This window comes from Natrix helvetica (genome assembly GCF_964273705.1).
Source record: "Natrix helvetica genome assembly, chromosome: 1".
In the NCBI taxonomy this organism is placed as follows: domain Eukaryota; kingdom Metazoa; phylum Chordata; class Lepidosauria; order Squamata; family Natricidae; genus Natrix; species Natrix helvetica.
This window is the reverse complement of record NC_138548.1, coordinates 140,293,107-140,365,195: the sequence shown is the minus strand read 5'-3', so window position 1 is coordinate 140,365,195 and position 72,089 is coordinate 140,293,107. Positions and strand designations below refer to the sequence as shown.

Genomic DNA, 72,089 nt, shown 5'->3' with positions numbered 1-72,089 from the left:
CCATTGGTCTTGCTGGCTAATACCACTGAGAATTGTATTTCAGACTCTCCACCCCTGAGATCAATATAGATAGTAGTCCTACTGGTAACACAGAAGAAAAAATATGTACGCCTCGGTACCGTAATACATATATAGAATAAATAGAATAAAAGGTATGTTTAGGGCAACAGTAACATGGATCAATAGCTATACTATTGATTCCTGTGTTGCAGTGGTGGGATACGATCGGTACGCCCTGGTACGTGCATACCGGTGCCTGCTGGGAGCACCAGGTACTGTTCCGGTATGGTGCTCTGGAAGGCCCACCCACCCACCTTACCTGTATTTGAGCTGTTTGGGGCTTCCGCGCACGGAGCGTGTGGCGCCTGCGCGACCCTCCGTCAAGCAGCTGGAGCATCGCGGAGGCGTCACGAGCGGTAAGTACACATGCCTGAGCTGCATGTGTTTGCGCACGGGCTGCTCACGTTCATGTGGTGGACACCTGGCCCCATTGCACCGTATCGGTTGCACCGGGATCCGGAACCCACCACTGCTGTGTTGGAACTTTACTTTTGGCCAGGGAAACATTAGAGATCTGTTTCTTGATTAGGATTCTGTGAGAGATGCCACAGTGGTACAAAATGTCATCCAGATATCTTATCCCAGTATAGGTAGTCCTTGACATTCAAGGACAATTGGGATCAGAATTTCTGTTGCTAAGCAAGACTGTTAAATGAGTCATGCCCAGTTTATGACCTTTTTTTGCCCTGGTTGCAAAGCAAACTGCAGTGGTTGTTAAGTGAATTATGTGGTCATTAAGTGAATCCATCTCCTCCCTTTGACTTTGCTTGCCGGAATCACACGACCCCAGGACACTGCAACTGTTGTAAATACATGCTGGTTTTAAATACAAGCAACCAAATTTTGATCATGTGACCATGAGGAGGCTGCGACAGTCATAAGTGTGACAGTCATAACTCACTTTTCCCATCGTGTTGTAACTTTGGTCACTAATTGAATGTTGCAAGTCAGGAACTACCTATATCTGGTTAATATTGCTGGTGGTCTACCTACTCAGGAAGACTTTGCATTCCTTCACTTAAGCCTCTCTGCCTTCTTCCGTTTCTGACAGGGAATTTTTTCAAATGGCCAAGAGAACAGCAATTTCTTCCTCCTGATGCTGGATAAGTGGAAAGCATCATTCAATATGTGCTCTTTTGCCATAGCTTTGATGAGGTTAGAGGGAAAACAAAGATAAAGCTAAGGAGTTAAATACAAAATGGTGCAATTGTCTGTTAGCAAATTTGCTTCTACTTCTTAGCACTCAGGTTAATATTTTTTCTGTGGTCTCTTGACAATTGGAAATACATTTTTATGCTCTCAATTATAGCACTGGTTTCTTGTTATGCATGTTGTGTTTCTTTTTATTACTACCCGTGTTTCCTCGAAAATACAGCAGGGTCTTATTTTCTTTTGACCCCCGAAATAATCGCTTGGCCTTATTTTCGGGGAGGTCTTATTATTTTTGAGGTGTAGGAAGTGGTGAGTGTGGTCACCTCATGGCAGCTGCTGTGTTGCAATATTTGGGGGGGGGGGTATTTTCAGGGGAGGGCTTATTTTAGCACGTGTGCACAAAAGCCCGATTGGGCTTATTATCTGGGAAGGTCTTATTTTCAGGGAAACAGGGTATCATTTTTTTTTATTTTGCGCTGCCTTGTTATAATCTGCAGTTGCAACAGTAAACTTAGTTCTTACTTAACAGCTACTGTACCTTCAAAAACCAACCAACCAAGATTTATGACCTTTAGTTACCTGAAACAGTCTCTTCTGATTGCTTCCCTTGATACATGGCAATTTTATATAATTATCTTCATATAATTCCCACACTTGAATAATCAATTTACTTATTCAGACCAATCTGTCACATTGCAAGCAACAAGAATTAAATCTGTTTCCTTGCTTGGTTGTTCGGAAGTTAAAGCATTATACTTTAATAACACTTTAATAAGTAAGTGGATATAATTATGAGCTTTGACATGACATTAATATAGCAAATGAAAAAAAAAATAGCCACTGATGCCAAGCATATTTTATGCATTTATTTTCAAATTTTCTAGCTCCTATTTTTAGGGAAATGTGTATAAAACATTCACACTTAAGAATATATATATTTTTAATGATATTTTTATGATACCACACATTCTATAAAAGCATAATAGTAAATTTTACTCCTGGTGATTATATTCCTCTTTAAGGTTTGTTGTTATTATTTTTAAATGTCCCAGTCTAGGGACAACTTTTGGATTTTTTGGTGGCCTCCCACCCAAGTTCTAAAAAAAATTGATCTTGTTAACAGGGGTGGTATTCGCTTACCTTCCCTACCGGTTCGCAAATGTGAGCACTCACCCCATCAGTGCATGCGCTCCGCCTTTCACGCATGTGCTATGCTTTAAAAAATGACCTAAATGGGATGCCGTAGGGCTTGGGCAGAGCCTGGGCACTGATGCCTGAGATTTCTGCTATCGGTTCGGGCGAACCGGTCAGAACCGGCAGAATACCACCTCTGATCTTGTATATCTTTTTATGTGTGTACATCTATTGTTTTTATCAGCTATAGTTGGTTTGAGAGCCAGATTGGTATGGTGATTTAAGGCCCGAGACTAGAAGCCAGAAGAACTTTGAATTCTAACTCTGCCTTGGGTACAAAGCCAGCTGGATGACCTTGGGCCAGTAAGTCTCTCTCAGCTTTAGGAAGAAGGAAGCTAGGGCAAAACCTCTTCTGAAGCCTTGGCGAGAAAACTGCAGTGACTTGTCCAGATAGTCAACATGAGTCAATACTGACTTGAAGAACCAACAAGAAACAAGGTTAGTTTAAGTAATGCTACAGGCTTAAATGAGCAGCAGAAGGAAAATTATTAAAGGTATGGAGAACAATCATACTAAATAATAAGGTGACCAACCGTCCTCCTTTAGGGAGGACAGTCCTTCTTTTGTAAGTTCTGTCCTCCCTCGAAAAGTGTCCTCCTACATGTCCTCCTTTTTGATATTTGAAGGCTAATCTGTTGCGCGTTATGTGACGTATTTTATTAAACAGTTTTTAATGGTGTTTTTTTTACTTCATCGCAAGTATATTGAACAGATATTGAATCTTGTGTTGAATTTTTATCTAAAGAAATGCTAGACATTAAAATAGATGGCAATTGTCTCTTTGAAGAAATTAGAAGACTGAATGTATATTTAAATTCTGAAAATTAATACATTGGGAAAATCAACATGTTGAAATTGATAAAAGATGGGTGGTTATTTTCAGCCATTTCAAAAATGAACATATTCCATGTGAATATTTATACTTGTTCAATTTACGTTGTGCTGCCCTGGAACTAATGCAGCAGTTGAAAGAGTTTTTTTCAATTGCCAATGATTTTCCGACAAATGAGAAATCGAGATTGAATGTTGATACTCTAGCTGCAGCACTTGCCATAAAATTCAATATGAAGGATATTTCTTGTTCAGATATTTCCAATATATTGTTAGAAAATGATACATTGACAAAAAATATTAATTCAATGGAAAAGTACTCATTTAAATAATAAACAGGCATGTAAGCATAATTACAATATAAAATGTTGCAAATGTTTTTATTATGCATATATCATATTTTAGTGTATTATTGTTGCAATGAATAAAATATTTCTTTTATTTACGATATATTTTTTCCAATTTATTTGTCCTCCTTTTCATTGTAAAAAAGTTGGTCACCTTATAAATAAATATCATATTAAGTAAAATAATTCAATTTTTTTTGTCCTGGACTTATTTAGTTCTTGAATTAGTGCCCTTGGCCACATGTAGGCCAAAAAAAGCCTGCATGTAGACCAAAAAAAGCCTGCACAATCTGTCTGAAAGAGATCTTTGCAAATGCTTCTCCTTTGCAGCCACAAGTGTTCTGAAGTGATCCACAAGCATCCAAAACACATTTTTGAGGAAGAACAGAGAAGTCCAAAAAACGTCTCCCCGTTCCATTATTAGAAGCTCTCCATTGAATTTGTATCTTCTTCAGACAGAAGAACTTGGCTCCACATTTAGTAATGGCAATCAGAATATGGCAGCCGGATTGTTAACTGGCTGGCTATCAAGAACATTGTTCTAGCTTTTGAAATTTCTCTGAGAGATTCTAGCTTGCTCCAGAATTCAGTTTCTCATCCTGGACTCAGTTTGCTATCTTCCAAGCAGCCTGAAATTAGACAATGGTAGTCAATGGAGAGATGGCCTTTTCTGTAACAGCATTCTAGTTTATGGAGCCTGTTGTCTAGATATATTTACCTATTTGTTTCTTTGCCATCCTTTAGTTTCCAGGCAAAGACTGAAAGTTGTGTTCTTTTATAGTTATATACTGAAAATCATTAACAATATTTTATTATTTTGGGATTATGGGAATCTCAAATAAGGTATACCTAGCAAATGGCTTGCTAGCCTCTGCTTAGATAGAAGACATGCTATTTGGTAAATCATTACATGTTCCATCACTGTTTTAAGCATAGCAAATATGCTGGGGAATGCATTGATGGCAAATCAATTTTACTGGAAAAGACAGAGGAGGAAAATGATTGAAAGGGGATGGAGCCATCATAGCATAGAAACAGCACAAGTAATATCACTTGTATTTAAATCAAACAGAATACAGCTGGAAGGTACCCTGGAGGTCTTCTAGTGCAGCTCCTTGCTCAAGCAGAGGAAACCCTATATCAGTGATGGAGAAACTTTTTTGGCTCGCATGCGATAAATGGGCAAGCGCAGGGGGGTCGTGCCACACCCATAATGCAATGCGCGACCCTGCAGCGTGCATGACAAGCGCTCCCCCCATTTTTTGCATGCTTTTTGCGCCCTCCCCAGGCTCCAGAGGCTTTATAGGAGCCTGGTGAGGGTGAAAACAGCCTGCCCCGCCCCCCGGAGGCTTCAGGACCTTCCCTGAAGATTCCAGAGCACAAAAAAATGGCCCTACGGGTAAACTGGAAGTTCGGGAACGGACTTCCGGTTTGCTCGTAGGGCTGGTTTAAGCCCTCAGGAGCCTTCAGGGACCTTCAGGAGGCTTCCCTGAAGGTTCCGTAGGATGAAAAATGACCCAACAAGCAAACTGGAAGTCACTTCCGGTTTGCTCATAGGGCCATTTTTAGTTCTCCAGAGCCTTCAGGGACCTTCTTCCCTGAAGGCTCCAGAGGACTAAAAACGGCCCTATGAGCAAACCGGAAGTGACTTCCGGTTTGTCCGTTGGGTTGTTTTTCGTCCTCTGGAACCTTCGGGGAAGGCTCCGGAGGGCCTCCTGGGGGGGGGGCAGGGGAGGCTGTTTTCACCCTCCCCAGACTCCTATAAAGCCTCTGGAGCCTGGGAAGGGTGAAAAATGGCTTTAAAAAAGGCTGAACTCAGCTGGCCAGCGCGCATGCCCTGACAAATGGCTCCACGTGCCACCTGTGGCACGCGTGCCATAGGTTCACCATCCTGGCCCTTTACCATTTCAGATAGGTGCCTGTCCAGTCTCTTCTTAAAAACCTCCAGTGATGAAGCACTGACAGCTTCTGAAGGCACGCAGTTCCACTGGTTAATTGTCCTCACTGTTAGGAAGTTTCTTCTTAATTCCAGGTTGTTTTTCTCCTTAATTAGTTTCCATCCATTGTTTCTTCTCCTGCCCTTTGGTGCTTTGGAATATAAATTGACCCCCTCCTCTTTGTGGCAGCCTCTGAAATACCAGAATATTGCTATCCTGTGCCCCTTAGTCTTTCTTTTCTCTAGACTAGCCAAACCCAAATCCTGCAACCGTTCTTCATATGTTTTAGTCTTCAGGCCTTTAATCATCTGAGTTGCTCTTCTTTGCACATTTTTCAAAGTCTCAACATCTTTTTTGTAATGTGGTGACCAAAACCGGAGGCAGAATTCCAGTATTTTCCATTCCTTTCATTAGTATCTACTAAAGCAGCTTTACAAAAATATCAGATTTGGTGCAAATAACTCCTCCTGTCAGGCCTGTAGTTATATTCTTTTTAGGATCTTTGGCCTGCCACACTTTCTTATAATTTTCTATGCTATTTCATTAGTGTAGTAGTTGGGAGGGGGGATTAGAAAGGAGTAGGATTGTAGAATGGATTGTTGACATTCTTTTGTAGAAGCCAAGGTCATCTTTTGTCTCCGCATCTCGACACCTGGCCGGAAGAAGATGGGTGTACATGCCAGCGTGGAAGAATATGATTGGAACATGTGATGGATTTGTGGGTGTGGGGATAAATCATGAACTTTCAACTGGGTGACCCCAGAGGATGTAAATCCAGAGTTGGAATTTTCCATAGCCGTGCTAACATGCCTGCGGAATAAATTGCACCTTTAAGGATGTTTTGCCTTGGACAATGATTTATTTCTGCATGGTATTTAGAACCCTAACACCTCCTTTCTCAACAATGGGATGGGGAGAATAAAACATGGCTACCCCTACTATCCTAATTTTGTTAATGTTACAACACAGCATAGATATCATGGTGCTTCAGAATCTTGACAAGAAGATAGTGGTTTGTAAAAGCATTTATAAGCAGAGGATGTCACTCTTTTTTATTCCTATCTGACTCTTATAACAGTGGGGCATGCCAATAGGCCAATAGCCAGCTGTGCTATTTGGACAATTGGAGTCATCCATGAGTGGTGTGGTGATATAAGGATATATTGTCAGTCACAAAATACCAGGTGCACATTGACTTATTGCTAAAAGCCTATTGCACAAAAATCTTTTCAATTAATGGTCAGCCTCTCATTACAGTTAATAAGGGTCAATGCAGGGGTGAAATTCAGCAGGTTCTGACAGGTTCTGGAGAACAGGTAGCGGGAATTTTGAGTAGTGCAGAGAACCATATAAATCCAATAAAAACAAAACAAAACAAAACAAACAAACCGGAAAATACCACCTCTGGCTGGCCCCAGAGTGGGGTGGGAATAGATATTTTGCAATATCTTTACCCCCAGGAGTGGGAAGAAAATGGGGATTTTGCAGTATCCTTCCCCTGCCATGCCCACCAAGCCACGCCCACGAACCAGTAGTAAAAACAAATTGAATTTCACCACTGGGTCAGGGTTACTTAAGGGGTTCTTAACGGTTTCGTTCACTTGTGGCTATGTAAGGATTCTAGGCTGATCCCCCTTTCACTCCACTGCCAGGTTCTATCATTTCTTCTCCTACATATACGGTGGTAATGGGCAGCACATCTGTCATGACTTCCTTGATTCACTTCAGGTATGGATAGCATCCTTCCTCCAGTGTAGGCACAGGTTGGTATTTCTGGGAAACTGGGAGTTTGCAGTTTGTCATCTTCCTGTTCTTTTTATGGTTCTGGTTCTGTATTTCTACCATTAGTATTTTCATTCTGGCACCTCATTTTGTGTTTCTGGTTGTATGCTTTTCTGTTGTATCTCCATTCACTGTCTATTGGACTGATGTATTTCTACTTCCAGTGTTATGCAAGTATAAGATTGTTAACTGCAGTTAGCTGCTGTTATGTTTCATTGGGATTTCTTGTATTTTTTAAAATCTTTGGTGTGATTGTAGCATAAAAGGCAGAGTAAAAATAATGAGGCTGCTTGCATATTTCTTTTTCATGACGTTTTAAGTATTAGAATTCCACAATTGCAGAATTCCTGTTTTGGGGCATGGTTCATCTAAGGGACATTTTTCCTTGTCAATACAGTGATGTGTAGCCTCCTCATAGGTCCAAGTTTTAAAAAGTTTTGTTCTGAAAGCACTCTTAGAAAAACCAGATGACCCTATACCAGACACACAGGACACGGGAGGGGCCGGAGCTCTGCCAGCTGGGGGAGATGGGGCGACACCGAGAAAAACCAGATCACAAAAATGAATAAGAAAACTTGCTTGACATAAGTTGACCGAATATATTAATTGAACCTATATGCTGACTATATGTAACTATTTAGTAATGAAATTTTTTGCAAATGTATACTTTGAGTATGGAGGGAGGGGACACCTACCACACATTGCAACCGTCAAAATTTGTATTTACCCATTACCTTTTTCCTTGTAAATTTTTTAAAAAACCAATAAAACGTTGTTTTTAAAAAAGTTTTGTTCTGCATAAGATAAGATTTTTTGCCAAATTCAATTCCTAGTGCTTGAATTGGGACAGATTTTCAGCAGCATTAGAGGACTGGCCACCTTCTGAAATGGCATTCAATTTCTCAGTCTAGCCTAAACCTCAGAATTTTCCAGGGCTCTCCAGTTCAATACTTAACTTGCATAACATATTGAGATGAGTCAAGGTCTGCTGGGTTACCAACTACAAATTAGTAGGATGTAATGGGCACCAGACTAGAAACTGAGAGACTATGAGTTTTAGACTTGCGTTGGGCGCAAAGCCAGCTGGTGACCTTGGGGGTTAAGCTCCCTCCTCCCCCCCAACTTTCTCAACTATACGAGGAAGACAAGGCCACCACTTCTGAAATTTCTCTAAGAAAATTGTAGAGACTTGTCCAGTCAGTCAAGAGTAGGAAACACTTACTCAAAAGCTCCCCCCATAAAAAATCCCCACCAAACAAATCCAATTTGGAAGGGAGAAAAATACACCACTGCAGCACAATGGGTCTCCAAACCAGCTCTGGAAGAACTCTCATATTCCAGAGCAAAACACATGGAAGTTTTGAGGACATAAGATGATAAAAGCATTATGTAGAAGATATCCATAACAAGTGCCACCAATGGTATATGTCAGTGATGACTAACCTTTTTGTCCTTGCATGCAAAAATTGTGCACCTGCGTGTGATAGCGCACATGTGCATGCACTCACCCATATTGCAATCCACCCCGTCCCCTGCGCATGCATGCACAACACTCCTGCACTCCCCCGGGCATGCGTATGACCTCCTGCACATGCCCAATTTTGGACCTAGCAGGTCTCTCTGAAGCCTCCTGGGACCAAAAACGGTTTCCCCCCTCCAATCCCACTCCACTACCCCCCACTCCCCGTGGGCCTATCTCACATGCATGGCAGACACCTGAAAATTAGCTGGCCGGCGGGAGGAGCACATGCATGCACAGTGGAACTAAGCTGGGCGACGACTCAGGTGCCCACAGAGAGTGCTCATGTACCACCTGTGGCATGTGTGCCATAGATTCACCATCATGGGTATATGTGATGTAATAGTCAACTGTGCCCTGATATCTGTTAGTTCTGGAATTCCAAAGCATATAACATGATGCTAGATGCCAAGGATAACTTTGTGTAAAACAACCACACACATTTCCATAATTATCCCTGTGTTGTGGGTCAGGGACTGAACAGAAACCAGCTGTGGATTTGCTTGAAATATTTAGGACAGGAATAATTTGTATAAACTGCACACTGCAGTTGTGAAAGCCGAAAAAATGGAAAATTTATAGCATGATGCAAGGGAAGATATAGGAATATTTCTAAGAAAGAGATAATACATACAGTATATACCCTATCCCACTGATGGCTAACCTTTTTTGGATCGCGTGCCAAAAGCAGGAGGAGCGCAGGGGATCATGTGCAGGCATGCTCACATCCGTAATGCTATGCGCATGACCAGAATTTTGTAATGAAAATTAATCATTTTTCTAAATTTTTGCTTCTTTGTAGCTCTCAAATTGCATTGATGCATGAGACTTTGCTTTCAGGTGGTCACTCAGAATCTATAACTTCCATTGAATCTTCAAAAATACATTACATTGCAAGATCTGGTTTACTAACTACAGGTAATCCTCGACTTACAAGCACAATTATTGAGCCCAACATTTCTGTTGCTAAGCAATACAGTTGTTAAATACGTTTTGTCCCATTTTATGATATTTCTTGCCACAGTTTTTAAGTGAATTGCTGCAGTCATTAAATTAGTAACAGGGTTGTTAAGTGAATCTGGCTTCTCCATTGACTTCGCTTGTCAGAAGGTTGCAAAAGATAATCACATGACTCCAGGACACTGCAATGCCATTAATATGAGTTAGTTGCCAAATATCCAAATTTTGCTCACGTGATCACAAGGATGTCGCAACAATTGTAAGTGTGAAAAATGGTCATGAATTACCTTTTTTCCATTCTGTTGTAACTACAAACTGTCATTAAAAGAAAGGTTGTAGGTTGAGGGCTATCTATATCTGACATACAACAATCAAATTCCTATGCCACTACTTTAAAGGCGAAATGGACATATTATGATATGCTAATAATCTCTTGCAGATTTGGAGTAAAGTATTCAACAATCTCAAGCTTCCACTTGTTAAGCAAGAGCAATATAGTATAACTCTAGGAAATCCTGTTCTAAATTATACAGCTGGAATGTTGAATGTGTGGGGTAACAGGATTATTTTCATCTCTGTGAGCTCTACTTATTTTGGTACTCAGTAAATTCCTGGCTTCTGGATGATTTCCTTCTGGCTCTGGTTGATGGACCTTGGGATGCTAGTAAAAACAAAATAGATTGTGTAAGCCTGAAATTGGCCTAAACTGGTATAAAATAACACCAGAAAATGCTTTTTCTTCTTCTTTAAAAATGTCTCCAAACCTCATATTCCATTATGGAAAGAAGGCTTTTGCATAGCAATAGTACTTAGAGTTATATATCATTTCACAGTGTTTTATAGCCCTCTCTAAGCAATTTACAGAATCAGCATATTGACCGTAACAATCTGGGTCCTCATTTTACCAACCTCTGAAGGATGGAAGGCTGAGTCAGGATCAAACTACTGGCAATCGACAGAATTAGCCTGCAATACTGCATTGTACCCACTGCGCCGCCATGGCTGAGATTTTCTGTATGTGCTTTTTTGTTTTACCTGTGTAAAAGATTCCATCATTGAGACAAATGATTTGTTTAACTATCAACAAGCAAAATTCTTTGTGCATTTACTTGGAGATGCCTTTGGGGTTTTGTATGGTTTATTCCCTTATGAAAGTGTTTGCTATGCTCTCCTTTTGTACAGGATATTTGCTGTGGCTTTCTGAGCAAATAAGCCATGCACCAAAAATGTGAGCTAGCTATCAGAGCTACAGGAAAATAGTGGGCTGAGTGGCACAGCATGTAATGTAACTCTGTAATCAGTTTTGAGGACATTTATAAAAGTTGCTCAGTTATACCGCATGCAGACATAGCTCAAAAGTTGCAGTTATTTCATAGTCTGCTTCCTTTGAAACATTTGACTCATTTTACTTTTCTTCTGGCTTGGTGTGATTCTGCTTTGTTGATTATTAGAAGCTCACAAATGTTAGGTAAACACACAGCACATTTGTGTAAATTTTTGAGTAGGATACAAGAACTAGTCAGGATACAAAGAACTGATTCACCAAAGGCCTTGCACACTTTGGACTTCCTGTTTTAGGACAGAAGATCCAAATTGCTAAATATTAGCTGTCTTTTGAATTGAAAAAAAAAAGGATTTAGATTTAACCACCTTCCACTCCACTTTGAGCTGCCAAATCCTTGATGAAAAAATTTCAAGCTCACAGACAGGCTGCAATGGGGGCTTACATTCTCTAGGTATTACAATATCTGATCTTTTTTCCTCAGAACTCCTTGAAGGAAGAGATTATGAAGATTGTTGCTGACAATTCTGTTATGGAAATGAAAGAGAAATTGTCAATATCAACTTCCTTTAGAATCAGAGTGTTTAACAGCCATTTGGAAATTTACAAATCCATTTGATTATTTATTTTAAGACAATAGCTTAAGCTACACTGTTTACATTATGGTTTTGGGCTGGGGGAAGGTTTGAAGGTTGTGGGTTAGACAGAAGGGTGAGCAGCAATGCTTCTGTTCAGAAAAGTGCAGTAATAGGAGACGATAAGCAGAAGCAGAGAACCAGCCCTACTGGCATTGCTGCTCAAATGATGATCAACAATACATCCAAAAATGCGAAGAAGGGAATATATGAGCTAAGTTACTTCATGACGCATTTGCTAATAAGCCATTCTGGTAGCTGTGGTTGGTGCAAATGTATATTCACAAGAGGATATCAATATGGGGAAGGTATTGATCCTCAATTCCCAAATGGGTGGCTGAAAGACACATGAAGAGGGAAGGTAGAAATTAGCCTTAAAAGTTCTGGTATTTTCATGCTTTTAACCTGCAAAGGGAAAGCATAACATATTAAGGTGAACAGCAGGGAATAAACAGGCAAATATATTTTAGTACAGTATATACATATTTTATATGTGCTTAGATTGAAGAGCTGTCCCACCCATTCCTGTAACAATACCCTGAGATAGGTTGGGTTGAAAAAAAACGTATCAGCCTTGTGAGGTAATCCAGACAAGAAGCACACCCAAGGTACTTTATTGTAAGGTTGTACTAACAGAATCTTACAGTTTGAAAGTGCATTTCTCCCATTACCTTTACAGTACAAACAATTATACAAAAATTCTTATGAGATGTTTGCCACTGCCTCATTCCTATTGTGGGCTCAGTTGTTTCTTATCTGACATTCCTAGCCCAAGGCTCTTCCTCCTGTCTGCTAAGGTCATACACACATTTCATTGCAATGACTGGCCCCACATTATCAAGGAGCTCTCATGGTTGCAGGTGGGTTTTTCTTTTCATTCAACATTTTAACCTCTGCATCACTTTGGCTCTCTATTGAAGGTATAAATTCTGCAATGATGTCAGTCCACCCAGTGCATACACTTTCTTGCCTACACTAACCTACACTCAAAGAGGTCACCTATGTCAAAATTGAACAGTCCTCGCTCAACAGATGGGGAGGGATACAACATCATTTATCTCCAGTCTACAACACCGTCCTTTCAACAGTTCCAAGTAGGCTCCACACCCATTTGCACCACTCAGGTGATCCTGATGACATAGATAAATCTCCAGGTGTCCTTAACGACTTGCTAAAAGAATACAAATGACCAGCTGTCTGCAAGGACAGTCATTTCCATGGCCCAGTTGCAAACCCCTCACAGCCCACAGGTTGGGGACCCCTACCCTAATCATATTTGTTGCTCTTCTCTGCACTCTGAGTTTCAACATCTTTTTTACACTGTGGTGACCAAAGCTGAAATGCAGTATTCCAAGTGTGGTCTTACCAAGGCATTATAAAGTGATATTAACACTTCACATGATCTTGATTCTAGAAGACACTAGAAGAGACTTCTGTTCCTGAGAATCCCTCTCCAGCTAATTTGTTTCATAATTGAGTACTTTCAGCTTGCTAAGATCACAGTCTTCAGAATTCCTAAACCCCTTGGCAAAGTCTTAAAGCAAGGGCTCATGTTGGATGGGAATTGTAGTCTTAACCCTGTTGCAACTATTAGATTTGGGAAAATTATGTTAGTGGATGGGAAAAAATTGTTGATACCTGCAGCCAAGTTTTCCAACTTTCTCAGGGAGCTGGATCCCCTTCAGCTGAAACAGAGCCAACAGTAGCAAAACAGGAAGAGTGGTAGCTTTCTGATAACAAAATCTAACCAGGCAAAATCCAGAGGGAAAGGAAGGGAAGGAAAAGAAAGGCAAGGCTGCTGCTTCGATCAACTGACAAAGCTTCCATGCAGAAGACAAATGGATAGTTAGATAGATAGATGAGAAATTACAATGAGGACAATACAAGATTTAGCAGGATTAAATGCTCAAGAGAATAAATAGGTTTTCAAGTGATAGATAAGTTTACAAGGCTAGGGAATAGCCAAAATGGATCAGCGGAAAATTGCCAAAATTGCAGCATCTGTGTCAGATTGTTATTCAGTTAATCACTAGCAGAATATACAGAGTCGAGGAGGATTGCCAAATTCTAAGCTGATGATGGCAAATCTATGACACACATGTCAAAGGTAATGTGTCAAGACATTTTGGGTGACATGCTAGTGTTCACCAACACTCAACAACTATTCTTGAAAGCCTACCCTGATCTTGCTCTATTTGCAGACATTGAGAAAAAATGGGGTGTGCTCTGACATGGCCTCTGGACTCTCTGGAAGTTGCATGAGAGGGCCGGGTTCTCGCCCGGCCTCTGGAGCCTCCAAAAATCACAGAAAGGTGGGGCATGTTTTTGTGTGGTTTTTGGAGGCTGCAGAGGCCATGGAAGAGCATTCTCTAAAGCTGCTTCAAGAACCAAGACTTTGTGCAACCCAGAGCAGCCTCAGATAAGCCATAACAGATAGAGAACACCATCTGAAAATAAATGGTGTGTAGCAGATCCTGGGGAGTGCCAGGCTGTGGCAAAATCACATTGATTTCAAAGTTTGCTGTCTTGGGTCATGGCATGAGGTGGCCTGTTTCAGTAGCAATGATGGCATTAGGGCCTCTTCTACAGGCCTTGGCACTGTAAAGTGGTAGTGTTCAGAATGGTTTAAAGGGAGGAGAGAGACAGAATTATTTTGTTTTTGTTGGGGGGGCATATATCCCCATTTAATGCCTGGAAAGAAAGATGCTATTAGCCTACATTTTGATTATACAGTAAAGGTCTTCCTGACCTGGCCGGGTTCAGTTTTGGAGTCTGCTAAAGAGCAGCATAATCTCATATATGTGTGTTGTTTCCCCTTTGCTGGCAGTCGTCTTCAGAATGCAACTATCAGAGAAAACTAGAGAACTGTGTGATTGAGGGCAGAGCCAGAATATCTACCTCACTGCCTACAATATATTTTTACTGTATTCAATACAGTAGTTGCTTAAAGATAAATGGAGGAGCGGTAGATAAGAGGGTCGTGAATATATTTAAATTGGTTTTGAAAATCAGCACCTATTAAACAAAACATAGACATTTCTAAAATATTATATTCCTCTTTGGTATAATTGATGTGAGAACCAGTTTTGTGAAGTGATTGAGGCAACAGGCTAGAACTCCCAGGCTGCAGCCCACTACCAGGCCGTGGCCTACTTGGAACTGGGAACTGCAATTGGTTGGCCTGAATGTGTGCATGCAGTTCAACTTGCATAAACAGTGGGTTGGCAGGTACTTGTGCCCAGTTCCCCTCCCCCACCCCAACAGATGGGCCACTAAGCCATAAAGGTTGGGGACTGCGGGCTAGAAACTGGGAGACTGTGAGTTCTAGTCCCAATTTAGGCACAACTCTAGATGTTTTAGGGCCAGTCACTTTCTCTCAGTCCTAGGTAGGAGGCCATGGAAAAATCCTTCTGAAAAACTTTGCCAACAAAATTGCAGAGACTTGTTCAGGCAATTGCTAGGAGTCAAAATTCATTCTAAGGCACCAAAAAGCAAAATAAAAATCTTATACGAAGCAAAAGGTACCAGATAGCATCATGAGGAAATAATTGAATGGAAGAATGGTATAATTGCTTTGGGAATCTGTAATGATTAATGCATAGCACTGCTGGGGAAGAAAAATTTGAAAGTTGTTATAGATTTTTTTTTAATTGAATACATAATCATTGATGAAAAATAATTATATTCAGGGATTTTCTTGCATAAGTGGAGGTGCCACTCTGTTTGGTTTGGTTCTAGCAGTACACACACACGCACACGCATGTACGCACACACACACACACACACACACACACACTCTGAATTAATATTTATATTAGAAACCACATAATTACCCATCAAAGGCCTATGACTTGAGATGGAGGAAGAACTATAATTTTAAATAGATTATTTGCTGTCCATTGAAACAACTGACTCCCAATATTAGAAGAACATTGCTTCCCATCATTGACCTCAACAGCACTTACACTAATGCAGTTTATGGAAAGTGTCCAATAGATATGCTTTGTTGGCACACAGTTTTTAAACATTTAGAGGTCAAAGGTGAAGAAAAAATATATCTTGTGGCTTGTGAAGAGGTATGCAAGCACATAAAAAAGCAATTTCGACCCTTCATTGGTTGTTTTTATTTGCAATATATTAGACATATCAAAAAGTTTTCTAAAATGAAAAAGAACCCCTACATATATTTTACTAGGAAGCATGCATATTAATCTATGCATGTCTAAAGACTGACTTTAGGCCTAGCCCATGTTTACCCACATTATCATTTGTAAAGGCCAGCACTTCTTGTGCAGTACAAGATTAAAAAAAAAAAAAAAACTATGCCATTTAATTCACAAATTTCTCCTCCTTAGAAACAGGCCTAAATCCCACAGTGGAATGACTCAAGCCCCAAAAGAAGATGCAAAAACGTGTGACCAAGTGTGAGAGTGGTCGTAACTGCTCAATTGAACTAAAAGTGAATTGTGAGGAGGTAATTGTGAGGAAGTGTTCACGTTAGATAGCACTAGCTCACACAGCAATGATGAATATGAGGCGAATATGGAAAGGAAGGCCATCAGACTGGCAACTAAATGTAGGTTCGCCTGGTCTATGGTGCTGCCCGAAGGTACCTATGGTTGCGAAAATCGGACCTTAAAAAAGCAAGACAGGAAGAAAATTGACTTCTTTGAGCTGTGGTGCTGGAGAAAGCTACGTATTCCTTGGATAGCAAAGGTGACCAAAAAGCAAATACCCTAGTGCATAACACCATATATGTCACTGGACGGAAATATCATGAAACTGTATCTGACTTACTGTGGCCATGGCATGTGGAGAAGAATTGGCAGTAAAAGGAAACCAGGCTGCCAAAGAATATGGTGGCTGGACACCATCAAAGCTGACGCCAGAGATTCGACCGGAAGCTCTCCAGCTGGACAGACGTGGGGTGTGTGAACTCTCAAGGGCTTCACATGAACCCTGTCTGACAAAGCTGATCCAAGATCCTTTTTGGATCAGAACCCCCCTGAAGGGGGTGGGGGCGAAGAAGGGGCAGCGTCTTATCAGACCCAGAAGGAAGCAACAGGACCCTTGCAGGTCTGAGATTTGCTCTCTAAATTGGAGTAGAGGCAGCAGCATGGCTGCATAGAAGCTGGCTTCCAGCTTCCAGAACAGGAGCGTACAGGAGACGAAAGACCAGTAAGAAGATTCATTTAACCCACAGTCTTAAATCAAAACTTGGAAAAGGCAAAGAATCTTGAGAGTACAAATAATATTAATAGGCAGATCAGGATTTTGGCAAAAGAAAAGAAAGAAAGGGAAAATGGAGGGTTGAACCACCAGCCCCACCCCCCCAAAAGCTATTTGTTTGAAATAAATTTGGACAGAAAGGGAGAAAGCAGAGAAGTGACAAACCCACTCAAATATAAACCTACATTTGGTTTTGGATTTGAAATAGAAGCAAAACATTCCGAGGGATTACGTCTGAATTTCTTCCAACTAATATATCTTAAGCAATTCCAATTAGGGAGAAAAATCAAGAAAAAGTACTACTTTCTCACTGGTAACTGATAACCTAATGTTGACTGTGCAGGAAGTTTTAATTAACCAACTGCCATAAATCAGAATTTGGAAAAGCAGAGGCAAAGAGATCAAGATGGCTTCAGCTTCTCTTCCATTTTTGAATTAGCTAAATTTAAGGTGGACCAGAACCTCAAAATAAGATCTGCATAACTAACTGCAATTTTGGAATTGGACATTTAAGGAAGAACAAAAGACCAAGATGGCTCCCGTCACTCTTCCCCATAGCAGCTGAAGTAGATCAATTTAAGGTAGACCAGAACTCTGAAAGAAAAACTGTATAACTAACTGTAACTTTGGAACTGGTCATCATGGAAAGCTGGGAATTTGAAGAACTACATGAAATCATAAAAAATATGCATAAACCATTAAAATCATTAAAATTAAGCCTAAATAGAATTCTGAACCCAGAGGAGCAGGGATTTAAAGAAGAGGGGAAAGAAGAATGGGAGAAAGATAATGAAGGGGTAGAAACTCTGAGAAATAAAAAGCAGACAAAAAACTCCATTGGGCTTGGCAGTGGCATAAGGGAAATTGAAATAGGAGATTATGCCCCAACAAAGAGAAATATAAAAGACGGTGGAGTGGAGAACATTGAAATGGATATATGTATCAAAACAAAGAAAAGGGAGAAGGCAGGAACAGAGAAGTGGGCATAAGACTTACTAGGAAAAAATCAGACAACTAGAAATTGTTACATGGGAAAATATAAAATTAAGATAAGGGGTTTATTCCTAAATATGACAATAAAATGGAATTACTAAGGGATTGAATATGATAATGGAAAGATAATTAAATAAAGGTCAAAAGACATGGAATATGGATAAATATGAAACTGATATGGGAAGATTGTAAAGCAGAGGTCACTTTTTTACATGATAATTAAACTGAGTTGCTAATTGATTGAATATGACAATAGAAGGACAATTAAGCATGGGTTAAAATATATGAAACATGGATATATATAGAACCTTTAAGATGATGAATAAAGTGAGATGTGTACAATTTTTATTCTATATGATAGACTAAGGGAATTGTAATGAACATTGAACAGCAAGGGTTGCTATTTATAGACAATTAAGGGTAATTTAATCCAAGATATGGAAAAATGGAGAGGGAACATGAAATATACTTACAATGGGAAACTATTGAGATTTAAAGACAGAATCACAAATTGGGATGTGTAAGGATGTATAATTATATAAATATAATGATGAGAATAGCTCAGAATTGTAACCAGGTCTATATCTCGGCCAAAAATAGCCAGGGCGGGGGGGGGGGGGGGTAAAGCACAGTGACTATTATGTATACTTTTTTGTTCTCTTTTATTTTAAAAAGGAGGAAGATATATGTCATATTAAGTATGTGTACTGAAAAGGAATTATAAATACCATCAACATAAAATGGAGAAGCTGAAAAGTAAATGAGATGAAGCGCATGCAGTAGAGGAGAGAGGTAAGAGAAGAAGAGAGTGATAGGAGAGAAGGTGGGGGGGGAAGAGGAGGAGAGAAAGGAGGAATCGAAAGGGGAGAGAGGAGAAGAAGAGAAGAAGGGGAAGTAGAGAAGAGAAGGATGACAGAGGGAAGAAAGGAGGTAGGGAGGGGGAGGGGAGAGGGAGAAGAAAGTGATGGATAAGGTACAAATATGGTGTATGGAGAGCAGAAGAGCCAATAATTGTTTTGGGGAGTTGATGGTAAGGTGAGTTGATGTAAACATTTAATAATATAATATGATGTATATCATAACAGTATATACCGTGTTTCCCTGATGGCTATGTAACAGTATATACCGTGTTTCCCTGAAAATAAGACAGGGTCTTATTTTCTTTTTACATGCAAAATATGGCTTGGGCTTATGAGGGCAGGGTTTATTGTTTTGGGGTTTCTGGGCGGCTGCTCTCTTGCGAGCGGGCTCCCAAAGAGCAGGGCACAGCATCATGGGTGAATGGCTGTGTTGCGCTGTTGCAGCAGCGCAACACAACAGCCATGAAGCGACCACGCTCATAAGCAGTCAACCGGCAAACCCCCTTTACAGCTGGGCACAGCGCCATTCACTGACCTAGGGGTATTGCCAAGCCGAGTGAGCACCTGTTCGCCAACGCCTGGCTCCTGCAGATTGGCGCCTTCAAAATGCCAGTGAATGGTGCTCTGCACAGCTGGAGAGTGGGCTTGCGCGAGCGGCTGTTCCGCTCTTGCTCACACGCCTCCCAGCCTCACAATGCCCTGGCCTAGCTCTCCCTACAAACCCAGGGCACCTCCACTGCCACCATCGCCACCCCAGCATGGCTTTTTCGGTGGCTTCCAAATCTAGTCTTCTGGCAATGGCCGCTCTGGGCGTACACTCTATGGTTGTACACTCTGCCGACTGCCAGTCCACAACCATAGAGCATACGCCCAGAGCTGCCACTGCCGGAAGACTCAGTTCGGAAGCTGCCGAAAAAGCCATGCTGGGATGGCGGCAGCGGAGGTGCCCTGGCTCTGCAGGGAGAGCTGGGCCAGGGCATTGTGAGGCTGGGAGGCGTGCGAGCGGGAGAGGAACAGCCACTCACGCAACCCCCTTCTCCAGCCATGCAGAGCAGAATTCACTGGGATTTTGAAGGTGCCAAGCCTCAGGAGCCGGCCCGCGGCGAATAGGTGCTCACGTGGTTTAGCAATACCCTTAGGTCAGTGAATGGTGCTGTGCCCGCTGGAAAGGGGGTTTGCCGGGTGGCTGCTGTGCCCTGCTCTTTGGGAGCCCGCTCGCAAGAGAGCAGCCGGCTGGCACCTCGCCTCTTCAGCTGGACACAGTGGCGCTCACCAACCTAGCGGTATCACAAAGGCACCAAGCAACATGATCACCTTTGCAACACCCCACCCCCCCCGGTTCCACAGCTTGGCACCTTTGGGATAGCGCTAGGTTGGTGAGCGATGCTCTGCCTGGTCGGAGGTAGGGGGTTGTCCAGGGGACCTATTTGTGGGGGAGGGCTTATATTTTTGCCCACCAGAAAAATGTGGCATGGCCTTATTATCAGGACATGTCGTATTTTCAGGGAAACACAGTATGTGATTATGTTATGAAAATGGAAAAATAAAAAACTTAATATGCAAAAAAAAAACAAAAACCTGACACTACCAGAGAACAAAAAAACTCAAAAGTAGTGGTGTAAGATCGGAAGATAGGGAGAGACCTGGTCCATATAATCTCCAAGAGTTGGAAACAACTGAATGGAGAACATCATTGTGTTCAAGCAAGCAAGAAGGCGCCTGTGCCACAAAGGTGATGTTAGTATCATATGCTGAATCACAAACTAGATAACCACATTTTGACCTAAAGAGTTGTGAGCAACTAACTAGGGTGGTTAGTTTGTGGTTCTGATGGAATCTGGACCAGGAAAATTGAGGTATTGAGTAAATCATTGGTCAGTGAACCTTAGACATACATTTATGGAAGCACAAGTTGGTTTTGTGGTCCTTGTCACTTGTCTTGGATGATCCTTTTAATCTCAAATACATACTCAAGATTAATTTATAAATAGGTTTATAAAATGAATGCTCCTTGGTTTTGAAATATGTTAGATATTTAAACTATCTACCATGGTTTCCACCAAGGTTCTCTGTTCCGTAGGGAACAGTGGTTCAATCCTATTGGTTGAGAGGTCTGACAGCTCCCTATAAAAGGCTGCTGTCATACCAAGCAGTTGCTAGATTGTACATAGTTGTTCTGTTACAATAAACAGCTGTTGTTCCCTGTGTCTGCCTTCTCAATACCCAATCTAACAAAACACATCTTAGAGGAATTACATTTAGTATCTACTTTCTCCGCCTCTAGAAGAGCAGTCATGACACATTTCTTTTGTCATGCTTTTAATGCTGAATCAACTATTCTGATAATTTATTTTTTTATATTTATTATTTTTTATATTTTCATTGATTTCATCTTCTTTAGTTGGCAAACTTCAGTACAGGATTCTGGCTAGTAGAAAGATGGGGTATAAATCAAGTAGATAAATAGCTTGTTTAAGAAAGAGTCAAGGCTGCAAGAATTATAGAGTCAGGCCTAGTTAATCTTTGGATGGGAGGAAATATGTTTAACTTGGAATGTAAGAAAAAAAAAACCCACAAGCTTTAAAAATTTTCTAAGAAACGATGAGACACACCATTAATTTTATACATATTTGGTTGAACAACACCTCCATCTTGCCCATCCTTTCACTTGTATCCTGGGCCTTTAGGGTGAGATGATTTTAAAGATACGGATAGAAATGCGGGGCCAAGTCGAAAAGGCATCGACAAAGGACTTCCTTTCGCTCTGAAAAGAGGCGTGCAAATTCTGCCTAGTATGCAAGCATTAAGGCTACTGCAGTCCTGCAAAACGACTGCCTTTTAAAAGCCGGGATTCTGAAGGGAGCCAGTTAGGAAGATGGTTAAAGAAAGAGGATTTCATCACGTGCTTTAAAAATGCCGTAAAAATTAAACCCCGGCTTCCTAAGATATCATTTGTGTCAATGGGTAAAACGAGGAGGGCGACTCAAGGCAGAGAGGAACTCTGATCCTCCAGCTCCAACAAAGTGAAAGAAGAAGGAACGCGAGAGCAAGCGCCCGCCCGCCTCTCTTTTCTGCCCGCCGAACAGTGCTCGCTTCTCCTAAAGGCCTTTTGTTTGACGCGCCCGCCCGTTCGCTCTTGCCTCTTTCCGCGGCGCCCCTCCCATGGCCGCGTTCAGGGAGGGAGGGAGCGACGGAAGAGGCGGCCATCTTGGGCTCCCTTGCCGGGGCTGTGCGTGCGGGGGGGGAGGGAGGGAGGCAAGCCAAGGCTGGGGTAAGGGAGTGACTCGCTCCTTTGCGGAAGTGGTGCCTTCACTCCCCCAGAGTGGAAGGAGGAGAGAGAGAGGCCCGCGGGGTCGTCGGCACCTTTCCTCAGCGGCGTCTAAAACCCGTGGAGGATGGCAGGGCGGCTCCCGGCCTGCGTGGTGGACTGTGGCACCGGGTGAGCCCTGAGAGAGAGAGAGAGAAAGAGAGAGAGATGAATGGGCGACTGGGCGCGCGGCAGCGGCGGAGGCTGACAGTTGGCTTCCAGCGCCGGAGAGGGCGGGGAAGGGAAGCGGCCGGGCTGCCGCTGCCTTTCATTGGGGCGCGTGGAGCGAGACTGAGCTCCTTTTCCCCTCTCTTCTCACCCCCTCACCGGGCATGGCAGGGCTTCCTGCCCCTCAGCCACCCACCCAGCCCCCTTTATCGATGCCATTTGGGGGTGGCAGGTGGGGAGGGAGAGGAAGAAGGGTATTCCTGACTGCCGGGCCGACTGGCTTTTTCCTGGCAGCTCGTTTTTCTGCCTTTCGGCGGTCGGCCGTCAAAAGACGAGGTTTTTATGGGCAGAAGGGGGCGAGTCACGCCCTAAACTGGCCGGGTTCAAACCGTTCCCTCGTTTTCCAATCCTGTGGGAGGCTTCGGCCTTTGCCAGAAGGGAAGGCTGCATTGTCTCCTCCTGATAAAAAGTTAACCGAGGTGGCCAGCGGTCTTAATTCATTGTGTGCTTTGCAGGGGATGACAGAGCACCTTCCGCGGCTGGGAAGGAGACCCTTTTGGCCCGCTGAGTCCCCCCCCCTTCTTGGAGGAGGTTGCAAGAGATTGGATTTGTATTTTTTTTGCTGTTGCATCGGTCCAGGCGTTTTTCCTGCATTGCTGTTACGATGCAATTTTGGAGAAGAACATCTGCAGCCTTAATTTCGTTTAGGAAATAGCCATTTGGGGGGGGGGGGGGTTGTGTGGAAAAAAAAAAATCAGCGCCAGCCTTTCTCGGGTCAAACTGGCCTGTGTATAATTTTCAACTAAGTTCAATATACGGGGTCGAGGGGAGCCTTCAGATTGGTGGTTTCCTTTTGCAGTGCCATGATTTGTCCATATGTGCCATTTATTCAGCATTACTTCTCTCTGTGTGGGTGGAAAAAAAGAAGTCTACCCTCTCTAATGAGCAAGCGCAGAGGAACTTCCTTAGTTTTGTCAAAGGCGCTTCCTCCTTTCAAGCTTTTATACCTTATAAGGCAGTTTTCAGTGACAAACCTGAACCAAATCCTTTTGAGAAACCACTTTTCTTATTTTGTAATTACTAATTAATGTGGAGAAAAGGCGCTCAACGTTGCTATTTTCTAACATAGAAAAGACCTTCAATGACATTTCTTTCAGGGAAAAGCAGGCATGGAAGATAGCACTAGCAGTTTATCTAGGAAGCAAAGACTTCCTGGTACATAGGTAATTTATGTCCTTCATTACAGTTTCTTAAGGAACTGAGTTGAGACAACTTCATTTTGTGCTTTCACATTGTTTCATGCTAATAAAGATGGGTTTTATAGAAAATATTGCATGCAAGTTGGCCGTTGCAGCAGTAGCTCAATATAATTGCAAGTAAAATGCTTCTAACTAATCATTTATCCATCAGCTATAGTTTTCTGTTTAAAAATTGTTAATTACATTTAATTTTTTTTGAGAAATGTGTCATCAAACAACATTCTTTGGAAATTGTGACCTTACCTTTCCATTTGAAAAACAAACCAAAACCTAAACATATCTTCATAAGGAATATGATCGCAATAGTTCACTTAAAAGGAGCACAGAACATATAGTTGGATGTAAAACTGCAGTAAATTACAACTTGTACTGGTTGCTGTTCTGCTGCCTATAGTAACTTACAAGATATGAGTGGGTACATTGAAATTACAGTACAGTGTTTATTGTAGTACACTAATTAAAGAACATGTCTTTTTTCATATGAAGCTGTTTTTGCATATTGAGAAGCTAACTATACCAATAGGGAACTCTGGTGACATGTTTCATTTGTAAATTTGTGCATAAATGAAAATGATGGGAAATAATCAAAAGAGAGAAAGGGATTTAATTTTAGATTCTGCAAAGGGGGCTATCAGTGAATGCAGTCATTGGTGTGCAAAGCGCAGCATCTTTTAATTAGTAACTATGATTACACAATTACCAAAATTGAAATGTGTCAGTGGCCCTGAAAAATCTGGACTCTGAGATCACAAGCTGTAAAACATTAAAACTGAACATTAGAGAATTAGAATTCCAATATATTTTAAGGTTGTATCTTTTTTATAATCTTTTAGTATCACTGAGACACCCTATTTATTTCTTGAGGAGGTGACTATATACCCCACTTCTATATGTGCACATGTAAATGTGTGTGAGTTTCCACTGTATTCTGCTAGTCTTACATATTGGTCTCAAAATATGAGGGGAACAGATAGGAATATTAAAGGGAAAAGGCTGGATAGTCTGTTATGTTAATATAAGGTACACTATGAAAATGTTTTAGAATTGCTTTAGAAAATTTGCCACATATATTTATGCCTTAGTAACTGGGTACAGCTATAAATATTTGAATAATTACTAGTTTCCACTGTTGGTTAAAATTTTTCATTATAGTGTACACTTTTTGCAAATGTGTTACCACATTTATGATTGCTGTAGTTCACAGTTAAAAGTGCAAAGAATTTACAGGTAGTCCTCAACATACAACAATTGAGCCCAAAATTTATGTTGCTAAGTGAAAAATTTGTTAAGTGAGTTTTGCCCCATTTTACAACGTTTCTCACTATATTTGTTTTGTGATTCACTGTAGTTCTTACATTAGTAATATGGTTGTTAAGTGATTCTGGTTTCTCCATGGACTTTGCTTGTCAGAAGGTTGCAAAAGAGGATTACAGGACTCCGGGACACTGCAACCATAATCAATATGAACCAGTTGTCAAGCATCCGAATGTAAATCATGTGACCCTGGGGATGCTACAATGATCATAAGTGTGAAAAATGGTTATAAACCACTTTTTTCAGTGCCGTTGCAACTTTGGTCATCAAATGAACTGTTGTAAGTTGAGGACTACCTGTAGCAGTTTCCAGGGCACTTATATTTTGTAGCATTCACTTCCAGGGGAATTATATTTTGCAGCATTCACTTTATGTATTGGAGAACAGCAAAACTAAAATACTTCCTCAGGAATACATTGAGGTTCCTGAATTGTGCATTAGAAGTCTTAAAATGTGACACAGTGTCTCTTGAATTAAAAAGTTAGAATGTGATTGGTTTGAAATGTTGAAGTATAGCTTTATTCAGACATTTTATTAAATCAGATTTACTATATGAGTTCAAGTATGGGCTAGATGATATTAATCTGATCTGCTTTAATTTGGAATCCAGCATTGATCAGGAGATCAGTGACATAATAATCTGCCTCCAATTCTGGGATGGATGACATAAAAGTCTGCTTCAATTTCCAGGATTCCGGGGTTGCAAAACAATGAATATTTGTGAATGATTTGTATATGTACCTAAAATGTGCTTATTGAATTACATTTAGAGAAAAGTAATATATCTAAATTTACTATATTTTATAAATTTATTATGTACCCTTTTACATCTGGATATCAGGATGTTTAAGTGGGTTGTTATGGGTTGTTTAATATTTTGAATTACTTTTGAGATGAAACATCCTATGTGATTTATTATTAAATGTGGTTCAGATTGTAGTTGCATTAAATGAGAAAACATGTTACATGTGTATTTATCAATATATTTTATAAAAGTTGTGCACTTGGGTGCTTATGCATAATTTCCACTAATTTTAGTGCTTTTACATATGCGTGAGCAAGCTCAGAATTGTTATACATGATAAAAATAATAATAGCTGCAGAAAAAATGGAATTAGTAAAAACATGAATCAAAAGTCTTATAAGTTTGTATCTTTAGGCCAAGCTGCACAAGTGATTTTGCATTGTATACTAAGGACCACACTCCAGAAGTAGAAAGAGCAGGATGTGGTAAAAGGTTTTCAAGAATAAAATAGTGCATAAAGCTTCTTTGTAAATTCATCATTAAGGGGCTTACTTTTTGCACTCCCGCTTTAGGCCTTAGAATTTTTTCAAGAGGTCATATAAATATTCCACTCATAAAGCTACTCGTGTATTCCCAATAGATAATATAGAATGGTTAAAATAACATTGAAAGAAAAGTTGAGTGGGTATTATTTGGGCTTGCTAATAAAGCTAATAGAGACTTTTTCCCAAGTCTCTTATACATTATCAAAATCTGCCTTGGTTTAGGAATCTGGACTTTGGGTTATTTTAGGGATATTGTACAAAGAAAAGCAAGGAGGACAGAAGACATGAAAGTTCATTGTGTGTCTGAAAAACCATATATTATTTTACGTAGACTAGTGTGTCGATAGCTAGTTAGAAATAGGTTTTCCAGCATTGCTTACTAAGAACTGCCGTGTTTCCCTGAAAGTAAGACAGGGTCTTATTTTCTTTTGACCCCTGAAATAAGCGCTTGGCCTTATTTTGGGAGAGCTCTTATTTTTGACGTGCAGGAGGCAGCGAACATGGTCATCTCATGGCTACTGCTGTGTTACAATATTTTCGGGGAGGGCTTATTTTAGCGCATGTGCTCAAAAGCTCGATTGGGCTTATTATCCAGGGAGGTCTTATTTTTGAGAAAACAGGGTAGTATGAGTTGTTATGCCTGAACGGTTATAACTAATAATTACTGCAAAAAATGTGCTTTATTTTAGGAAGACACTTAGAACTTGATAGCATAAACTACGTAGATCTCCTGCCTAAATTGCTTTTTCTGAACATCACAGAATACATAATCTCATGTTGAAAATAGGAAGTGTACTTCACTGAGTGACTATGAGTAGTCACTCTTCACCCAGCCTACCTCAAGGTATGGTTATAGGGAAAAATGGAAGAGCATGTGCTTCTATGCTATATTGAGTATGTGAAGGGAAGTTGGGGTATAAAACTATCACAGTTATATCCTCTCTTTTATGCAGTACAATAAATTCTTTGCTTAGCAGCCTCCCTCCCTTTTAGTGGATGTAATAGATTATATTTATGTACAGGGATCCCCCCCCCCCCCATATTAGCCAAATTTATTGCTTCAGGGTCTGATTTGAAGAAGGCAGCTAAACATATATTAATTTTAAATACTAATAGAATAGAATATTACATAATTTGTGGTTAATTTTTGTGTGCGTATGTGTGTACGTGTGTACCCTAATTCTGTCAAGTTGATATGTTTTAAGAATTTGTAAACTGAATAAATATGCTTATTATAAAAGAAAAACAGCCAATTAATGGTAGTGTAGTATTTGTAGTATTTTAATGATAGCAATTCAGTGCTGTAAATACATAATAGTACAATTTTCACATATATTCTGCTTTTTAAAGATTTGCTATTTTCAGCATTTTTATCAGATAGCAGTGTTACAAAGCACAATTGACTATAATCCAGTATCTCCAGATATATTGAAAAAAGATATTCTTGGTGGAGGTTCAAAAAATTCAAGATTGTTACCCCTGCACATATCCCTGGTGTTGGAACTATTGTTACATTTATTTCTTTATATCATACCTTTTATTATTTATAAATAACTGATGATAATAAATATACTTAATACTCCTTTCTTCTATTTTTCCCACAACAACAACCCTGTTAGGTAGATTTGGCTAAGAGAGAGTGACTGGCCCAAAGTCTTACAACTGGTTTTTCAATCTAAAGCAGGACTAGAACACTTATATTTCTAGCCTGGTGCCTTAGACCACACTGAAGTCAATGGCATTAATCCATAAATATAAATAGCGAATGACTTTAATGATCCTTTAAATATTTTATTTGCTTAGTAGGTATAATGATTTTATCAATTATATCCTATTTATCAGGTCACCCTGCAGTAAAGGATAGTTTATTTTATTAACATTATTTAAAATAATCAAACAAGGGGAAATGGAACTACTTAAGAATTGTGCACCACATGGGAAATAGGTCCCTTGCTATGCATGAATCTTGTGACAGATCTATTTTTTTTTGATTCATTAAAGCAGCTATATTTTCAGGCTTGCTGGGTACAAACTAAAGTGTTTCTGTACATTCATTCATGCACTTGGAATCAATTAGGAGTACCGTTTGCAACAGCTGTAAAAGCCTTTTAAACAATTGCTTTGTCCATATTACTTGTTAACAAATAATAGTTGTCAATATTCCCCAACATTGATATGTTGTGTAGAATTCCTTAATAACTGTTTTAAAAACTGACAATTAGAATACATAGTGCGGTATATAGAACCAAGTAAAACCTATTATATGGTGAATAACCATAGTTAAAAATGTTCAGTAAATGAAGCATTCTGCAGAATTCAGTTGTGAGTTTACATGCCTTCTTCAGCAGTAAAATAATCCATGTGATTTCAGATCTGGTGCAATGTTACAGGGGCTCCACTTGGTAATACTTCAATATCTGTAATGTACTGCTTTCTGTGAAACTTTTCTTATTTGCTAACTGTGAATGTGAGAACTGTTGTCCAGCATGTTGGGAAGATGTTAAAATATGTCAGACTGGACAAAGTCATTCAGATGGAACTCCTACGTATGGAAGTGAATAGGTCTCTTATTTCCTATCACTTGAATTGTTCTTGCTTTACAATTGTCTCATTATAGTACTGACAGAGTTGGGCATGCATCGTTATATGCACATTCTTTCCTGTCTTTCTCAGATCCTAATTCCAATGTAATTTCATAGGCTAAAATATATATTTTGGTGGCTTTTTAAAAATTATAACATTCCCTCCACCTCTAATCTCTTCTCCTGTGTCCTGAGTCAACTGAAGCAATTGAGCTGACTGATTTGAAAGGCTCTATCCTAGGATTAACAGATCTGGAATCCAAAAATCGAGGAAAACAACCAAATGCTACCTCAGATGTAATGCTACCATTTGCTAATAAGGATGAATGACAGCCATTGATAAGGCATTTATTGCTTAAGTGTTGAGTGTTTATTAGCCCCCATAAGCATACATACACTGGGCCATTAGTTTAGGTGTAAATATTATTTGAAGAGATTAATATTTGTTGCAACAGTAATTATTGAACTGAGTAAGCTAGTCTGTGGTTTATCTGCATAGTGTTGCCTCTATTCCCTCTTCCTCTTTATAATTTAACAAAGGGTTACTTGTCTGCAACCTTGAAGTATCAGTTTCTTCCTCCAATTTCACAGACTTTACAAATGGAAGTTAAAGAGTTGTAGTTCCTTACTTTAAATCCACATTAGTTTAAGCAATTAACTAAGAAGAAACCTGCAGACCAATATGCACTATCACAGCCAACAATTTCTTGAAAATGTATTTTGGTGACTGTTCTAAAGCAAAGCCTACTTTTTAATAAATGAAGTAGATATTGCTTGTATTGTTTATATGAATCTTACATTTACCTAAATTAATTTTAACTGATTTGAGTTATATCACCTTGTCCTATATATAAATAACTTCAGAGCACGTAGTTGTTACTATTTAGCAAGACTTGAATAATATTTGAATTCTAAACATGTTATTTCTTCAATAACATTCTTAGCTGTAATTTGTCTATTAATTTTTTATTAACTAGCTATATTGGAGAATTTCAGTTTATAATATTAAACATTAATAGTGTGATTAAAAACTATAATAACAAAAAGTAAAAGTGAATAGCTATATATTATCACTGGTGCCAACCCAAGAATCTAATAACACTTAACTTTTGAGAGCCCAGTGGAACTTTTTGTCTTTAAAACTTTTTAAAAAGGGTGAGCACTAACTGGACCTCTGTGGAAGTGAGCCAATTTCCTGAGGTGCAATCCATCACAGAGAAGAACTTTTCCCCGGATTCTGCCATTTTCACCTCTTGAATCTGGGGCACAGCCAATATTCCTTGTTGGGATGAGCACACTGGACAGGTTCTATTTGGAGGACATGTTCCTGCAGACAAGGGCTTTTAAAGTTAATAACCACACTTTGAATTACAGCTGAAGCTAGTGCTATTCTGCAGTATCAGTGTTATGTGTTTACAGTTGTTCTCATCTGCTACCATAGATAGCTTCATCTGCACCAATTGCATTTTCCAAATAGTTGTAGTAGTCCAGCGATGGTGAACCTTTTTTGGCTCGCGTGCCATAAGTGGGGGGAGCACGGGGGGGGGTCGTGTGCGGGCGTGCCGCACCCATAATGCAACGCGCCCCCCAGTGCGCATGCGCGCACAACGCGCCCATTTTTGCATGCTTTTTTTGCCCTCCCCAGGCTCCAGAGGCTTTATAGGAGCCTGGGGAGGGCGAAAAGAGCCTCCCCCGGCCCCCGGAGGCCCTCCGAAGGCTTCAGGGAACGTCCGGAGGCTTCCCTGAAGCCTTCGGAACACTTAAAACCACCCTCCGAGCAACCCGGAAGTGACTTCCGGGTTGCTCGGATGGTTGTTTTAAGAGCTCTGAAGGCTTCAGGGAAGCCTCCGGACGGTCCCTGAACAGGCACAAGACGTGCGTCTCGATCGCCCGGGCTCGGACTGCCTCCGCCGCGCGGCGCCTCGGGCCCGGCATCCTTGTACCGCTCCGCCCAACCTCTGCGCACTTGCCAGCCGCCTCGATCCCTTGCGCCGCTCCGCCCAGCCTCTGCGCGCTCGCCCGGCCTTCACATCCAGTCCCATCCAGCCCGTTACACACACACACACAAACACACCGCTTGTTGCCGCGCTAGACCAGCGCTGCTGGGGAGAAATCTGGGAGGGGGAGCAGAAAACAATCTTCTGCTAGGGATGGTCTTCTCCCCCCTCTCCCCCTGATTTCTCCCCAGCAGCGCTCACCTTGCACGGCAACAAGTGGTATGTGTGTGTGTGTGTGTGTGACCGGTGCTCATTTCCCTTCCTGCTCATCGCGGCTTGCTCCCTCGCCACTTTCAGCTAAGCAGGGCAGGCGGGGCCTGGGCTGCAACCAGCAGGGAGGGGGTGGTAATGCTCCTTCCTGCCGGGGTAGCGGCGGCGAAAAGTAAGGGAAGCGAATGCCAGCCAGCATCTCTGCCTTCTTCCTCCAAGCGCCACTTCTTTGCCAGCCTCTCAGCGGATCGGTCACAGCCAGACCCCCATTACACACACACGCACACACACACTTTGCTGCCGCGCTAGACCAGCGCTGCTGGGGAGAAATCTGGGAGGGGGAGAAGAAAACAATCTTCTGCTAGGGATGGTCTTCTCCCCCCTCTCCCCCTGATTTCTCCCCAGCAGCTCTCACCTTGCACGGCAACAAGTGGTGTGTGTGTGTGGCCGGCGCTCATTTCCCTTCCTGCTCATCGCGGCTTGCTCCCTCGCCACTTTCAGCTAAGCAGGGCAGGCAGGGCCTGGGCTGCAACCAGCAGGGAGGGGGTGGTAATGCTCCTTCCTGCCGGGGCAGCGGCGGCGAAAAGTAAGGGAAGCGAATGTCAGCCAGCATCTCTGCCTTCTTCCTCCAAGTGCCGCTTCTTCGCCAGCCTCTCAGCGGATCGGTCACAGCCAGACCCCCATTACACACACGCACACACACACCTTGCTGCCGCACGAGGCGAGCGCTGCCAAGGCGTCCCAGTTCCAGGGCTGAAGGGGTGGCGGTGGCGAGGACGGGCGCTCTGCTCTACTAAGCTCTGCTCTACTAAGCGACGGCCGGGATCCCCTCTCCACGTCTTTTGGCACGCGTGGCCCTTGTTCTTCCTGTTGGTGTTTTTTGCGTGTGCATGTGCACACTGAAAACAAGGTCATTTTCCTGGCGTGCACATGCGCACCGGGCGGCTCCTCTTCTGTTTTCTGGCACGCCAATGCACGTAAAGACCAGCTGGATGCTGCGCCCGAACCCAGAAGAGCAACTGGTGATGGCTCCGCGTGCCAGGAGAAATGGCTCTGCGTGCCACTTCCGGCACGCGTGCCATAGGTTCGCCATCACGGTAGTAGTCTGTTGTGATGCTAGGAGTGTGAATAAGCATTACTAGATCCTCTTGCAGCTGTGTAGATTTAAAGCTAGTAAATCAGACACAGTTGTTTTATTGATTAACAATCATGTTATTGATCTTTGAAATCACATGACTTAGTGGCTAGGAAAACGAGTTTAAACATCACAATAAGAATAAAATCAGCATTAAAAAAGTGATGGTGAATTCAGACACCAGCATTCTAGATCCATGCCTCTGCTGGCTAACTAAAACTGCCTGGTGGTGATGGGAGGTCAGGGTTCTAACAATAGAATCCCTCCTTGGTTGAGGAAGTTGTTCTTCTATCTCTTGAGGAAGTACTGGTTCATCCTCTCCTCAAGAAATCATTGGACCTTACCATACTAGGCAATTTTTAGTGCTATGCAACCTCTTCCTTCTGGTGAAGGTAATTGAGAAGGTAGTTACAGAACAGCCTTGGGACCAGTGGTGGGTTGTATGAGGTACGCCCCGGTACGGGCGTTCCGGAGCCTGCCCAGAGCTCCAGATACCGTTCCGGTACGGTGCTCCAGAGGGCCCACCCACCTGAGCTCCTTACCGGTATTTTAAGTCTTCAGCGCTTACACACACACACATGGCACATACAGCACCTGTGCTCCTCTCCACTGAGCAGCTGGAGCATCTAAGGCGCATGCACGCTCTACGTGTCCATGTGGATGCTGCCGGGCCCGTTCCAACTGTACCGGTTGGAATGGGATCCGGAACCCACCACTGCTTGGGACCCAGGATAAAATGGATTAATTGGATCCCTTTCAGTCAGGATTCGGGTCTGAGTATAGGCCAGAAATAGCTTTGGTTCATTTTCAGTGACCTCTTGCGGGGACAGGATTAGGGATCTGTATCCATGCTTGACCTTTTATGGCCTTAGGTTCCATTGGGCATTATATCCCTCTAGATTGGCTCAGAGGGTTGGAGGTAAGTGGCACAGGGTGGTACTGGTTCACCTTCGTCAATTCCAGTTGTTGCTAATTAGGGAGATGTTTCACTCTTGGCCCCTAGCATGTGGAGTGCTGCAGGTTTTTTGCTCCCTGGTGCAAAATACAGTGGCATGGGCAATTATGTTTACAGCTAGAATGACACATATTACACCGGTGCTTTGTGAGTTGCATTAATTAGTTGCTAGTTTGCTTCCAAGTTCAATTAAAGATGCTGTTTTGACCCTTAATGTCCTTTATTATTGGGGTTGGATTATTTGAAGTACTGTCTTTTCCCAATTACGTCTGCCCATTCCATGAGGTGGATCCCATCTGCTAAGGAGCTACACCTGGTGGGGACCCAGTTTGCAAGGTTTTTCTGCCAAGGCCTCTGCCCTGTGGAACATCATCTCCACTAGGGGGAAATTGGTTCCAGCTTTTGGAAGTTCCTCAAAAACTCTGGAGCATTACTTGAACACCATCAGTCAATTGCAAAAGGCAGCTTTGCTTTTAACACCTTACATCCTTATAACACCTTACTTGTAAAGTGTTACAAGCAAAGCTTATCCCTTTAATACTATCAAACAACAGAATGTGCTTATTCCAGATCCTTAGCAAGGATTCAATAGGTGGATAAAATATCAAATCCAGTCTAAACATTTGGCTGACTGCTTGACAAACCATAATAATGTTTTTAATTGTAGATTTAAAAAAAATATTTTATAGTCTTTATTGTACCTGGCCCAGAATCACAGTTTGTGAGATGGGTGGCATATAAATATGATAAAAATAAGTTCAAAACAAACATGGACTGATGAGAAAGAATATAATTGTTCTGTTTTCAGCATCTTTCTAAATGTGATCAGGGAGGGCTAGCTTGATGAGCGAGACTATTCCAAAAATGGTACTTCTACTGAGAAGGGAGTGTCTCCTGGAGAAATAGTAACACTGCTTGTTAGTGTTGAAACTCAGCTCCAATTTGTCCCATCCAGACTTTCACTGCCTTTAAACTTTGAGTCAGGAGTTTCACAGCACCTCTGGCTGACCTGGGGTCACACCACCTCTGGCCCGACCTGCATAACAGATGACCTCTTACCATGGACTGAAATGTTAATCTATCCCTATAGTCTCGCGTTTGTTGAAAACTGGGAGAGAAAAGAGTGATTCCTAGCATCATAGTGGCTATTTAATTATTTGTTCTGTGTGTTTCCTCTATATTGAATTGGAAACAATTGGAATGTTTTAAAGCTTATCCTTTCCTTGCAGTGTAGCCTGATTCAGTTCTTTAACTTAAACATCTAGGAAGGTAAAAGGAACTATTTATCTGATCCTGCAAAATGGTATTGGAATACTCTAGTTTCAAATATTGAATCAGATATAACAATTTACTCTGTGTAAGCTAAGTTGTATATTACTTACTCAGAAAATATAAGATTATAATATATTGCAATCCTGTCAGATAATTAAAACTAGTGTGTGTTATTAAATTGGAAATTAAAGATGTCCCATGATGATCCTTCAAAGAATTGTATATATTTTTAATTTAAAATAATGTGTTGAGTTAAAAAAAAATCTTAAATATATTTGATTCAGTGCATTTTTTTCTTTGAAAAAAATCTAGATCTATGTATTGCTGAGTATCATTTCTTCTGTTCTACTTGTCCATTATTTTCTTGCACAATATAACTTGATATCCACATCTTATTCTGAATGAGAAATTACTGTTTAAAATGAACTTTAAATATTTGAACAATAAAGTAGTAAAAGAGCAAATAGGCTTGGTATTAGGTGTCCTCAGTGTCTGCCAATAACCATATTTATTTTCATGATTCATTCTTCTACATTTTTGCTAGAGTAGCTATGAATATTTTTAGATATGCTGAACTGTGCAGTATAGGCTTTACTGGAAATACATATAACATTTTTCTTCTAATCCTTAAAATACTTTGCAGAGGATAATTTCCTTCACAAGATACTAAACTTTATATAGTGAATAGTATTCTGTTTTACTTTTCCAAACTTATCATTTCTGGGTGTTGGAGTATTACTTGACTTACGGTTTTTTTAATTGGAACTTCTTTCGCACTGTCTGATCTTGAGAGTCTTTCTTTAAAGTAACTCCTGATTAGTTTAGTAGTAGTATGGTATGTACAAATGAGCAAGTGTAGAACTAAATACTAAAATGTCACTTTACTAGCACATGTAATCCTTGGTTAACAAATGTTCTATTTAGCAACCGGTCAAAATTTAAGATGGCCCTGAAATAATAATTTTATGACCAGTCCTCAAACTTACGACATTTGCAGCATCCCTGTAATCATGTGATTGCAATTTGGAGGCTTTTCAACCAGTGTGAGTTTATGACTGTTGAAGCATCTCAAAGTCATGATTGCAATTTGGAAGCTTCACAGCTGGCTTCTGCCAAGCCAAGTCAATAGAGAACCTGGCAAGTCTCAGTCATGGGATATCTCCCTAAACTGTGGGTGATTTGTTTAATAGCCATAATGGGACTGATGTTAGGTCCGGCATGATCAAGTGATATTTCATTTAATGACCGTGACACTTAGCAATGGAATTGCTGTGCCCACTTGTGGCTGTTACTTTAGGACTACCTGTACTTTCCAGTATAAGATTTCTCATTTTCATCTTTACAGATAACCTCCTTGTGATCAAAATTTGGGTGCTTGGCAGGTTTCCAACATTTATGATCTCTGTGCAGATCAACTGCCTCTCCCTCATCTTGGCCCTTTTGGCAACCCTCATTTTCACCACTTTTGCCTACCCGTGCTGTCTTTTTCCTTCCACTACTGATGAGGTACACCTGATCTCTATGCCAGGCATACTTCATCAGTAGCAGGAGAAAAAGAATTGGGAGGGTCCTCCCTCCCTCCCTCCCTCCCTCCCTCCCTCCCTCCCTTCCAATTAGCAGTATATCAGTAATAAAACAGATGATAGGTAGGTAGGTATATAGATAGTTACACACACATATATCCATATGTATGTAGGAATGCACACACAATAAAAATCTGGCACCAAAGTAAAGATTTCATATGCAGTCTTCTCATCCACCTCACCATATCCCATACCTGGGGGTGGAAGCCAGGTCTTTTCAGAAGTCTGGGAGCGTAGAACCCTGCCAAACTTCAAGAGTTGTGCAAATAAGTATTGGGACTATGTTTATTTACCAGTTTTATTTTCTAACATCTTAGGGGGATTCAAAGACATTTTCTTAAATAGAGATGATAGCAAAACTGGAATGCCAGCTTCTCAATCAGTTTTTTTTTGAAATAAGCTTTGAAATAAAAAAAAATGAGCAGGGATCCTGACAAGCACTAAGAGTGCCCATAGTTACCATAGAAACATTATTGCCTGTTTCTCTTATATATAGTTCACAAATTAGTTTTTTAGGTAGAGATATAATAGTATTGTACTTGCATGGCATCATTATATGAATGACTAAAGACTACATGACATACAAATAATAACCGTAACCCTCTTTTATGACTGAGCTTTAAAAATGTCAGGTACAGGAAAAAGAGGAGGTGGCAAATTATTCAGATCCAACATGCATACACTTCATTGAATGCCAGATGGTGAGAGCAAATTGGATTCTGTAAAATAACAAATAGAAAGACATTTCAGAAATCTCTATGAAAATCTCCTGCTTTTAATTATGGAATATGGCCCATATGAGAACAAAGAGCAATCAATGGTGCAGCTATTGCAAAGGGAAAAGATGTGATATTTACAGAGAAAGGTGAAAGTTGATGCAGAGAACAAAGACAGAGGACAGAGCAACTGTTGAACATATGGATGGGCAACAAAGCTGGAGCGAGGTATAGATTTGTTAGGTTGTGCAGTACTAAATGTGACTGAATCCATGCAGTGGCTAGTATAGTAAGGTACATTGCTTATGGACACATGTTGAGAATTTTTGGCTTTATAACTAACTGTGTTAAATATCAAGCAATCCTGGAAACAGTTACTTAAATTTTCAGCCTCTCTCAGCAAAATATGGTATTTGTCTATTGCATTTATATCCTACTTTTTCTTTGGAATTCAAGGCACAAAGATAAGGAGCTTCTCTCATTTTATCACTACATCAAGAACCCTGTGAGGAAAGTTGAGTTAAGCAATTGATCCATATTTATTTCACAAACTCCATAGTTAAGTGAGAAGTTTCACTTGAACGGCATTTAATGATGACAAATAAGACGATGAGGCTATAACTGAAATACTTGATTTCAATAGTGGAATAATGATTCCTCTATTTCTTAGGGATTAAGATATTTGTCTGTCCCCCCCCCCCCCTAACAGACTATTAATGTGGGGCTAGAAATATAAGACCAGCCAGGTCTCGAGATACATTTATTTATTTATTTGCAGGACTTTCAGGTAATCCTCAAATTATGAACACAATTGGGACCACAACAGTGGTGGGTTCCAGATCCCGGTGCAACCGGTACGGTGCAACGGGGCCGGGCATCCACCACATGAACACGCGCATGCATACTTACCACCCGCAATGCTCTAACTGCTCACCAGAGCGTCGCGCAGGCGCCGTACACTCTGTGTGCATGTGCGGAAGCCCCGAAAAGCTCAAATACCAGTAAGGAGCGTGGGTGGGTGGGCTTCTGGAGCACCGTACTGGAACAGAACCTGGTGCTCCCAGCAGGCACCGGTATGCCTGTACTGGGGCGTATCATCTTCAACCCACCACTGGACCATTAGTTCTGTCACTATGAGATGTTGTTAAGTGAGTCACACATAATTTTATGACTTTTTTGCTGCAGTTAAGTGAATTATATGGTTTTTAAGTGTATTTGGCTTCCCTCATTAACTTCATTAGTTGGAAGCCCCTGGAAAGGTCAGAAATGGTGATAAGTGACTCCCCTCCCCAGTGTGCTGCAATCAAAAATGGTGATCATGTGACTGTGGGGACAGTCCACAGTCATAAATGCAAGAACCATTTGTAAGTCAGTTTTTTTTAGCACTGATGTAATTTCAAATGATCACTTTAAAAACTCCCTATATGTGATTGCCTATTTCATATGATGACTCACAATAATTCATAAGGGAGTGGTTTTAATTACAGACAGTCCTCAACTTGCAACAGTTCATTTAGTGATGGTTCAAAGTTACAACAGCACTGAAAAAATGACTTGTGACCATTTTTCACACTTACAACTGCTGCAGCATCCCAATCAAAATTCAGGTACTTGGCAACTGGTTCATATTAATGACGGCTGCAGGTCATGTGATCCACTTTTGCAACCTTCTGGCAAGCAAAGTCAATATGGAAGACAGATTCATTTAACAACCATGTTACAAACATGCAATGATTCACTTAACATCTGTGGCAAGAAAAGATGTAAAATGAGGCAAACTCACTTGACAAATGTTTCAATTAGCAACATAATTTTCGGGTTCAATCGAGGACTACCTGTATATGGCCCATCAGACTAGTCTATTCTAAATGGAAAAGTTTTTAAAAACTTGATTGTTCAGTTGCAGTGAAACTTAAAACATGGCTGAGTGGGTGTGCCTCATTCTATGTCTGGCTGCCACATTTTACAAGGAGTTCTTTAACAGCTACAGTCAGTGTCAATTCTGTAAGGCAGCTTAGCAACCATAGCTATCCTGGTTCTCTAATTCTAATCAATAAGGTATACAACAACAAAATAGTCCCAAAGTCAGAAATGGGAACCTTATTGGAATAGCTCAAGTCCAAGAAAAGTTTCAAAGAAAGGGTCTCGGATGTTGCTGCCCAAGATGATATCACATCTGTCACAAATTAGCCTCCCAGATAGAAAATAACTTTTCTATCTATTTAATAACTTTTTAAACCAGGTTTCACTAGAGCACATTTTAATAATTACCATTTTTTTCAGAGTACAAGATGCATCTTTTTCTCTCAAAAAGAGGCTGAAAATCTGGGTGCATCTTAGACATTGAATACAGCATTTTTTGCCTTCCCTGCCCCCTTCCCAAAAATGGCTGTGTAGAGCCTTTAGAAGGCTCCCGGGGGCCTGGGAGGGCAGAAATGAGTGAAAAATGGGCTGTTTTTTGCTCTATTCTCTCCCCCCCCCCCGAGAACTCTACAAGACTCCTAAAGGCTATGCATGCCCCTTTTCTGAAAAAATAAAACAGGCCCGTTTTTGCAAAAAAAGGTCCGTTTTGGGGAGGTCTTCAGAGTCCCAAAACCTTTTTTTTTTAAATTGTCTCTTCAAAATCTTGGTGTGTCTTATACTCCAGTGTGTCTTACACTCTGAAAAATACGGTAGATTCTACGATAAGGTATGGAAGATTCCATTGAGTTTTGTTTAAAGAAAGACTATAAATGTGCACTAACTGTTAATACATACCTTGCTTGGATGCAAACTGTATTTACTCAACAAAATTGAAAATGTCTTGCAGGAAATAAACCTGCATATCCCTAGCAAGATAGCATTTTTGTATCAAAGACTATTTTGAAGAAAATAGACTACCGTATATACTTGAGTATAAGCCGACTCGAGTATAAGCCGAGACCCCTAATTTTACCCCAAATAACTGGAAAAAGTTATTGACTTGAGTATAAGCCGAGGCTGGGAAATGCAGCAGCTCACGGTAAATTTCAAAAATAAAAATACAGGTAGATAACAATAAAATTGCTAAAAGTGTATGTGTGTGTGTGTGAGTGAGACAGACAGACAGAGGAACAGAGAGAGGGAGAGAGAGAGGGAATCAGAGAGAGACTGACAGAGACGAATCAGAGACGTACTTTTAACTACCTGGCAGCAGCGTTTTGCCTTGGGGGGCTCCTCAGAACATCCCAAGACTTCGGAGGGAAGTTTACAGCCCTCCCTCGGAACGCTTCGGAGGGAAGCTTCTGCAAAGGCGAGTGACAACAAGTCTCCCAGGCTTTAATTTGCCGAGCTGTGCGCACGCGCCTGTTTTCCACGGTGTGGAGCAGCGGCGAGATTCTGGGCGGCGAGCGATGATTCCAGGGGCCATCCGGGAAGATGAGGAACACGAGGGGGGACCCTGCCCCCCCCACTGATGGCCCCCGGAATCATCGCTCGCCGCCCAGAATCTCGCCGCTGCTCCACGCTGTGGAAAACAGGCTCGCGCGTACAGCTCGGCAAATTACAGCCTGGGAGACTTGTCACTCGCCGGGGTTATGCAGAAGCTTCCCTCCGAAGCCCAAAAGGAGGGAGGGAAGCGGGCGCCCGGCACACAGAAGAGCCGCATTAAAATGTTTAATGTTAAAATGTTTAAATTTTTTTTTTTTTTGTTCACTGGAGTATAAGCCGAAGTGGATTTTTCAGCCCAAAAAGTGGGCTGAAAAATTCGGCTTATACTCAAGTATATACGGTATTTTAAAGAGATTGGGATCGACTGGAAGAGTGACAGTTTATGAATATGCCCTACTATTTTCTCTATTGTTTTTGTAGGTTTTTTTGTTACGGTCAGATGATCAGTACACGATACTGTGTTATATTGTTTCTGTATCTGTTCAGTATATCTTAGCATTGTCACTTGGAACAAAAATATTACCTTGTGCTGCCTAACTTCACAGTTCTTAATGGGCCTTGTTTTGACAGATGTATAGTTGACATCAGCACTACCTTTTCAGTACAGTCCTGAAAGATTTAGGCTAATGACACTAAGGAGACTGTGTCTCTGATTAATAATTTTGTACATCAATATTTGATCATGTGACTTTGTTTTGTAATACTGCAGTTTTGCTGATCATTTTTAAAGTAGCTTTGTTTATGTTGTTTTATCTTACAGGTATACCAAACTGGGATATGCTGGTAATACAGAGCCACAGTTCATCATTCCTTCATGTAAGTGTTTTGGGGTATATTGTTGTGGTTTTAAAAGATGTAACTGCATTGTCATTTAATTTAGCTCATAGTTTTAAGAATATTCATACTTTTGAAATTCCATTTAAATGAGGTTTTATACTGTATATGATAGATTATTTTGAAACCACTTTAAATGTGTTTTCAGATTACTAGATACACTTAGAATTTATGAATTTATAAAGAGGCAATCATATTTCGTCAATGAACTTTTTGATTTGGGCTAATGGAAAAACTTGAAAAAAAATTAATTAGTATTGAGTTCATTTAGGTCCTCTTGGTATTTTATCAAACTAGTCTTAGTCTTTTAGCTAAAGTTATTCTAATTAGGATGTAGAGTAAAATTAACTATCTGTTGGAAATTTGCATCCTTTCTGGTAGTTTGGCACTGGCTGAATGATTAGTTGAGTCTTGCTGGAGCAGGACAATTCATTTCACTGACTAATAAATAGAAGCAGGTGCAATTAGAACAAAAGATAATTAAACGAGGAAGCTTTTATCAATTGTCAGGAGAATTGCAATCTTGTCTCTTTTACTGATTCAGGATTTTATCATTCCCCCTTCCTTTTTTGTGCTTGGCTATTCTGGATTAGTAACAGCATTATTCTACTGTGGAACCAGTTGGTATTAAATTGCTGGTTTGGTTTGCCTTGTTTGCATAGCAGTTTATCTTCGGAAGCCTTTCCTGGTTTTTCCTTTCTAAATGCCATGTGAAATTTGGATGTATTCTGGGGAGAACTGCTAAGAAACATTAACAATAAATATTCTGGAGGTACTGTCTTTTCTTTCTCTCCAGGGAAGAACAGAATATATCTACATGTTGCACTACTGTTCTAAAGAAGTGTGATATCAGTTGATGAAATTTAAGTGTGTGTGTGTGTGTGGGGGGTGTTTTGGTCCTTGAAGACAAATTCAGGAATAATTATGCTAATTTCCGTTGCTTATTTCATTCTCTCATTCAGAATACAACTAATCAACATTTTGCTCCTTCAGCATTTTCAGATTGTCAACGAAATGATAATTCTTTCCGTGCTCACATGGCATTCCTTATTCAATATTTCCTTAATTTTCCCTATAAATAAACTACTAATATATTACTATGAGCTTAAAGAGATACCATTCTATGTAATGTTTCATAACAGTTTAATTTAACCTACCCCTGGTTATTAAACATGACTAAATAAATTCCAAAAATACAGTGAGGAACGTATGTATGAGAAGCAAGGGAAGGGTCTAAGGTTGGCAAACCATTTTGGCACCACACTGAGTATCGAAATGGGAGCATGCGGAGGGGGGAGAGCAGCCCCCTGGCACACACGCTCCCATGTGTGTGCCAGGAAGGTGAGCTGCTGGTTTCTGATGTGCGCATGCATTCTGGTCACCTGATCTTCTGGTTTTTGGTGCACATGTGCGCACGAAGACCAGCTGGCTGGTGCACATGTGCACACTGGAACCCGGAAGAGCAACAGGCGATGGCTGGTGTGCCTGAAGATATGAGGTACGTGCCACTTCCGGCTGCGTGGCATTGGTTTGTCATCATGGAGCTATGTCATACCATTGTTAGAAAGATAAATAATATTCTCCTTGATGGTGAATTGAAGTAGTTAAATGCTGAAAGAATGAGGCCACTGGTGAATAAGAGAGAAGAAACGGTTTGCTGAAATAAAAGATACAGGGATTCAAAAGGTTAAGTTGAACATAGACCATCCCAAAATAAATCAGAAAACAAAAGTAAAAGAAAAACAAAGTGAGAGTTGAACAGGATCAGTTTACCACAAACTGCAGGATGTTGAAAATGAGAACTGGAGTGATTATGGGTAATGGTTTTCCCTGGTTGAACCCCTTAACAAGCTCTTACAGTGTCCTAGATTTTGAGGATTTTATTATTTGATTTTAAACATTTATATAGTCACCCATCTTACATCAAACTCTGAAATGATGATAAAGCATATTTGGCCTAAAAATGTCATTATGGGATAAGGATTCTTGCAATATTTTGTTGCGGATCCTATAGTGTCTAGAGAGTCATTTATTGTGATGTTTCAATTTGGATACTTGAAGTGGGCAGAGGGTTTTGTTCCATGGCCCTTCTGTCTCCATGACTCATCGTAACATTTTACTAACCATATCATTTATCATGTGTCTTAAATAATGTCTTGCATACATAGCACAGCAAATGGCAAGCTCAAATCCTCTTTTACTCATTTTATTAAATCTAAACATGTTTGGACTAATTTGATATGGGATTTCAAGGGTCTTTCCCTTTCCAATAACTGGAATGTCAGGGAAAAAAATACTGGAAAAAGGCAGTAACAAATCGCTTCCATATTGCCTGTGAATCAGTGTAACTATCTTAGTGCAATCATCAGGTAAAGCTGCATTTGGGACAGATTTTACTTTTTACTTTACAAAAGAAATATATTTTACTGCAGAAACAACACATTAGTTAACAAGAAATTTAAAAGTTTCTAGAATATTTTTTGGAAAATCTATGTTATGGCCTGTTTTCTTTACTATTGTCATATTTTCAATAATTTTTCCTTAATATATGGCATTTCAGTGTGACTGAAAATGCTAATTTATTTTTATTCACCACACTGAGCATTTATAGATTGTAAAATCATCAAAATATATTTAATCCTTTGTGTATTTTACTTATTTTAATAAGCTTCCTTTACATTTTTAATAATTATCTTTAAGAGGTTGGAGTAATGATTTAATCATTAAAGGTACTTAAAGTATCATATTAGTTCAAAGGTTTTTTAAAATTCTCATACAGCATAAGTCCAAGGCAGTCATTTTATATTGCAGGAATACCTCCTGTCTTTAAACACCATGGTAACCTTTTTTAAAAAAATTATCCAGATATAATTTTTAGTTCATAGTTTCAGATACGTTGCTTTTCTCAGTGCTATTTTTCTTTTTTAATATTTTAACTAGCCAAAGAACTTGCAAGATTTAACAGCCAGATTTTATACCTTATATATGATAGCTTGTTATTTCTGTAATCTAGAATCAGACAAATAGACAAGTGTCATTAGTAGTGCATTTGAGAAATAAAATCTGATAATGTATTTCAGCATTGGTGAAGGGCCAGGAAGGGGGGGGGGAGAGGAAAAAACACAGACTTTATAATCTATTCAGGCAGTCTGTCCTCCCATAGATTTATCACTTATCAAGTGTTGTGATAATTGGATTGTTTCTGTTATTTTATTATTGTTGTTGTTGTTGTTGTTATTTCTATTCTCTGTCCATTCAGAATAATATTTATTATTTACATCTTTTAAGAGTGTTAATGCTCTGGGTTAAAGATGAAAGTTTTGTCTAGTTATAGTGATCAATACTTTTTGATTTACAATTATGCATTTTATGCATATTTAGAATGTAAAGTGAACATTTTGATAAACAGAGTACAGAATATCAATATTTGCTGTATAAAAGAAAGTTTTATAAGAAATAAGTAAGTTCCATGAAACAATGTTCCAAGAATTTATTTAAAATAACTGATATTATTACCGTGTTTCCCCGAAAATACGACTTGTCCTGAAACTAACGCCTTGCCACATTTTTCGCGTGGGCAAAAATATAAACCCACCCCAAAAAATAAGCCCCCTGACAACCCCCCCTCCAGCCAGGCACAGCACCGCTCACCAACCTAGCGGTATCCTGAATGCGTCAAACCACGGGAGCCGTGGAGGGGAAGGTACTCACGTTGCTTGCCGCCTTCGTGATACCACTATGTTGGGGAGTGGTGTTCTGCCTGGCAGGAGGGGGGAGTTGCCGGGCGGCTGCTCCCTTGTGAGCGGGCTCCCAAAGAGCCAGGCACAGCCTCAGGGGAGAAGCAGCCATGAGGTGACCACGCTCACAAGCAGCTGCCCGGCAAACCCCCTCTCCAGCTGGGCAGAGCGCCATTTACTGACCTAGGGGGTATCCCTAAGGCACCAAGCCACGTGGCGTTCTGCCTGCTCCCCAGCTCCCATGGCTTGGCACATTAAGGATACCCCCTAGATCAATGCATGGAGCTCTCCCTGCAGGGCCAGGGCGCCGCCGCCACGCTCCGAGCATAACTTCTTCTCTGGCTTCCAAACTCCAAAACTCGGCTGCTGTGTCTTCCAGCAGCGGCTGCTCTAGGAGTACACTCTATGGTTGTGGCTGGCTGCTGGAAGACTCTGTCCGGAATACGGTCCAGCAGCTGGCCCACAACCATAGAGCGCACTCCTAGAGCGGCTGCTGCTGGAACACTTGGCAGCCGAGTTTTGGAGTTTGGAAGCCAGATAAGAAGTTATGCTCGGAGCGCAGTGGTGGCGGTGCCTTGGCCCTACAGGGAGAGCTCCATGCAGTGACCTAGAGAGTATCCCTAAAGTGCCTAGCTGCGGGAGCTGGGGAGTGGGCAGAGCGCCACGTCCCTTGGCGACTTAGGGATACCGCCTAGGTCAATGAATGGCGGTCTGCCTGGCTGGAGAGAGAGTTTGCTGGGCGGTTGCTCGTGAGCGGGGTCACCTCATGGCTGTTCCGCCCCTGAGGTTGTGCTCGGCTCTTCGGGAACCAGTTTGCAAGGGAGCAGCTGCCTGGCAACCACAAAACAATAAGCCCTCCCCCTATAATAAGCCCAAGGCTATATTTTGTGGGGCAAAAGAAAATAAGACCCTGTCTTATTTTCCGGGAAACACTGTACATAAATGTAATGAGGCTGTGTTTCTGGTATAATGCCTTGTGCTTGGCATTAAAAATGATAATTCCTATTTCATTCATATATCTGAAGCACATGTTTAAGCCCTTAGTGAATAGAAATAGTGAAATTACAATTTGAATTTTTAATATAGAAAACCAGATTTGTACTTCGACTTTATTTCTTAAAGTCCAAACTAAGGTTTGTCTCTATTGTTGGTTCTAGTACTTCTGTGCAGAATGCTATTATCTCTCAGATCTGCTTGATTCAGGCAAACATTTAACACTCTATCCATATTAATTAACTCTGTATACTTCTTTTCTAGATTAAAAAAATACTCAGATTTAACAAACATTTGCATTAAACACCCCTGCCCCCCATTCTAGTGATGCTTTAAGTAGAGGGTTAAATTGTATTTGAAATTTATTTTTTCTAGAAGACCGGATAAACTTATCAACAGTAATATCCTTCAGAGTAATAAGTTTTTGTAGAAGAATAAATGTTTTATTAAAAATTAAGGGTATAATTCAATTGTTTTCTGTAATAAAGGTATTGCCATTAAGGAATCGGCCAAAGTTGTCGATCAGGCACAAAGAAGGGTTATGAAAGGTGTGGATGACTTAGACTTCTTTATCGGGGATGAAGCAATAGAAAAACCTACATATGCAACAAAGGTATTTAAAATAAAAAGTGGCATTATTTTCTTTTTTAAGCAAAGAAAGAAAGATTGTCTAATTGTCAGGGATGAATAGTAATTTGAACTTAATTTTCTTCATACAAATTAATGTTTTATTTACTGTATCGTATAGTTTATTATAAACAGCAGTATGTTAATATTTCAGGTTAAGATAAAGTTTTAAGATGCTTACCAGTATATTTTAAAACAAGTTGTGATAATTGATTTGATTTAAAAAAAAGCAGCATCATGTAAAAATGTAAACTGTATACTAAACAATGTACAAATAAGCCAGAGCAAAGTTAAAGGCCGCCTTCTATATTTATTCATATTTATGTGATTCTACCATAAGTTTAAATTTAGTATTTTTTAACAACGTTCACATTTTAAACAGTGGCCTATTCGCCATGGCATAGTTGAAGATTGGGACTTGATGGAGAGATTTATGGAACAAGTTATCTTTAAATATTTAAGGGCAGAACCTGAAGACCATTATTTCCTTTTGGTGAGTATAAAACCCGATTTGAAGTATTGGCGACTCAGGATACTCATTATTCAAAGTAGAACAAATCCTTCAATTTGTAAAATCAAGTGTAATAGATAATTGAGCAAAAGCTGAAAAGAATTACATCTGGTATATAGTACAGCACAACAATATGGTATATACCGTGTTTCCCCGAAAATACAACCTGTCCTGAAATTAAAACCTTGCCACATTATTCGCGTGGGCAAAAATATAAGCCTACCCCCTAAAAGAAGCCTCCTGGACAATCCCCCCCCCCCTCCGGCCAGGCAGAGCACCACTTGCCAACCTAGCGGTATCCCGAAGGCGCCAAGCTGTGGGAACGAGGTGGGGGCAAAGGTGCTCGTGTTGCTTGGTGCTTTCGGGGTACCGCTAGGTCGGTCAGTGGCACTGTGCCCAGCTGAAGAGGGGCGGTTGCTGGGCAGCTGCTCTCTTGTGAGCAGGCTCCCAAAGAGCCGGGCACAGCCTCAGGGTCGAATGGCTGCGTTACGCTGTCGCAGCAGCAACGCAGCAGCCATGAGGTTACCAAGCTTGTGAACAGCGCCCGGCAACCCCCCTTTCCAGCTGGGTACAGCACCGCTGAGCGACCTAGCAGTACTCAGAAGGCACCAAGCAACGCGAGCGCCTGTTCGCCGCCCTCTGCCTCCCACGGCTCGGTGCAGTATCCTACCTCTGTGCTTTAGAAGCCGCAACGGAGGATGGATGTCGCTCTGGGATACGCTCTATGGTTGTACGATCTGCAGCCCACACCTATAGAGCGTACTTCCAGAGCGGCATCCATCCTCCGTGCTTTGAAAAAAAAACCCAAGCGACGGGCGGCGCCAACAGCAGAGATGTCCTTCGCGCGAGTGGGGAGCGGAAAAGCCGCTGCGCAGCCCCCCTCTCCAGCCATGCAGAACCCCATTCACTCACCTAAGGGCATTCCGAAGGTACCGAGCCGCAGGAGGCGTAGGGTGGCGAACAGGCGCTTGCGCTGCTTGGTGCCTTCCGGGTACTGCTAGGTCAGTCAGCGGTGCTGTGCCCGGCTGGAAAGGGGGTTGCCGGGTGGCTGCTCGTGAGCTTGGTCACCTTATGGCTGCTGTGTTGCTGCTGTGACAGCGCAACACAGCCATTTGACCCTGAGGCTGTGCCCAGCTCTTCGGGAACCCAGTCGCAAGGGAGCAGCCGCTCGGCAACCCCAAAATAATAAGCCCTCCCCTTTAATAAGCCCAAGGCCATATTTCGTGGGTCCAAAAAAATATAAGACCCTGTCGTATTTTCGGGGAAACATGGTAATACAAAATTACATTGTAATAAAAATTTAAAAATCCGCTACAGCAAAATAAAATAAGGTAGTTGTCTGGTTCACAGAATAAGCCCTGGTGGGGCAATGGCTAGAATGCAGTATTGCAGGCAAACTCTGTGCACAGCCTGGAGTTTGATCCTAATGGGGCTCAAAGTTTCCGCAGTCTTCTATCCTTCTGAGGTCGGTAAAATGAGGACCTATATTGTTGTGGGCAATATGCTGACATAAACTGCCCAGAGAGTGCTGAAATGTGTGTTTCTCCTAAAATAAGACCTACCCCAAAAAAGAAGCCCTATCATGTTTTTGAACGTATGAGCTCAAATTAAGCCCTACCCTCAAAATTAGCCCTAATTAAGACCCTGCCCACACTGGGGTGCTGGGGGTGGGGTGAGGTAAAAATTAAGCTAGGGTGGGGATAGGTGGTGGTGGAGCTGCCCTACTTACCAGGCATTGCATACCTAACACTTGCCTCCTCTTCTGTGGCCACTTCTTCTGTGTCCCACTTCTGCGGCAACTTGCCATCGCTTGCATGCACCCCCGGCCTCCATTTCACCATGGAGCCTTCCGGAAAGCCCTCTGCAGCTGAGAAACTAACTTTGGATTGACGTGTGCGTCGCTCCATGGCTTCCGTTTCCCCTTCAGATGCCTTCCAGAAAGCTTCTGCAGCTAATAACATAGCTCCGGATCAATCAAAGGCAAGCAGCTGCAGAAGAAGTGGGGTAGCAGCTGGCTCCTGCTGGGCGGGGCTGTTGGTGCCGCAGCAGCGAAGGGAGTCAATAATTAGACCCACCCTAGCTGGTTTTTCAGGGGTCAAAAAAAATAAGATGGTCTTATTTTCAGGGAAACACAGTATGTCTTATTGCTATAACACTGAGAACACATAAAAAACAAGCTCATAAAACAGATACCAAGTTAATATTTCTTTGGGGGAAATAATTATCTGTGGAAACCGTTTCTAAATGTATCTATTATTAAGACATTTACAATAATAAATTTTAACAAACAAAGCCAGTTCAGAGAGCTTACCTTTGAAGGAATTATTGAAGCAGAGGTTTGGTAGGTAATTTGTCAAGGATGGATTCCTTCTTTAATCAGAGAATTTGGATTCTTTCCATTGAGGAGGGAGTTGGACTCAGTAACCCAATTGTTCCCTTCCATATCTATAATTATAGCAATTAAGCAATTATTAGGACAATAGCCAACCTAAAGTACTCCTCTAAAATGCTTCTGCATTTTATAGCTTTAAAATCTTGAAATAATATTTGTAGTCTCTGAAGCCAGATGAGAGAAGAAAGTCAGAGCTTACCTAGTATTTAATGGCTGTAAGGCTATTATAATAAAATGCATAATTGCAATATATGAAAGAATAAGTAAAATTGCTGACCTCATTTAGCTCACTAAAGAATTCTTCAGGAGCAGTCTTTATTTTTAAGACAAAATGTTCATGAAATTATGTAAGACGTATTGTCTCGCTATTAAATCTTTCCCTCACTCACTGACATTAACAAGGTTTCCAATTTGTATGCAGAGTTCCTTAACAGAGTTAAGAGAGTTATCAGAGTTATTGTTATTCTGTTCCTTGAGAAGGTAATGTCTGGGAATAATGGGACAACAATGTTCTATATTTGCAGGCACTATTTGCTTTTTGTGGGGACAAATAAGCATACTTAGAAAGCTAAAAAAAATGGTCTCAATTCAAGCACAATATAGTAGGGAGAGAACTTATAGTTCTTTTGGTAAGAAATCAGTTCATCTGTGGTGTTGGATATATTAGATCCTGTAAAGCTATCAAAACAAGTAAAATGAAATATTATTATTCAGCTAAAATATTACATGGCTACAGAAAGTAGGTCAGATTGAGCTGACTAGTTTTTTTTTTCTTCACAGACTGAACCTCCTCTAAATACTCCAGAAAACAGGGAATATACTGCTGAAATCATGTTTGAATCCTTCAATGTTCCTGGACTTTACATTGCTGTTCAGGTGAGATGTAGAATTCTGATTTTATTAAATAATACTCCTTAAGGAACTATGTGGATTCTGCGTCAGTTGCCCCAGAATTAGCCTGTTCTGCATCAGCTGCACTTAGAACTTTTCTTTCTGGCATCTGACCTAAATAATAATGGTAATTTTATGAGAACTTCTTTCCTGCTATGTCCCAACTGGCCTACTGGACCGACAATGAGCTCACCCCAGTTTGAGATGAACATTTGAGAAATGTTCCAAATATGTTCTGAAGTATAATATAAAGTTTTGTAAGATCTATGTTTGTAAATGACTAAAATATACTCCTTTATCTTCTTTGTTTTTTTCTGACCGTTAATTTGGGATATATAAATCACTGTTCCTAGTATCGGACATCTAGTCCGATTAGTTTTGTTGGATAGCATGCTTAACTAAACAATGAGCACTAGTGATACTGCTTGGGAGGGGTGGCTAATAGTTTCTTTACAAAATGCACTAACTGCCTCTTATGATTAGGTGTGATGTGGAAATACTACCAATGTGCAAATCACACTAATGTAGAATTTCATAAAGTAATACAAATTAACTTTCTATCACATTGAGGTAAGAGCAAAATCATCTCGTAAAGTATAGTTTGTCTTTGTTTTATGTGATCTATAATTGTCTGTGAATTCTGCTTCTTGGAAGAAAGAGTGATCATTAGCACGGCAATTGCTACGTACGTCCTCAATCAGAATTTCACTTCTGCCTACTCTCAGGATATAGAGCACCTTATAATAAGTGTTTATTAGATGAAAGAGCACCATGATGCCTATAGTTTTATTATTTCTATACTTAACTCTTTTATAGTGTTTCCATGGTTCGCTACCACAGTAATTCTTTTCATAGGATTTATTTTTTTTGTTTAACATTTACAAGACATTTAGCATTATTTTGCAGTTGAAGATAATCTTTATTTTAAGTCATAATTCTGACTTACTAACATTTCTCATCAATATTTATTGAGTATGTATATTACACTTCTTAACAAAGGATTGATAATATATCTGATTACTATATTGGAAAGATTACATAGTAAGAAACCCATTGTAATACAGTGAACAGTAGAAGTAGGAAAGGATAATTTTAACACAATATTGTATTGAGTTCTTCTACTTGAACTCATCATATTTGCAATCACTTTATGCCAGAAAGATAATATGAAAAAGAATATTGTATTTTCAGCCAGTCTGAAATTAATGTAGCTTCAGTGGGATAGTGCTGCTTTCCATCAATACTTCACCTACTGAGATTATCTCAAAGCTTGAGTGCAAATTTCAGAAGAGTTCTAGTTTTCTATAGTGCTGTTGCAATTATTTAAAATTTAACAAACTATCTGTTCTTATATGTTCTTCATTTTCTTTTTCACTTTTTTCTTGTAATTGTATAATTTTCTTGGGCTATGTAATGCAGTATAAAATATATTGTATGGTTTTGTCTCATGTAGTATTCATTTTTTGGAGATTATGAAACATTTATACTCAAACTGTTTCCTTGGTAGGCTGTCCTTGCTTTAGCTGCATCTTGGACATCAAGACAAGTAGGAGAACGGACACTGACTGGAACGGTTATAGATAGCGGGGATGGTGTCACTCATGTCATTCCTGTGGTAAGATATAATTACACAGTTTCATTTATTAAACTACAGTTCCTAATACTGTAATTATTATGGAAAGCACAATCTTTTGTTTTCAGCCTTTTCCTCATGAGTTCAGAGCTATGTAACTATCCTCCACAAATTACAAAGTATGCAAAATTTTAACACTTATTATTTTTAACTAATGTTAAGAAATATATTTTCTTAGTTTACAAAGTATAAGGCACTTAAACAATCTGTTTATTTTATTTAAAAATATTTCAGTGATAGTTAACCTGGTGTCTTCAAGATATTTCATTAACAATTCTTAAAATTCCATACTTTGTGGCTAATAGAAATTAAGTCTAAAACATCAGAAAGACATCATTTGGTATATTTGCTGAAAAGTTATGCTCTTCAAAGATTTCATGACATAGAAAATGCTAATGCTGAAATATTTGTTTTGGTGTTCTCACTCCTGAGAAAGTGATATTAGATATTATTATTAGATCGTCCTGTAGGCTGCCTTGAAAGTTATATAAATAGAAAGGCGGGGTATAAATGCATTACTGAAATGCCCTACAGGTGATCTGTAGTCCTATGAAATTCAAGTCTTGCTACTTTTATTAACTCTGAACATAAGTTAGGGGGAATTAATGGGGGAAAGGGGAGAGAATTATTAGATTAACAGAATTCATCTTTTCATCTGCTTAACATGACATCATCAGAATTGTTTCTGATGAGGTAGAGTGGTCAAGTGCATTTCTGCCCAGGAATGCACCAGTGGGAAGAAGATCATATATGATTTATGATTGTCACCGAGGACATTTCTTTTATTTTCAGGCTGAAGGTTATGTAATTGGTAGCTGTATCAAACATATTCCAATAGCCGGACGAGATATAACTTACTTTATTCAGCAGCTGCTAAGAGAACGAGAAGTAGGAATCCCTCCAGAGCAATCATTGGAAACTGCTAAAGCAGTCAAGGTAATATATTTGGTTAACGTAAGTCGATATATCAGCAATACTTTTAATGAATGATTATTTATTGATCCAAGTGCAAATTGATATATTAAAATTCAAATCCTGGCTTTGCATATGTATACACTGTGCCATCCAGCAGCCTTCCCAGCAAATTGGATGAAGCCTAAAAATGACAACCAACTCTACAATTATGCCCTTACATCAAGATTTTGTGATACACTAGAAATGGCTACTCTCTATCTGGAGCTCTTTAGATGGCTTTTATTTCTACTTCCATAATCCAGAGCCCCAAAATGGACACCCATTCTTTTCTGTCTAGCTTTTGCTGAAGTTTAGCTATTTCTAGTCTGAGCAGAGAGTAATAAAATGGAAGGAAAATGGCAGAGAGAATCAATAGTTAAAAAGAGTTTCTCCTGCTCCCAATAAAGCCAATGGCAACAGAGAGGGAGCTATTAGAAAGGTCAAGCACAATAATCTGGAAACAACTAGTTTTTTGTCTACCCGGTTCTTCACAGTTCTGTATTATTTATTTGGATTGGTTAATATTTTCAAGGCATTTGCATTCCCCGTAGCAAGATTCTCTTCATGCTTGGGTATACTACAACTTTCTAACTAGAGCTGCCTTTGAAGAGTGGAAATTTTAATATATTCAGTATCTTCATCCAAAATGATACTCACTCTTTGTACAATTCTAGGTTACAGGAATTTGAGTTTAACCCTGTATTGCTTTACATCATTAAGTTAATTTTAATTACTTGTCAACTCTGATAGATTCTATGACTAATCCATGAATAAATGAAAATAGTTAATATTAGGAACTTAGAGGCTAACTAGCCAGCAACTTATTTTTTTCTTTTGTATGTTATAATTCTAAATAGATTTCTGGTTTTACATTGAGAAGACCTATAATTTCTTTCCTGGAAGTTCTTTGTCTATATTTTCCCACAAATACATCTATTATTATTGATAGGCTTTTGGTTATATAATAGTACGGTATGTTACTATAGCAGCAATATGTATGATTGCATTTTCCAATTACTGTCTTGCTGCTGAAAGAATTAAAACTGTTCAGACTCTCTGGATGCTATAATTTTTTTAGGGATGCATAAAATGTATCTATACTAAGTAACCAGAGATGGGTTCCTACTGGTTCGGCTGAACCAGTAGTGGTTTGCCAGCCTGAGTCGCCGGAACCGGTAGCTACCCAGGCCTACCATGCCTCCAAACTGGTTCCCCTGTCGGCGTGGCATTTTGTTCATTTTTTAATGTTCTGCACATGCACAGGCCTATTTGTGGGCAACTGCGCACGTGTGCGGAATGTGCACATGCAATATTGTGCGTGCACCGAACCAGCAGTAATGCTGGCAGCAACCCACCCCTGTAGTACCAAGTACTAATTTTCTAAACATAGGTGATTAATATTCATGTTTGATATCCTCCCATTTATGCCATTTGTAAACTGCCTACAGTCACTTAGCTGAGATGGGCAATGTAGAAATTTGATACATAAATGCCAGTCTGTATCTTAGTTTTTAGAGAAACTTTTAACAAAGATCAGATAGAAAGCTTGGATATTTAGTCATTTTAACAAATATGTGTTTTTGTTTTTCCAGGAACGTTTTAGTTATGTTTGTCCAGACTTAGTGAAAGAATTTAATAAATATGATGTAGATGGTACCAAGTGGATCAAACAATATACTGGAATCAATGCTATCTCAAAGAAAGAATTTACCATTGATGTTGGCTATGAAAGATTCTTAGGACCAGAAATTTTCTTTCATCCTGAGGTAAATTAAAGCATATTATATGTGTGTGTGAATTCTTCCTAAACAATATTTGAAGTAAAAGAGGGGATGGTTGTTACATTTTAAACCTACACCAATGGTGTATCTCTCTTCCCACTGTGAATTGGTTTAATTATACCACCAGTGTAGTTTTTATGTTGAGTTATAAGGTTAAATATTTCTCCCAGCTGATGCCATTTTTTATATTGAACTGCTTGATTCATTGCTTAGCATTTTGAGATGTGTAGGTGGACTCCGAATTGTTCAGCATAAGATAACAGCAGGCAAAATAGAAAGAGGAAAGTGATCAGAGGACACATTCTGCCTTTCAGTGAACTGAATCTGGCCTTTACAAGTGCCCTTTTTCTCTCAGAACAAACGTTTCTATTCTGTTTTCCCTCTGCGGTTCTGTGTGGCCCTGTGATCCACCTCTGTGTGCATGATTAAGCACATTGCATCCCTTTATCTGTATTATGAAGCTGAAATACTTTGCTTTAAATCATAATGATACTGCTAGTTACTTTTGATGTGGTATGATTGAAGGGCCGAAATGCATCCTCCTAGGTCAAGATAAGTTTATCTGAAGTGTTGCATGTTTGAAAGAAAAACCCTACATTTATATTTATCTTAAGAGATGGGTAACTGGATACCTTAGAGACATATTGCCCTAAAATTTCCACAATTACTGAAAATTGGTGGCATGGTTTCCATTATTTAGAGATAAGAAAACAATAAGTATAGTATAAACTCTCAAATACCTTAACAGAGCCTTTTAAAAAACTGAGGGAAATGCTCAAATTTTAGCAATAGCAATAGCACTTACTTATATACTGCTTCATAATGCTTTATAGCACTGTAAGTGGTTTACAGAGTCAGCATATTGCCCCAACAATCAGGGTCCTCATTTTATTGATCTCAGAAGGATGGAAGGCTGAGTGAACCTTGAGCTGGTCAGGATAAAACTCCAGGCTGTGGGCAGAGTTTTCCTGCAATACTGCATTCTAACCACTGCGCCAGCACAGCTCAGGGTATTTTCCCTCATAACCTAAAACTATTCTTGCAGAAAATTTGGTCCTATCTATTTTATATCACTACCTCACCACAATGGTCTTAGACATCTACAGACATGTTAAATGCAGCCACAAAAAGCTTGTTCAAGCCTATTATAAAACAGAAAACAAGGCAGAAGTTGTGGATGTTTGTTTTCCTTCATTTTTCTAACTTCACTTTCCTTTTAATTAGAAATAATTCTTCCCTAAATTATGCCTTTTTAATATAAAACTGCTAGCCAAATCTTTCTTTTCATACATTGCTTCCCATTTAATTTGTGGGTTAATTATCTCTAGTTGTTAAATGTATTCCATTTTTCTTCTAGTTTATTTTCTTGAGGATGCTAGAACAATCTATGCTAATCATTCCATTCTATTTTTTTTAAAAAAATATGTGGGATAGTGGTTAAGGCACAAGGCTACAAACCACTGTGAGTTCTAGGCCTGCTCTAGGAATGAAAATTGTCTGGGTGACTTTGGGCTAGTCATTTTCTGTCAGTCCACTCTCCCAAGGTGGTTGTTGTAAGGGAAAACAGGAGGCAGGAGTATTAGGTATGTTCACCATCCTAAAAGAGACAGAAATGTAGCAAAGTAAAAATACAACAGCAACAATAATAGGAATACCTATTCTGTTTTCAGTTTGCTAATCCAGACTTCACACAGCCCATCTCAGAAGTAGTAGATGAAGTTATTCAAAACTGTCCTATTGATGTTAGACGTCCACTGTATAAGGTTAGTTAAATGAGAGAAGGTAAGAAAGTATGGATGTGAAAAGGTGTTGCTGGATGCAAAGCATCTATTTTTTTCTATATCCTAAGAATCTCCCTCTCTTTTAGATAAAAGCAGAGTTTTTAAAAAAGTCTTAATATAGATAACTAGAAATAATATTTGCATTTATTTTATCATTTATCATTTATTTATCATTTGATATAAATGTTGGGATAATAACAATTGAGCTTGATATAAGCTGGTTCTGCTTATTGCTTTATTTGTACTGTCTTCCACTATGATGGAATTTGTACATGATTTAATGTAGTACAACTTATCAATGTGAGGAATTAACATTTTGGTCATAGTTAAACATAGACACACTGCTGAAATCAGTTGTCATGTGATTAGCAGGCCAGTCTAGTTTGTGAAACTGAAAAGGAGTTTTTGTGATCTCTAGATTCTGTCCCTCCCAGAATAAATGTCTCCTTGGAGACCTCTACACAGGAATCCCCTGGGCCTTGGAGATAACTGTGCTAGCCATCTTGGATATGCTTTCTGTCAACAGAAGGTCATTTTATCTCATCTGAATCCTCTTAGCTGCTGCCTGACTTGATTTTCTTTTGTTCTGTAAATTTGTTTGGTTAAAATTTATTAAATTTTGTTGATTGGTGAAAGCATATTTGAGCAACGCTGTTCTCCCTTTTTAAGATTGCTCAATGCGTTTATTTAAAAGATATAACTTTGCCTTCTATATAGGAAATAAAGTCTTTGAACAGGTCACATGTATAGAGATTGCAGCTGTCTTTCTATCTTTTATGACTGGTTAGAAATGTCATTATTACCATTATTCCTAATTCCAGAAGTGAATATCTCATTTTCACTGCTGCATAAATGATTTGATTTTGTTTGTGCAATTTTAATTCAGAATATTGTCCTTTCTGGAGGCTCAACAATGTTCAGGGATTTTGGACGACGTTTGCAGAGGGACTTGAAAAGGACTGTGGATGCTAGACTGAAACTCAGTGAAGAACTGAGTGGTGGCAGACTGAAGGTTTGTTTCCTAGACAATAGAATGCATTGATGTGGATGACATGTGTTCTGATTTAAATGCTTGCTTGGAATGGAAACTTTTAACAACGTCCTTATAGTACTGAGTAGTAGTATAATCTGATTTTCCTTGTTATCTTCGTAATTTTTTTATTGCTGTAGAAAGTACTCAAATCTATGCTTTGAAAATGAACAGTTTGGGTAAGTGGTGATCTTTACCACCTAATGCAGGCAGCTGAGTACTTGGTGTTCCAGAAATTCATAGGCTGTTGATCTATTGGTCGTCTAGTGATTTGGGTCCTTCACCTTCTCTGCACCTCTTCCAGTTGGCTCAGTTTCAGTTTACCTCATTATTTGATAGGGTTTACTTTATTTTATTCATTATTATTTTATTTTATTACTGTATTTTTCATTGTCCCTACAATACTTCTGATGGATCATGTGTATCTTAAAACATGAAAAGCAGATACTAAAAGCATATTCATTTTAGTATTATTCAGCAATTGCAGTTAAATATTGCTTGTGCCTGCAAATATTAGGTAATATTGGCAATAACCAGCTATGGAGTTACAGACCTTTTAGGCTTGGTGAGGCAACAGTCCATTTAATTTATCTACCTCAAAGAAAGTTTTCATTCTCTATTATGAAAGAAGTTGCCATAGAAGCTTCAGTACTATCCTCTACAAAGCAAGTATCAGAAATGATTTAATAAGGTTAATTTGAAGCATCTCAATTTTGCAAATTTGTAATGGCGTGTTCTATACATTTGGAAAGTGTTTCAAGTTTGAAAACCAACTACAAACACACTGAACAATCCCTTACCTGCTCGAAATGCCTTTTGAAGATTCAGATAGTTCAAATTGAAATATTTGGCACATCTCTAGTTTTGAGAATCTTTTTCTTGTTTAAAAATTCATTTTGATCTTTACTAACATGTACTAAACTCGGTGTTATTTTGCTTCAGCTCTGGATATTGCTCTGACTCAAGCGACATATTAGGAATAACCAATATTTAGTATTTTCTAAATAAATAGTGATTACAATGAAAAATGTGATGAGCTTAAGAGAGTTATTAGAATTTAAATAACATATTGCTATTATATTATTATAAATTATTATAAATAAATTTAGTAAAGGTGGCTTGGCACTTTGCTAAACTTTAACTGCTAAATTATTTTTACTACTTTTACCATGAAAGTGCAGTGGAATTAAAACAAATATTTCCAATGATAGAATACAACTATTAATATTAATTTGAGATAAAACATTAGAAACTTATTTATATTATACTGTACATACTATTTCCCAGTAAGGTTTTTGCTAAAAAGTTAGTTTATTCTTTTTAGATGAAAATGCCAGGAATTAAATGTAGAAATTAAGCCTCCAAAGTATATATTTTCAAATTGGTAATTGATTGTTGATCTATGAATTACATTTTAGTGTTATTTCTTGAAGCTGTTCAGCTATGAGACTATATGAGAATTGGGTTACAAATAATCCGAGTCCATCTTCCTCCTCTCTAGGGCTGTGCAAATCATATTAATCAGTCAAGTGATTCTTGTTAAACTAAACAAAAAATAAATTAAAACTGAATAAAAATTGAGTTAAAGTTGTGTAAATCAATTCTCAATAGATTTGATGGTACAGTGGTAAGTGTGTTTTATTCCTCAGAATAATGTTAAAGCATTTATTTTTATGCAAAGTAATATTGCAATATAGTACGTTTTGTATAAGTCGACTTGTACATGTTGTGGAATTAATCTTATGCTGATTTTGTTTTCCATTATAGCCAAAACCTATTGATGTACAAGTTATTACTCATCATATGCAAAGATACGCTGTTTGGTTTGGAGGATCAATGCTGGCTTCCACAGTAAGTTTACAAAAATGGAAAAGGAATCTGAAGACATGGTTCACTATAACAGTTATTGCAATATTACAGTAGGTAATAGGTATTACAATAAATGTAAAAATACTCAGAGAAAAACTTTCTTTAATATTTCTTTGATTGGGAGCTGCCCAGAGTTGACTGAAAGATGCATGGCTATATAAATATTTTAAATAAATAAATAAATTTTGGTAAATAGAATATGATTATCAAAGGCCCAGTCATAACTGCATAAATATCTTTATCTCTTTCTGGTCCAGATGATATTCTGAAATTTTAGAATAGGGTTAAATAGCATATTTATGTAGGATAAGCTATAAGACTTATGAATTTGTAGAAGTGTATATTATTTGGCTTTAAGCCTTTTCAAATGGGAAAATACACTGAACTCTTTGAGTAGTTCATGATTTTTAATAGTAGTGAGTGTCTCAAATAATTTGAGATGGCTTTCTGAGAATGCAGGAATAGACTGAAACTTCAGGCCCATCTACTCTGGAATGCCATGCACCTAGCCTTCAAATGTACAATAAAAACTGAACACAATATTCAAGAACACCAATTTACTGCTTATATCTTCATTTCAATGATTGGAAACATTTATTTTTATATGATAGCTGCATCATTTATGATAACATTAATACAATAATGTTTCTTATGGAATTTTTGTCCTTTTTCCAAAATGTTTATTTTAATAAATATAAAATTGCAATATGATTGAGTGCATTAATTTAATTTTCTCTTTTGTCTTCTTTTTTAGCCTGAGTTCTACCAAGTATGCCACACCAAAAAAGATTATGAAGAAATTGGTCCTAGCATCTGTCGTCACAACCCAGTTTTTGGAGTTATGTCTTAAATCTGACATTTAATGAATTGAGTTTAGCGAGGCAAGGAAATGGTCTTTCTCAGTGCTTATTTGTCTGGATGGTCGGTATTAAGATAAGAAACATGACTTGAAAATAAAAAAAAAGACCAAACACAATTAAACAGGAATATTTTAATAACTGTCTCAACATGCTGATATAGTGGGAAGCCAAACAATTCAAAGTGTTTTTTTTCTTTTGACTGAATATTTGAAGCTGTGCATAAACAAAACAAAAGAAGTTGGTCTTTGTTCTTTTTGTGCCCTAATATTTTGTATATTAATGGAATATCCAAGATTTGATGGGATTTGATGGTATGTAGATAGTCAGCTCTATAATTCTTCTATTGTACTCTTAATTGTGTACAATGCAAGAGCCTGTTTATATTTCCTACTTTTTTATACATCGAGAAAAAAATATCAGTGATTGAAAGTAATGTTAATATTTGACAAGAAAAAACACCAGTGGCCAATTGGAGGCGAATGTGAAAATTAATAATGCCCACATGGAGTTTCATCATGTAAATCTCTAATGTCAAAATATGACCAATCTTCCACTTGCATTCCATACATAATGCAACTTGGCAAATGCTTTTGGACCTGAGGGACTAGAATCTTGGATTAAGTGATGCCTGCTAGTGCTTTCTGATTATTTGGTGCATTTTCATTCTATTTCTTGCTTGGGGAAGGGGTGGGAAAGTAAAGACAAAACTGTTGGACAAGTATTGCAGTTCTGTAGTGTCATTTCTAATTGCAACCAAATATTCCGATTATGAAAATGGGTGTATTCCACCATTCAAATAAAGACACAACATTCTTTTTTAATATTCATGTGAGGCCTTTCAATTTCGTTGTTTAATCATTTGTGAAGGTCCTTCTAATCTGCAATCACAGTTTCTCACTCCCTAATTTGGAAAAGATGAGAGGGATACATGTATGCAAATGGTGTGTTATCTATTTAATAGCATAATGCAGTTTTAGAAGCGTAATTCTAATTAAATATATGTTTTCCATGAGATTTTGGTAAATAAAGCTGTTGCATTCCTGGCGTCTTGTGTCACAGATTTGATAACAGTAACTCAAGAGAATCAAGTATAAGAATTTTATTGATGGTATGTTTAGTCAGAAGCAGACTTGGTGGGGCTGATGTATGATGTATGTAGAGTATGTAAAAATGGAACTATTGCTGCGTTTAACTGAATGTCATGACAAAGCTCTCCTTGACTGAAAGCCTTGAACAGAGAAAGTTTCTGATCATTCAGAATTATTATAAATTTCCATCTTAAACTTTTGGGAAAGTGCGGGGTGGTTATAACTGGAGACTGGCATTTAAAATGCATCTTGCATGTGATCCATCTTTACAAATGTTGAATGTCTGAACAAAATTATAATCAAGTATGATACCTGAATCTAGAATTATGTTAGATATGCTCACACAATGCAGGATAATAAGCTTGCTATGAACTAGGGTTTATTAAGAGCTTACAAATCCATCTCAAAATCTAATTTTTTAAAAATAGTTTCTATTGAAGTTTAAAAATGCAGAGATTAAAAAAAAATGAATGCAAAGAAAGAAAAGTACAAAAAAAAAACCCCAAAAAAGTGCAGAGAGAAAAATAGCACGAGAGGGAAGGAAGGAAAAAAATATATCAAAATTTGGATGTCCCATGAAACTATCCCCATAGTGGTTGGTTTACCTGCTGATGTGAAAAAAAGAGTAAAGCAGAAATTGGAAGCTGCATATAAATAACTTCATTCCCAAGTCAAGATTCCTTATGTCTTACTGTAACTTTTGTCTCATAAAGAATAGGCATTTCTTCATCACAGACTGAATTATACGTAGCCTGAAGTGAAGTATCATATATGATACCATGATCTATTTTGTGGATTTCCTTGTGGAACCTAGGATTAGCAAATTGCCATAGATTTTTGCCAGAAGATACTTTTTGATATCTAACTCTGATTATCAAACTCACCAGAAAGAAGTTGTTTTGCTTCGGTGTATTTAAGATTCAATTATATATTTTTTTTCAGTGAGTTTAGTTTAAACATTAAGGATATTTATATAAAATCTTGATTTTTAAGGCCAGTTATGGGTAAGGGATGTCCATTAAATGTATGTTTACATAAGTGATGTGTGTGTGTGTGTAAGTGGTATGATTATGGAAGTGATATAATTACATAATTGCATAATTATTCAGATGAAGTAAATTGCATCAGTTACATAATTATAGAACTTGACATAAATAATGTTACTTGTCTGAACTGCTTACAATGGACATTGGGGGGCTAAGATATGACTTGACTTTATATCTGAAATTGGCTGAACAGGGATTCATAAAACCTTGCATCAAACTGAATAATGATTTACTTAACATCTGGAGAAACAATACTTTATTTCAGGAGCTGCTAGCTCTTGATTCTGAAAAAGTCAATGGTGTTACACATCAATCCTATACAGATTTGCACAGAAGTGCTCTATGTTACACAGTAATTTAGTAGGACTCGGGTGGAATTCTTTGTGGTCAAGTTTGCACTCTTGGTCTTCAAGTAAATAGTCTTGTTTATTTTTGCATTGTAGAGATGATGCTAAAACCTCATTCCTCATCTCCAGTTCTTCAAACCTTGTGTTATAATCTTGGTTTGTAAAACAATTCTTTTTAGTTGCCAGCTGATACAATTAGTTGGTAGTAACCTGTGTTTATAGCAATTAAAATTATTTAAATGCTTACTACAGAATCAAATAAGTTATTTTATCTTGATAACTTATATCAGTCCATCCTGTGTGTGTTAATAAGTAAAAGTTAATGGCAAGAATTTACTTACTCTAAGTAACTTGTAAAGAACTGGATAATTACTTGTTTTTTGTAGCAACTGGAATGCATCAAATTAACTTTTTTTTAAAAAATTAAAACTTTAATGAACTATTGTTTATAAATGAAAGCCTCTGTTCAGTACCTTAATAAACTCATTGTAAGGAAAATGTATGGATTTTCTATTTAAAATGAAATTTGTTGAATTATATGAAAATCCTGTGTATTAATAATAAAGAAATGGCATTACCAGAAAATTGTGAAAGACAATTTTGAAAATAACACATTGCATGTAACTGCTAAATATTAGATTACATATATAATGTGTACAGTTCTAATCTTTAATAAAAGCTTTTGCTGTCTTTAGAAAGCTGACAGAGAAAATTCTGCACAAAATATTGGTTCATATCTCCTAAACATCAGCATTTAAAATTTAACCTTTGTCAGTTTGCATCTGGAGAGCTTAAAATAGTGTATTTTTTATTTTATGCAGAATTGTAATACTAGGACTTCTCTTTTGGTATACCTACATAGAATTTCTCTTTTTCCCATGACACTATTTCATAGAGAGGACTAATTTATATGTTGTCTGAAATAGGCTGGGTCTGTGAGGATCATGAAACAAATTGGTATCAATTCCAGTGTAATTTTGGGCTTCCAAGACTTGCTTCCAAGACTCCTTGAGTGCAGAGCCTTCAAATCTAGAATAGGTGTTTTCTTGGAAACTTGAATCCATATATAGTTAAAATATTCCCCACCCCTATGATTGTGCCTTCCAATATGAATATGCCTAGGCAAAAATTTTAAGAAAAAAATCCATATTTAGATCTTTCGAAGTGTCAGCAAGGATTGTTGGTTATTTTGAGCAGTGCTTTTCATTGCCATTCTAATTGGGGGAGGAAATAGTTTTCCAAATTATGGCCCTCTACTTTTACTGCCTTACAAAATAGCTAATAATAATAATAATAATAATAATAATAATAATAATAATAATAATAATAATAATAATAATAATAATAATAATAATAATAATAATAATAATTTTATTTGATTAGCCGCAACCCTCTCCCAAAGGACTCGGGGCGGTGTACAATCAAAACGGATAAAAATACACATAAGACAAACATATATACAAAAAGAACAGAGACATATACATATGTGTATGGAGGAGAGTTGACTTATAAGTGAAAGACAATTAAAAATACAATTTAAAATCCCCTTAAATAAAATTACTAAATTAAAAAACCCATCAGGAGCGTTACGAAGTTATGGTTGAGCCAGGCCAGCTATTTGGAAAAGGTGGGTCTTGAGCTTGACACGGAAGGAGCGGAGGTCAGTAGTGGTCCTAATATCCGGGGGGAGGTCATTCCACAGGGCTGGGCCCGCCACAGAGAAGGCTCTGCTCCTAGGCGCCGCCCCATGGCACTGTCTGGTGGACGGCACTTGGAGAAGTCCCTCTCTGTGCGAGCGGATGGGTCGTAGGGATGTATGGGGCAGAATACGATCCCGAACCATCATAATGCAACAGCCTACATTCCTCTAGTGATCGTCCTGTTAAAATTCATCACTGACCTTGTAATGCAGCTCTAAATTTTGATAGCTAGGTAAACGTCTATTATATTATTTATTTAATGCGATACACTGAGGCTACTTTAGCAAGAAATTTGTTGATTTCCCCTCAGTACAGCCATACCACATTTCAAAATCTGTTTTTAAGAAAGTTTAAGAGAAACTCTGAAGCATTTATGTTAATTTTGGAATCTGTTTTTAAGCTTGGAGAATTAGGGAATGAGATCTAGAGACCTTGCATGGCCAGACCTGGCCCCCAAATCACTAAATAAGAAGCCATTCTGATTCAGATTATGTGCAGTGTTTATTTTTGAATATCATGTAGGGAGACTTGTTCTGCATCTATCTGTTTTTTTTACCTCTGTTACCAGTTGGCTATATAAACAAAAGGATGCACGCATATGAAGGTGTCCTTAGTACTGAAAACAAATTCCTATTTAAAAAGCTCTTTTGATAGCACCTAGCCTTCAGTTTTAAGTCCAAAACAAATAATTAAAAAGGATCATTTGTTTATTTGACTATAATAATGTCCCCCTTTATTTTTTAAAAGTAGTCACATTGCACTGAAATTTAATATATAGTAATACTGTATTGTATAAACACACGCAGTTATGCTTACATCTTAAACTTTATATATTTATTCAATAGAAGTGTGTTAATTGCCTTTTAGATAGCTATTGAAAATGAAATTCAAAGCTATACATTGAAATAATATTATTAAATTATAATAAATAACAACATCATAGAGTCCTGACAGAGAACTCCACAAGTCTTTTTATATTGTATATTCAAAATCACCTCTAAGGAATGCAGCATTTCTAAACGAAAAATGTATTCTAAAGTCTTTACAACACTTTATTAGGGGAAAAAATTAAATCTATGCTGATCTTCTTTTAAACTAGTAATATTGTTTTTTATACTAACTACGTTCAACATTCCTCAGCATTATTATAAAATAACTTCTGACTGAAGTAGCAGATAAAAATCAGTAGTTCTTAAATCAGAAATAGTGATTTCCATCAGTCTTTGGAGCCAACCTTCTGCTTATGCTTAGAATATTATGCGCTTCTACAATGTACATTTTCCAATATCTGCTCTGAACTTTATAATGAAACTGGAATCTGAATACAGCTGTCTATTATTATACTGACAACCACAGTGAGCCTCTTAAAGCATGCTTCTAACATAAGGCTAGAGAATGCAGAACTCCAGTCAATCCAAGTAAATGATACTTGTAGAAAATGATTATTAGTCCTGAATTTTTAAACTGTGCATATCTTCAAAGCTATTCCTTATGTCAATAGCACCAACCATCTGATGAACGTTGGCTGACATTTTAACAGCTCAAAAAATAACTGAATATGTCTTCCATCTCTGAAGAAGCTTAATATGTCGGAAAAAGTAGAAGCCAATGCTCTATAATTGGAAGTATGAATCATTTATTAAACATCTTGGCACTACAGCACTTATATGTTAATTTTTATCCTGATAGAAATCAGGATAACTGTAGATACCATCAAGTGGTAAATATGTTGTTAGCTCCACATTTAGTTACAGATATTTTTTGACCGTTCAAAGTTGCAATGGCACTGAAAAAAGGAACTTATTATGACCATTTTTCACACTTATGACCATGGCAGCATCCCCATGTTCACGTGATTGATATCCAGATGCTTGGCTACCGACTCACATTTATGATAGTCGCTGTGTACTGTGATCCTCTTTTGCAACCTGACAAGTAAAAGTCAATGGGGAAGCCAGATTCACTTAACAACTGTTGTTAATAACTGCAGTGATTCACTTAACAAATGTGGCGAGAGAAGTCGTAAAATGGGGCAAAATTCACTTAACAAATTTCTCACTTGGCAACATGCATTTTGGGCTCAATTGTAGTCGTATGTTGAGGACTACCTGTAATTGGGGAGCAAACATGTTAACATGACAGTGGAGAAGAAGATGCCATTTCTTAGGGCAGTTTTCTGTTTGCCTTGTCATTTGATCAGCTATACAATCTGGATTTTAAATAAGCATAAACAGAATTGTGAGACACTCATTTTACTTTTTTATTATTATTTACTTAGGTTCATAATTTGGTTTATTGTTCACTTTTGGGACTGACCCTTTGGCTCCCTCTCAATTGCATTTTATGTCTTAATTTGCTTTTCTGTACAACTTTTAAGATACTGTGTAAAAAGCTTTTTTGTTGTTCCAAGTTGTCTATCTTAACAATAAAAGTATAATGTATAATTCTGGAATACAAGTCAATATGATCTAATGTGTGCATAGCTGTTTTTTTCTCTTTTAATTATTAATTTACACAAAAGTATAATCCAGCTAATCACCTATGCATGATTCATGCTTTTTAGAAAAGAAATGCATGCACACAAAGTGCTCCAGAATACTGTAATTGCCCATTGAGAAAAAAAATGAAAACTTTAATCTTATGATTTATTTAAACCTCTGGACACAAAGCTTATTCCACCCCACTTCAAGAGAGCCTTGAAGAGTTAGCTCTTTCCTCAGCCACCTGATTGGATGATATGCCTGCCCATGGTTGTGAACAGTGTGATAGTTTTCCCCGATATGGCTGTTTTGTTTCTGTTTTAATTGTTAACTAACTAAAAAGGTTTGTTTTTAACCTTTATTAGCCACCCAGAGTTGAATATGAATTTGGAAGCCATAGAAATGAGAGAGGGAGGAAGAGGGAAAGAGAGTTATATATTATTTAGCCAAGACTGTTAATAGTCTTGTACCACAGACTGGCAGGGTCAATTCAAAACGCTATCCTCATTCCCCAGATCCCTGATGACTTAAATTTTTAATCTGGCCTGAATTTCCCATTTTCATCCATTTTCATTGGATGATCCTGGCTTTAGTATGAGTAAACATTTCCCTTTTTCTCTTCTCCATAGCACATATAAGTGTACCTAATTCTATACTTATTTCCTTTTTTCTTTCCAAAATCCAGCTGTTCAAACCATTTAATACAAAAAAGTAATTTTAATCTTTGGTCACCTTGGTTGCCTATTGATGCCCAATTTCCAACTCTAGCCAATCTTTTTGATGGGGAGCAATAGGTAATGCACAATATATATTTTTATTCATCACCATTCTAAGTTTTCCTTCCTGATCAATTGCTGCAAGGCAGATAGGATTTTTTCAGGGTAGATTGTCAGAATGTTACTTTTCTTTACTTTGAGGTGTTGCATTAATTCCCAATCCCACAATCTAGAGCAGGGGTGTCAAACTGGATTTCCTTGAGGGCCAGATCGGCATTGTAGTTCTCTGCAGACTGGGGGAGGGGGCGCGGACGGATGCCTCCAGCACTCTGCTGCCAAACGGTGCATCTGTGTGCGATCCCCCTGGAGATTGTTTTCACCCTCTATGGCCTCCTGCAGCACTCTGCTGCCTTTTTGGGCCTGATTTCAGCCTGTCTTCAGCTGGCAGAATTCTATAGGAGGCCATGGAGGGTGAAAAAGAGCCATGGGGAAGGGGGCTGCATGCAGCCCGCTTTAGCCACCAGAGGCACCATGGTCCAGTCCTTTGATATTTTCAGGCCATCCCCGCGGGCCTGATTTAAGCACCCTGCAGGCCGGATCCAACCCGCGGGTGTTGAGTTTGACACCCCTCATCTAGAGAGATCCATTTAGAGTTTTTTGTTTGGACTAGCCTGTATTAAGATGTCATCAGTAAAGTTGGCCACTCTGATTAATTAGATGTTTATGAACAACTTAAAACATGCTGATGTCCACATTCTTTTCCACTGTACTTAATGTGCATTTTTCTCTACCTGTTCTTCAATGAATGATTCATAAGAGACAGGGAACTTGTCAACTGCAGATAGACGTAGAAGAATTTTTGATAATTTCATCCTGCTAAAACTGGCTTCAGGGTAAATGCGCTGTGGGGTTCAGGATGGAAGGCAGATGACTGATGGTTGGCTTTTACCTCAGCATTTTTCAATGCCATCAAATGTGATGTCCTGCTGAATCTTGACAGAGAGCTGGGAAGAGATGCTACTGCTTCTCTCAGGTAGATTTTAGAGTATGATGTGTGAAAACAATCTTTAAAAAAAATTCAGGGCTCTGTTATATCTCCAGCACTTTTCAATATCTACATGAAAATGCTGGAACCTCAATATTTATAACCATTTTTTAAAATCTCCACTTGATGGTATACTTTTCATAAATGTCCGCTTGTTCTTAGTTGTGAGTTAAAGAATGAATGATTCTTCCCTTTTTGTGAGAATCACCGTTCCAAAGAAATAGATTTTTATGATGATTATTTTCCAGAAGATAATTATATATGATTTGTGGTGTTTTAGATCCAAATTTCTCTTGTTCTTTTGACAGAAGCAACAATCAAGACTGCTTTGTGTTAGCTTGATACACCAGCCACATCTCTTTCTGGAAGAAAATGTCTTTAATACAGTACATGGGCCATTTATCTCCAGGTTTCACTAGTATAATGAATTCTTTGTGGGGCTCTTGTGTATTTACAGTGGAAAATTTGGTTGGTACAGAACTAGACAGATAACAGGAATAACTGATAAAAAGTGGCAGCTTCTTTTCTGAGTAAAATACAAAATACTGGTTCTTCCATTTAAAACCATATATGTTTGGATCTATGTTACTTGAGTAATTTCTCATTGGATGAAAGTCAGTTAAATTTGCTGTGACTCTTGTGATTCTTCATACTTGGAACTGAACATCCTCTATAGTTGTCTCAGTTCTTTGGAGTGCATTCCCTGTTGAAACTGTCTTAGGGTGAATTTCAAAAAGGTCTCAAACTGTTATCCGTCTTTGACAATTTTTATTAGTTTATCGAGGTATAAAATACAAAGAAAAATGAAATGAAAATAATGAGAAAATAAGGGAGAAAAGGGGGAAGAGGAAAAACTGTAGGGTAAAAAGGGAAAAAAGCATCAAACTCCAACACTTTTTAACACAGTGGAGTAAGGTAATGATATACAGTCTCAACTTCTTACTTTTGCACAATAATAAGTCCTCGCCATTTCTATAACATCAAACCTGTCTTAATTTAATGAAACCCAAAATCAAAGTTTAATTTTTGCCACCTCAAGCATAAAGTCCAGAAGCGGTTTCCAAGTAGAAATGAAATTGATCGTATTTTTTTCATTAATTAAAACAGTCCATTTAGCCATCTCTGCTAACTCCATCAGCTTTAGTAGCCAATCAATCATCCATTGTGGGAATTAAGGTGTTTTTCTATGTCAACTCTCATCTTTGTAAATGCTTTTTATTTCTTGTAAGTTCCTTTTTTAAGCTACTATCTCTGTTTTCAATGAATTATCATAAAACACACTAAGAAACTTAAATAATCATCATAAAGTTGAATAAATAAATTAAATATAAAACTAAATTGTGCCATAACTGTTAAGTTTGCTCTAGTGCAGGGGTCCTCGCCTTTATAGTGGGCCATGGCCAATTGGTCACTGGGCTGCATGAGTAGCTGGCCAGTGTGTGCCCTTGTGTATATGCATGCACACCCACTCATTCGTCTTAGCGTTACACCGAGCGCCATGTGTGCAGAGCACATTTGTGTCATGTATGCACTTATGGTCCCAGTCATGCACACGCATGTGCGTTGTAAAGACACCTGTATCTTCCTCCCTTTGAGCTGTCAGCCCAGAAAAGTTGGGGTACTCTGCTCTAGTGTCTATAAACAGTCTAAAATTAGCAAAACTAGAAAACATATGTGGTGATAAGTTCAATGTTTGGCCAACATTTTTAGAATCTGCTTAAAGACATGTTCTAAGTTGCCTACATCAAATTTCATCTGCAACAAAACTCAGATAAGGAGGAGTTCCTGGTGGGAGGGCAATTTTCCAGTAGGTCTTATGATGATAGTTAGCAAAGACAAGCAGTTTGGTGAAGGGAAAAGTGCTCCTGATAACCTCATCTCATTTTAAATCAGGCCCAAAACTCCATTGATAATCAGAGCCATCATTATAATATAGGTCTTGCATTGTTGTTCTGGGATTGTATCAGAGGTGGTATTCAGCAGGTTCTGACCAGTTCTGGAGAACCGGTAGCGGAAATTTTGAGTAGTTCAGAGAACCGGTAAATACCACCTCTTGACTGGCCCCACCCCTATATATTCTCTGCCTCCCAAGTCCCAGCTGATGAGGAGGAAATGGAGATTTTGCAGTATCCTTCCCTGTCACGCCCACCAAACCACACCCACAACCGATAGTAAAAAGAAAAGGTGAATCCCACCACTGGATTGTATGGCCATATTCTGCATCAGGAGTTTTTGTAATTGGTTTCAAAGTTGGCATTACCCGAGTAAAGATGCAGAAAAAAAAAACTCAGTAAAAGAATGGATAGCTGGCAGCATACAGAACAAGATTTCTACTTGAAGAAGTTCAAGAGGTCACCATATACCTATGCATGTACAGTACAAGCACGGTTCCATTATGTAACCACATTTTTTGTTTGTTTTCTCTAATATCAGTTCATCAGCAATGCAGAAGCACTGATAAAACAGAAGGGGGATTTATTCATAAGGCTGCTTTTTTTCCTATTGATTTAAAACTGCTTTCTGTAATTAAACATTGAGCAAATTGCTGGGAATTTGTGCCTTGGACATTATATCCCTGCCTGTTTTAATTGGGGTCATTTCAGGATTACATATTCTAAATATTTAAACTAAGGATTCACTTCTATAAATGTTAAAATCTTGAAGAAATTCTCCAGAATTGAACACAAGTAGCATGTCAGGAGGAGGAATGAATAACTTAGCATGAGCTATTTAAATATAGCACTGGAAAGTATTACAAAAGCAGCATGTTCTGGAATAATAATTAGTTTGAAGAGCTAATACACACTTAACTCTTACAGTCCTGAAATTGCACTCACAATATATTGGATTAGACTAGATCTTTTTCAAGAGGCAATTGGACTTGGTTTTTCTTTGAAAACATTTCAAGATGTCTCTTGAAAAAGCACCTTTGGGACAACCATGATCTGGATCAGAGGTGGTATCCAGCAGGTTCTGACCAGTTCTGGAGAACCGGTAGTGGAAATTTTGAGTAGTTCGGAGAACTGGTAAATACCACCTCTGACTGGCCCCACCCCCATCTATTCTCTGCCTCCTGAGTCCCAGCTGATTGGGAGGAAATGGGGATTTTGCAGTAACCTTCCCCTGGAGTAGGGAGAGAATGAAGATTTTACAGTATCCTTCCCCTGCCACGCCCACCAAACCGCACCCACAGAACTGATCATTAAAAAATTTGAATCCCACCATTGACCTGAATGACTAAGAATCTCCATAGACATCAAGGTCTTTATACTTTGTGGCCATCCTAGATAACTTAGTAGTAAGATGCAAACTTATCAGTGGTTTTAGCCAGCGTCATCATCAGGTTGTGCCTGAGCTAACATCATTAGTCATTCCCAGCCGCCTGAAGTGACATCAGTCATTTCTGGTCATCACAAAATGGTGTCATCAGTTGCCACCCGGTTGTGCTAGTAGTGGTGTATATAACTATTTCCCCCAGATATTCATAACTGCATGCTTTTGAAAAATAAGATGGCAGACTCTAATGATGATTTGTCTGATGTAAAATGATCAGTGATGAACTCTTCTCTGTGAGATGGTCTCTAGGCCATCCAGAATCTAATGGTTTATTACTACAAACCAAATGTGGAGATCACCACTAGGTCATACCTCAAGGTCAACATGGGTGATATAAGTTTGTTTATATTTTCTACATGTTGAATGCTGACCCAATTACCCACTTTTCAAAGAAAAATGCTACCTCTTTCTTTACATAGCAATTTCAAATGCCCATCTGAAGTTAACATATTCCAGCTATA

At 39.0% G+C, this 72,089-nt stretch overlaps 1 protein-coding gene across 1 annotated transcript; it reads left to right on the top strand.

Annotated features, from left to right (window-relative positions):
- Positions 1-22,032: 22,032 nt before the first annotated feature.
- On the top strand, positions 22,033-60,914 carry ACTR3 (actin related protein 3). The gene is made up of 12 exons (XM_081971124.1): positions 22,033-22,220; positions 40,738-40,793; positions 46,030-46,154; positions 46,551-46,661; positions 49,852-49,947; positions 51,470-51,577; positions 52,388-52,531; positions 54,142-54,315; positions 56,001-56,093; positions 56,998-57,123; positions 58,909-58,992; positions 59,765-60,914. Exons 1-12 carry the CDS (start codon positions 22,177-22,179, stop codon positions 59,858-59,860), a joined length of 1,257 nt encoding a protein of 418 aa, XP_081827250.1. The 5' UTR covers positions 22,033-22,176; the 3' UTR covers positions 59,861-60,914.
- The last annotated feature ends 11,175 nt before the right edge of the window (positions 60,915-72,089 follow it).

Coding starts and splice junctions, on each gene's coding strand:
- ACTR3 (XM_081971124.1), top strand. CDS start 22,177: ATGGCAGGGCGGCTCCCGGCCTGCGTGGTGGACTGTGGCACCGG. Junction 54,316..56,000: donor AAATTTTCTTTCATCCTGAG/GTAAATTAAAGC, acceptor TTCTGTTTTCAG/TTTGCTAATCCAGACTTCAC. Junction 58,993..59,764: donor GATCAATGCTGGCTTCCACA/GTAAGTTTACAA, acceptor CTTCTTTTTTAG/CCTGAGTTCTACCAAGTATG.